Source organism: Hibiscus syriacus, unplaced genomic scaffold, assembly GCF_006381635.1.
Source record: "Hibiscus syriacus cultivar Baekdansim isolate YM2019G1 unplaced genomic scaffold, ASM638163v2 tig00111473_pilon, whole genome shotgun sequence".
NCBI classification, from domain to species: Eukaryota; Viridiplantae; Streptophyta; class Magnoliopsida; order Malvales; family Malvaceae; genus Hibiscus; species Hibiscus syriacus.
In genome coordinates, this window is record NW_024063101.1 from 260,915 (window position 1) to 333,003 (window position 72,089).

Here is a 72,089-nt window from a genome sequence, read left to right on the forward strand (position 1 = left end):
TCTTGGAGGACCTATGGCTTAATTTCACCATTTTTTAATTATGTTGAGTTTAAAAGCTTACAAAACGTGGATTGGTTATTTTTAGAAATCCCCTCCCTCTTTAGCTTTCTCTCTATTCTAAATTTTCCTTTTTAGTTTCTTTATGTCCAAGAAGCTCTTACTGTCATTTCATCGTTGACCAAACCTCCGTTTGTAACATCGTCGGCACCATGGTCTTTCTGGCGTTGAAAGGAGTCGACCGGTGGTCGTGGTGTCGTCATCATCGTTGCCGTTCAAGGGGGTGAGGAAGGGGAAATTTGATTGTCTGTAAAGGGTTATTTTTGTCATTCTTTGTCACTCTTCGTCAGGAAAGGATGCCTGCATGAGAATCTCAAGTCAACTATCTATAAATTTGGAGTTTTGGAAATTTATTTTATATATATTAAGATTAACTTACGATTTTCAAAGTTTGATTTGTTAAAGATTTGTTTTTCATTGGATTTTCAGAGTAGGTAGCTCTGGTGGCCTTAATGTGGCACCTTGGATCGGATTTGGTCCCTCGTATTGATCTGGGGGTGTTACAGTAATACCTTTATAATCTCTGGTGTTCGAACCTGTTAACTCTAAGAATATCGATCTATCCTTTAACCACTGAAATAATTTACTTCATGGAGTTTAACATACTCTTTGCCGAAGTTTGTTCAGCGAAATTTCTTGAGTAAAATTTCGCATAGGTAAGATCATTTGTTGATCAGAACAACGGAAACATTGTTTTTGTGTTATTTACTTTATGCATTTTATGTTTTCCTTTTTTTGTATTTTCAGAATTTGTTTTCAGTTTTTATCACTTCATTAACTACTTTTCACAAAACAACAATAAAACTATTCAACTAAAATCATCAAACTTAATTTGTTATTCAATTAAATCCTTTGTTAACTGAATCTCATATGTAATTCAATAAATTACTCAATGGTTTTTTTTAAAATTCTAAATCTAATCCTAATCTTACTAGAGGAGAGGTGAAGGAGGAACTCTAGGTGAAAGAGGGGGAGTACTCTTAGTAGAACTAAAATTAATGACCTAAAAAAATATTAAGAAACAAAGATAAACAGCTTGACCGACTGGCTAAATGTACTTGCTTAAAAATAGAAAAATTTTATTCAATTTTTTAAATACATTAGTTTCTGTAATAAATATGAACTAATTATGTAACGAATATTTATAATTGTCCATCAGGGCCACTCAAAAGCTGGTATTGTTGTAGAGTTATGTAAGACCACTTCAATCATCGAACCTATTATTGCAATTTGATATTTTTTTATCAAATACTTTGGAGAGGATCCTGAGCATGGTGAGATATCTACACATGCAACCAATGCAGTATAAGTTGGGGCAACTGAATTGTTAGCATAATGAAATTAGAGAACAAAATCTCCAAAATTCAGCTTGTTTTGAATAAAGGTCTTATTTACATAATCCTAATCAAAGCATGCTACATTATTTCTAATAAGATGAGCATAATATTTTTTGTTATCCGAAGAAATAATAAAATTTTAGAAACAAAAATAGATTTTTAAAAGAAAATACTTATTAAATTAAATGAGAATTTAAAATTTTCAGAAGGAAGATCACCATACCGAGAGATGTATATGAAATTTTATGTTTGAGGGGCGAACTTAAACTTTTAAAATTTCAAGGGGCGAAAATATATTTTCAATAAAAAATACATAGAAAAAAATCTAAACTCTATGTTAAATTTAAATTTTCAGGAAAATTACCCCCACCAGCCCCTCAATCCATCCCTGACCGTACCAACTCCGTAATCATCCTTGTTTTTAATTAATTAAAAGTGAAATTTTTTCGGGGTAAATGTTCCTTACCTAATTATGTTTTCGCATATAATAACAAAAAATTATAAAGAAAAAAAAACGTAATGTCAAAATAGCCTCTAAAGTTTATACAAATGGTCACTTTGTTTCTTAATATTTCAGGATCATTTCACTCGTTAATGTTTTAATTTTTAGTTAAAATAATCTTTGTTATATGAAAACCGTTAGTTGACTAACTGTCAAAATATGTTGCTGACGTTATATGTTTACATTTGTTTAATTGATGACATGGCACAACCCATTGATATGACACATGCCATATCACCAAAGTAAATATGTAGTATGTGTCATGTTACACAAAATGATGATATGGTATTGTCATATTACGTAAAATGTTGTAACGTGTCATATCAACCTCGAGTAATGATATGTCATGTGTTATGCTATCAATTAAACGGATATAAAATTATCACATCAGATATATACAGATGTAAAATTATTGCATCAGATAAATATGTTGACCGCTCGTCAACTAATAATTTTCAATTTACATGTAGTATTTTGACCAAAATAGAAATGTTGAGGGTTGAAACACTCCTAAAAATAGAGAGCAAAATAATGATTTGTATAAACGTTGAAAAAGTATTTTTGTCATTATGCTGAAACAAACAACTAAAACAACTCCCAGGAAATAGCCGAGCAAAAAAGAGATAAAAAACCTCTGGGAGAGTAGAGTATAAAATCCAAGAAGCAGCAACTGCATCAAAACAAATGGCCAACTACAAGCTAATTTGTACATCAACAAACGGATAACATAAAGAAGGTGGTATCTCTCAATCCCTAAGCTGTAAGAAGAGGTGTATTTGTGGATCAGTTTGTTTTATTGTTGTGAGGATAATATGGAAGGAAGTTTCAAAGCAATTTCTATGGTGTCGTGCTCAGGAACATTCTCTGTAATTTCCTTGAATTTGTTTTCTCAGTCTCATCTTTCCGTAATAATTGTACATATTTGTTTTCTTTTACTACTCACACTAGGCAATGCAATTTTCTTTGCGCGTGGATTTCACATTCTAATATAATAATCTAGTACATGTGAAAAATAATTTTTAATTAATAAAATTTATTAAAAAATTATATAGTAAAAATAATTTAATTTAAACTTAAATATTTTGGAATTTTTTTAATAATAATTATTTACTGTACAATTAATTTTTTTGATTAAACTGTAAAAAATTAAATTACTATTATAATCATTATATTTTTCGTTTTCATATTTTCTTAAGACTCAACCACACCAAACTAAATCAATCCTGGAATAATATATATTAATAACAGAAGAAATATACTTATATGTAACAAACTTTATTTGAAAATTTGTGTTATTAAATAAATATAGATAAAGTGACGAAAATTTTGTGTATAAAAGTTTTGATCATATATTTAAATTTCAAGTAACTTTTTTATTTAATGATTTAGGAAAGTATGAGAAGACAAAAACATACCAATTGTAATGTTTATTGTCATTTAGAGTAAGGTTATGTCGAGCAATTTTAGTGGTAAAATGGATTTTTTTTCTTAAAGAACATGGATATGAGGAACTACATTTATAAGGTGTATGTATTGTTACTGCTTAAAAATATTTGTAATAACTAGGGGTGAGCATTTGATTGAGTCGAGTCGAGTTGAGTCAAAAAAATTCCGAGTTGACGAGTCGTATTTGTTTAAGTCTAATCAAGTTTAAGAAATTCGAGTCAAGTTATTCGAGTTTCTATACTAATTTTATTATAATTATTTATAGTATCATGGCAATGATTTGTTCCAATTTTTTAGACTTTATCTAACCATAATATATATATATATACACACACACACATTATATTCTTTCATATTATAATTTTATTTAATATATCAAATACAATCTAAAATTATGAAACATATTCATAATATTATATTTTAAAGAAGGTATTTTGAGGATAAAATATTGATGAGAGTATAAATGAGTCAAGGATCTGATGAGAATAAAGAATTTGTAAACAATTGTAGTCAAAAGACCAAATTGAGTAAAATGCAAAGTTAAGGGACTAAATAAAAAAGAGAGTACATCTTTAGTTAAAAAATAACAATTGAAGTTACATAGGTATTCTATTTTGGTATATGAGCATGTGGTTGAAATTTGGTAAAAAGGAGACTTAAACTAAATCACAAATTGAAGGAAAAGAAGATTATGAAAAATTAAAGGTCTAAATTGAAAAATAAAAAAATTGTTACCAAAAAGAGGAATTGAATGTACACATGTATTCTACTATGGCTTAGGAGCATGTGGCTCAAATTTGGTAAAAAAATAGACTTAAAATGAAGAGGAATTGAAGAAATAATGAAATTAGGGACTAAATCGTAAAACTGTCAAAATATTTTTTCAATTTTTAGTTTTTCGAGTAACTCAAAAATTCAAAATTTTAACTTAACTCGAACTCGAAAACCAAATTTATAATTCGAGTTGACTCGAATAACTTAAAATTAAAAATATTATTTTTTTAAGTCGAGTCGAGTTTTACTCAACCCTAGTAATAATCATAGACTATTAAGCAAATAAAGTTAAGTTTATAGTTTTTTTTAAAAAAAATTAATATAAGTTACACTAAAGTTAGAAAAAAAATATTTTATAAACGAATATTATTTGAATAAATTAAATCAGTAAATGATTATAGGTGAAGCGGTAAAAGGTGTGTATAAAATATCCCAATAATGTATGAATTATAGTTTAAAGTAAGAGAATGTTAATATATATATATATATATATATTGGATAAATGAAGTATTATTCATCTAAAGTAACCATCTCTGTACAAACAAACAATTAACAAAACCCCAACAAACTAACAAAACCCATCACTCTACCAGAACAAGAACAAACAAATTAAAGTAAACCCCACTCTGCAGCAAAAGTAGAGGAAAGATGGGATTTAGGTAGTTGACGAGGCTTGAACCCATAACCTTAGGGTGCGTTTAGTTCACGGAATGTAAGATTACTAGTGAGAATAAAAGATTATCAGGAAATAGGATTACTGGGAATGTTGTATTTTGTGTTTGGTTGGTTTAGCATGAATATAAGATTATCGTGTTTGGTTAAAGGAATAAAAGATTATTGGAATGTATATTTGACCAAATTGTCCTTATTATATATTTGTATAATATTACAAATTGTAAAATATTTATATATTTTCTTTAAAAAATTAAATTCATAATATTTATATAAATTTTTTTACAAAATTAAAAATATAAAGAAGGTTTAATGAAAGGGTAAAAAAAATTTAACCCCTGAACTTCATATAAAATTTTAATTATAGATTTTTTTTGTAAATCTAAAATAATTTAAGGATAAATTTGTAATTTAACCTTCGTAGAATTTTTATTATTCAATGACAGAAGAATGATATTTTTGAAAAAAAATAAAAATTTAAGGGCATTTTAGTCCAAAACGCCGATAATGTTACAATACCTAAGGGAGGGAGGTAATGATATTCCCGGTAATATACTCAAAAAAATATACTATTGATAATAAAACATTACCGGGAATGAGATTCTCGGCCAACCAAACATGGGAATGTGGGATTCTCATCCCATGAGAATCCCACAATCCTTGAACCAAACACCTCCTTAGGGTATACGTGCTCATGCCACCAAATTCAATTAGAATTTAATTAGTTATGTATAAAAAAATGTAATAAAGTATGTGAAAGAACAAAGACGTACATTAATATATATATATATATATATATATATATATATATATATATAATTCTCTCAAATTATTTTCATTTATTAAAGATTAGCTTATAGTTTTTAGTATCAATTAATTAATTATTTTCATATTTAAAAATTAAGAGATTTAGTCAACAATATCTATAATATATATTTAAAAATTTCGAATTAATACATCTTCTCTCTCTTAGGTTGCATATTCAATACGCATTAAAAGTAAAATTACATTTTTCCTCCTTTAGGTAGAAATTGTTCTAAAAAGTAAAATAAATTGAAGTGATTTAAGGTTTGAGTGTTGTTCTCTCTTGAAATTTTGGATAATAGCATCTGCATTTATAAGGTATGTATATTCTCAATAGTTCAAATTTTTTTTAATAAATACTATATTTTAATGTTTTGATCACCCGAACTATTAAAAAAATTAAAGAATTTATAAACAATAATATTATCCACGCGCCAACTTAAGCGTGATTATATTTCGAAAACCAGACAAAGCAAGTCCCATATGTGATAGTGGGCTACTCATAGATAAATATGGAAGGGTCACTTGACTTAGTTTGGAGCTAATCATTTCTCGTGGTGGTTAGAGGAGCATGCAATGCATAGTCTTCGTCTACGCAATTGTTTATGGTTTTGAAGCTTGGAATCTCAGCGGCACCCACACCCACACCCACAGCAGCTAACATCTTTAAAGCTTTTCTTAGAAAAGGTAATACAATATATAGTGTTACTTCATGGAACTGTGCCATGTGAGAGCATGACCCTGTTTTCACTTCATGGCTTCATGCAACTCTATATATGCATGCATACCTTGCTTAGCTCCTTGTTTTTGGCTCATCTTTTTCATGCATGAGCATGACCCATGAATTGACTCTCTCTTTAATGTTTCAGGTGTTTCTGTAAACATGGCGCACAAACTTGTTCAACTGACTTTGTGTTTGTGGGTCTTTACAACCTTAGTTCTCCTCTCTCCCTCTGCTGCCCTATCCCGGCTTACTTTGAAGAAGCAAAGATTGGATCTTAATGGTATCAAGACTGCCAGAATTGCAAGGGGCATGCTTCATAACATCGCAAGTTCAGACGGAGAGGTAATACCTCTTAAAAACTACATGGATGCCCAATATTATGGAGTCATAGGCATTGGCTCACCTCCACAAAACTTCACCGTCATTTTTGACACCGGTAGTTCCAATCTCTGGGTTCCTTCTTCCAAGTGCTACTTCTCTGTACGTTTCTTCTCAATTCTACAACTGTTGTTGCTACGCTATCCTTATGCTAGCATTACTAATCTTACCTTTTATTCATATCTATTTGCAGATTGCTTGCTATTTCCACTCGAAATATAAGTCTAGCCGATCCAGTACATACACCAAGATTGGTAATTTTTCTGTTCCATCTCAATCATGCGTTCAAGATGCTTGTTGTTTGGACTCCAAAGTTATGTACATGGCTTCTCTTACTTTTTGTGTTTGATTCAGGAAAACCTTGTGAAATAAATTATGGATCAGGATCAATATCTGGTTTCTTCAGTCAAGATAATATTGAAGTTGGGGGTCTTGTCGTTAAGGATCAAGTGGGTTTTCTTTTCTTTTTGAGTTCCTTTTATTAGGAAAATTAACTCTTTCAAATTTCTTTTCTTTCAATCTTAAGGTTTTCATCGAGGCTACTCGTGAAGGAAGTTTCCCTACTTTTGTGTTAGCGAAGTTTGATGGAATCCTTGGGCTTGGATTCGAGGAGATCTCAGTGGGGAATACTACTCCTGTGTGGTATGCTAGTGTTTGTTTTTTGTTTTACTTCCATTGTTGTTGTGGGTTGCACTAAGTAAAGCACGACAAGAGTACATACAGGTACAATATGTTGAAGCAAGGTGTTGTTAGAGAGGATGTGTTTTCATTCTGGCTTAACAGGGATCCATCCGCCACATACGGAGGTGAAATTGTTTTTGGCGGTGTTGATCCTACGCACTATAAGGGCAAGCATACTTACGTTCCTATTACTCATAAAGGCTATTGGCAGGTGAGTGGAGAGTCACTAATGGCTGGTTTAGGGTAGTTCTGAAATACGCCAGTTTTATTTTAGACTAATTTAAAATAACTTTTAACCTAAACTATTATGGTGTTCAACCTAGCTAAAATGTTATATACATTTTTAACAGTTGCAATTAAAAAGTTATATTGCAGTTGTTTAAGACTTATAACCGAAAATTTTATGAAGAATATAATATTTTCGATTACAACAAAAAAGTTTTTCTGTCCAATCTTGAAAATATTTTTTATTACAACCGATTTCTACCATTTTAAACTTTATATTAACAAGTTGTATTTTAAAATTTTCCTTGGTTTAGCGTTATTATTGTAGTCGGAAAGGGTTTGGACATCCAAAAGTAATGCTAAACAATAAACATGCTATAGTTTTGCTGTGCAAAAAAAAATTAAGGTTAATTTACTATGAGTTTTAACATAAAATATTATTTTTCTTATTATATAAAGTTATACAATTGATAGTAATTTTTTGTTACAATCGAAAATGCTATATTGGGACGGGTTTTAACATATGATGTTATCCTAGCTACTCGAAAAGATTACATAATTGATAATAATTTCAGTTACAACCGAGAATGTTACATAAGTTTTTTTACGGTAAATTTTTATGTTGCAACCAAAATAGTTATACAATTTACATGATTTATTATAGAGAATATAATATTTTCTAAAATATTACTCAATCTACTATGAAGAGTTATGCACTCGAAAGATTTTCGGTTACATCCGATAGTCTTTTTATAACTTTATATTAATCGATCGTATTTTAGACTCCCTGAACATGCCTTAAAACGATAAATTATCCTGACGTTGTCAAACTTGTGGATTTCTTTATTGCAAGAGTGGTATTCTTTCTGTATAATGTTTTGAATTTGTTTTTCCAGTTTGAGATGGGGGACTTCCTTATTGGAAACCATTCCACAGGTGTTTGTGTGGGAAGATGTGCTGCTATTGTGGATTCTGGAACATCCTTACTTGCTGGCCCCACAGTAGGACCTCTTTATATAGATATACATACTCGGTGTTTCGAGTTTAATGTTCAATTAATAACATGTGGTGAGTTCAGGCAGTTGTTACTGAAATCAATCACGCTATTGGAGCTGAAGGAGTGGTCAGTGCTGAATGTAAAGAAGTTGTCTCTCAGTATGGTGATCTCATATGGCAACTCTTAGTATCAGGGGTGCGTTTATTTTACTTAATTACCTTCTTATAATTATACACATACAATTCTGGTATTCCTTTATATTTCTGCAGGTGCAACCCGACGTAGTCTGTACCCAGATCGGCTTATGTCTTTTCAATGAGACTCACGATATGAGGTATTCATTTTAGTAATCCACTGCACGGGTATAAATGACCATATTGTTCGATGAATTATTCGTGATCAGTTCGTATAAGATTCATTTATGTTTGTTTGTTAAGTTGAATAAATAAATATTAACAAAAGTTTTGTGTTCATTTAATGAGAAAACAAACACGGATAAAAGTCTGTTTGGTTCTTTTATGTTCACGACCAAGATCGTTTATTGACTTGCTTACAAGCTCGTTTACTAGTTTTTCATTTTTCAAATTTATTTTATATTTTAAATATTACTAAATATATGGACTAAATTGAACATAAGATAGATTGTAGAGTTCAAAATGTGAAGTCTAAAGATATTAAGGACTAGGGCACAATTTCACTATTTTTTTCAGCTTGCAAATAAAAGGAAGAAAGAGAGTTTTGGTTGTCAAACAATTAATTAGCATGTTCAGGATTATTAAATGAACATGTTCGTAAAAACTAAATGAACACGAATATCTTTAAAAATAAATAAATTAATATGAATACGATATTGAAAATTTAAACAAATACGGATCGAATATGAACATGAATGCAAGCTCGATTCATTTAAACCCCTAACTGCACTTGAAAAGCTTTCCTTGTGTTAACTGAGGTTCTCATGTTGTGAGAAGCAGAGTAATTAAAACAGTGGTTGAGAAGGAAAACAAGGAAGAGTTATCAGTTGGGGACAAAGTTCTGTGCGCTGCCTGTCAGATGACTGCCATTTGGATTCAGAATCAGCTTAAACAAAAGCAGACCAAAGACACAGTTCTCAACTACGTGAATGAGGTAGTTTACATTTTAAAACATGTCATAACTTATGGGAGAAACAGACAAATTAATCCATGTTACAATAACAGTTGTGCAAGAGCCTACCAAGTCCGATGGGAGAGTCGGTAATCGACTGCCGGAGAATTTCATCGATGCCGGATATTACGTTCACGATTGCGGACAAGCCGTTTAAGCTCACTCCGGACCAGGTTCTTTTTTGCTTTCTCTTGGTAATGCCAATTTGACTCCAAAGATTGACATATTATTGATTTTGCAGTATGTTGTGAGAGCTGGAGAAGGTATTGCCACAGTGTGTGTGAGTGGATTCACGGCTTTGGACGTGCCCCCACCAAGGGGTCCTCTGTGGTTAGTAGCACTGATTTTGTTCCTCAATTTGCTCTATATGTGTGTATGGATGCATATGAATGATGGGATTAATTTGCAGGATTCTGGGAGATGTATTCATGGGGGTATACCATACCGTTTTCGACTACGGTAATCTCGAAATCGGTTTTGCTGAGGCTGCTTAGTTCACCACACTGTTCTTGATTGTTCTATAGGTTACTAGCTTTCGTTTATATACATGGAATGGATAACTGTAATCTGAACCATTGCTGCTGCACCATGTGCTGACATTCATAAAAATGTTGTCTTTGCTCGTATCGTATGCAAGATTTTACTACTTCCACATATTCAACTTTCTTGGTTTTATGTCATGCTCATGCTTCTACTCTTTATGGTGCTGCAAGTTCAATTGTTTTTGGAATTACTTTTGTTGTCGATAAGTACCTTTTGACAATACAAAAACGCTGTGCAAATGGTTTTCTGTTATCACTATCAAATAAGCATTTTTTTGTCATTTTAGAGTTAAACCAATTAAATATATTCAGTTTCCTAATATTTATATATATATATATATATAATAGTTTTCCCAAAAGTATATAACATTCTATATTTAAATTTGTACGAATTGTGTTTATAAATTATTTTAATATTTAAAATATAATATTTTTTATATTAAAGTTTACAAATAATTTATACTAGATAATGGTACAGTGTATATATGTTTGAAATAAATTATAGTTATTTTATTCGAAAATATAGGTAACGGTACACACAAAACTGGGTGAAATAAAAAATATATATCGAAGCGGGTAAAACTAGTCCAATAATCTAGGCAATATTTTTATTATGGCTTTTTTTTTGTACAACAAAAGTTTAGGTTAAGGGTGGCTCCTCAGTCCAGGGTCAGGACATATCTAAGACTTAATTAGGATTTACATATGAATTTACAAATTGTCCACCAAGAGTGATGGTGGTAGGATTCGAACTTAGCCTTATAAATTCAAATTCCTGAATCTTAACCACTTGTGTCAACACTCATTAGCTTTTATTTAGGCTTCTACAGTAGCTCAAAAATTATTTTGAGAAATAAGACATTTGTTACAATATAGGGAAACTAATCATATTATCTTGATGAGTTCTCTTGAATATTATTTTTTAATGACCATCGTTATGTGAGTCCCATGGACCCTAATATTGTATTAATTGTTTAGAAATTTATCACACCTATGTGATGATTTCGTCACGTGACTAGTTCCTTGAGATGATCGTTGATTCGAAATTTCTAGTTGTTGGCATGACTATTTGAGGTGTTAAATTTTAAACCCGGGACAATAATTTCAATAATTTATAACGTGTTTGTCACGATTGTTGTCTTGCAAAGTTAAAGATATAAGAACGTTAAAATCATTGAACCTCAACTATGTAGTTAAAATTGTTGAACCTCAACTATGTCACAACGGTCCTTCGGGTGGTCCTGGTTTGTGTTCCGATTTGGAATCGTGATGGAATCACCACCGATCATTTCGAATGAGGTAGATCAGACACCTTGATTTTGCTCATTTGCTGAGTCTACGTCTTACGAGAGATATTTTGGATTCGGGAGTCATTTACGATCGAGGAAGAATGAGCACCCTCGAATCGCCCTTCCGGTACCAATCGATTACTGCGTTGTCTTAAATATGAAAATTATAAATTTAAATAAAAATTTAAGTTCGATCCGAATTACTTACCCTCGATTATTCGAAAATTTAATGGATTCCTTTAAAAGAAAAAAGCGATGTTAAGATAAAAAAGTAAAATAAAAAATATGAAAAAATAAAAAAGATATAAATCACAACAATGGAAAAAAATTGTCAATGCATCCAAATAAAGTGAAATGAAGGAAAGATTAAATTGAATAAAACTAAAATTTATTGGCAAAATTAAAAATAGTGACCAAAATGAATTATGCATCAAAATGTGAGGATTGCAAAAATAATTTAATCTTCTTATAATTGCAAAGCAATCCCTATAAATAGCCTCCAATTTGTCTTTTTGGCTCATTTTCCCCTTCTCTCAAAAAATAAAACCTCTCAACTCTCTTTTCCCTCTCTGATCACTTTCTCCGGCAAGCCCTCATCGCTCCAACCACCATCCACGGTGGCCGGAAAACCCAAAAGTCACCAAATCAATCGTCTTTCAATCATGAACCCTGATCTACCCATGAAATAACCGTGCAAAGAGTCCTCTTCCGTAGATCTAAATAAAGACTCTCAGCCTCCTCACCTTTTTCGGCGACTTTGTGATTCTCGACGTTGTCTCTTCTCCTCAACAAGCTAAGTTTGCCCTTCTCTCTTTCTCTTCGGTTTTCCTTTTTACTCTTGTCTTTTGAATGAATTTTTTTCCTTTTCTTCGCATGAATATATAATCGATGGCATATGCTTCTTTCCCTCAATGTGCGATTCGAATCCCATAATCTACAGTATCTAACATGATTTCGTTGCTTGCATGTTGACTTTTCTTGCTGATTTGTTGCTTTCTACGATTTTTGATCGGTTCCATTTGTTTCCTTTCTTTAGGATTCTGATTTGATTGATTATGTATTGATTTCTTGCCAAAGTTACTCGAAACTGTTTGTAAATGCTACTCTTCGGCGCGTGATGGCTCATTTCGGATTGTTTCATCGACGCGTGTATGGAACACCTTAAACCATTATGACACACAGTCGACCGATCAGAGTGTCACACGAAACCACCAGAGTGGCTAACAAAAAAGTTTCCTTACTTGATTAATAAAACAATCACTTACAAATATTCATAATGAAATAAAACGACAACATTTATATAAAACAATTTACATCAGGAGCTCCCAGTAATAATCATTTCATTTTATACAAACCATCAATTTAAATAATTTATAACTCGAATATACAAAACAGAAATTACAAATATACATGCCCTCTAAGAAGAAATCGAGATGTACGATACTCTGAATATGGGTCTAGAATCAAGCTAGACAAAAGGCTTTTCATTGCTCTTCTACTAATTTGCGTAGGAAATAAATTCTAAACGCTGAACTAATTATCATAGTGTCTTACTAACAACTAGATCATACTAAAAGTGCATAAAAAATACATCAAGCTATTCAATCACATACATTATTGAGTATACTCGTACACTCGCTCTCTAATCTATGGTAGACATCATAGTGTGACTGAGGGCTTCTGCATCTTAGAGCTCACGCACCCCTCTAGTCTACCAAGGATATGGTCTGAAATCTCTACATTGCACATAACACTCTCGAATAACTAACCCCTCGCGATTGTTGGATCTCGCACCCTAGTTAATCAGTTTAGAGTGCCTCAGGCGCTACCTAAGGATATCTGAACTGATTCTATACCTCGACACTGCTATCTTTGCTAAAGGAACTCCTGTGTCTTGGTCGTTTCCTAAGCATCAATCAAGGTTAGTTTTATGTCACCCTAATTGATCTTGTTTCTAATGTGATTAATCATTTTTATGGTTTTCACTTGTAGTCTTATTTAAAGGTTATTAGAGCGTTTTGGGAAACCTCGTTTGCCTATTAAAATTCTTGGTTATTAAAGCCCACAAAAAATTCTCCGGTATCGGTACCGACCTTACAGTATCAATATTATCTTTTAAGTATCGATATTGTAACACTCGATACCCGACCTAGATGTTTCAATCGCGCTCCATAAAGAGACTTAGAAATTTTATATGATTAAAATAAATATTTTATAGTAATAAAAAATAAACATTTTAACATAAGATAAAATTAGTCCAAATACTTGAAAATTTATAGAGGTATGAAAATTTTATATACAGTTTCAAATTAATTAAAATTAAAACCAAATGTCACATTCTGTCAATTATTGAAAGAAATCATACGAGTAAAATACTGGTAATTGAGACTTGATCATCAAGATATCGATCCGATCCTAATAACCCAAACCGTTTGAAAGGGAAGAAAGAAACGAGATGAGCCAAAGCCCAGTGTGGTCTGAAACTAATTCAAACAAGTAATAAAATTTACAAGCGAAACATACACATTTAATTATGATAGCAAGCAAGAAATATATAATTACATCATATAAGAGAAATTATGCATTTAATAACCATTACCAAAGTACCAATTTCTAAACACTTATGTAATTTAAATTTATCAATATCTCCATCTCCGATACCATCTCTAATAACAACGACTCCATTAACAATGACTCCAATAACAGTGACTCCGACAATAAAATACAATCCACTAACCCCCGATACTCCAATAACAATGACTCCAATAATTAAAACTCTGATATATATATATATATAATTATGCAAAGTTTCAACACATATAAATTAATATTTCCACCACAAGAAATAGTATGCCTTGACATTTTAGAATTTCACACAACAACATTCAATACCACATGCTTCTACGAACATATAAATAATATAATCATGCTTTATTTTTTCATATATTCGCCATACATAATAGTTATTAATTTAAAAAAATTTATGAAACGCTTTGGGAAAATATACTCGTATTAAACTAAATGGACTTACGAATATACAAAATAATTAGTTTAACTCTAAATTATGAGAAACACACATGTACATACTAATATTCTACAAATTTAAATCGATAATACTTACGCGTCTAAGGGGAAAGACCCACACCTAGAACATTTGAAATCTGCTTATTTAACGAGCAACACTCTTTTTACGTCCCGATGAGGTATTGGGTCCAACGGGATTCGATTGACGTCAAGGTGATTCGGGTTCACTCTCTTCATCGAAGTGATTCGTGATTTAATAAATCCTAACTGCTACATATTATTTAACCTTCCTTAGACTGAACTCATATCTATTAATATATATATGCGCGTACGCAACTGGTGGAAAATTTGCAACCGTTTGCTGCAATTCGAATGGTTATATATATATATATATATATATATATACACTCTACGCATTTTGCAACCATTTGAAATTCAAATGGTTTTATATATTTTTTTCACACACTAGATTTTTTATTACGCTCAAGCGACTAATGAGACATGATGATCATGGGAAAGCAGTTGGTGATCAGTGGCCTCCAACGAAACCCAACCAACGTTTAGCATAATGAAACGAAACAATATCCAATAAAATTGTGAACTCGCCTAAACAAGGACGTGTGCACTTTTCATCTCTGGTAATACCCAATCGATGAGACGAAAAACGTTCAGATAATGACAAGGGATTCAACACGAATAATCGACGTCGACACTAGCGATAGAACTCGAACAACTATTATTTACACTCTATGGTTTTCATTCTGTTTTGAAAGGAAGAGTAACCATGTTTGTTTTTTAATCCCATTTTGAGATATGTTTATCCTAATAATATATTAGCCTTTTAAACTCTCCCCTATTCAATACTTTGAATGTCATTTACCCCTGTTAAATTAATTATTATAACAATGAAAAATGGAAAGCCAAGAGTCCACGGAGAAAGGGAGAAGTTTTGAGTTTTAGAGAAAAATGGTTTAATAACTCAACCAGACCCTTATCTCCTTGCCATTATCCTATAATAACTTTTATGCTTACAAATTACATATTTGGCCCAATTTCTAGCATTTTCTTATTTTATTTTTTTATTAAATTATAAAATTCTATTTTAATTCTAATTATGAATCAAATAAAACTAATTAAAATTTTAACCCCTATTTTGGGGTATGTCAAATACCCCACAAAAGGTATCGATACCCTAGCTAAATTTCTTCTTGAAGGAAAGGGAAGTATCGATACTCATATAGGGAGTATCGATACTTAGACCCTGGGTATTGAAATTCCCTAGAGTACCGATACCAAAATGGTATTATGGAAAATTGGTTTCAATACCAAGCACCCCGGTCTCGATACCGAACCATTGATTCGATACTCCTTCGAGGTGTATCAATACTGCCCTCATGAACTCCTTCAATGAGCTTCCAGTCTAGCTTTTCTTCTTAAGATTTGGCCATTTAGACCATGGTTAGGGGTTTAGAAGAGCTTTACGAACCCTGGTTATCCAACTCATTTTGGACGAATTTTATCATTTAGAAAGCTTCTCTAAATTATTTTCTAGTTATTAAATGAGTTGGAAACACATTGCTTGTTCTATGATTAGTGAATTAGGTGGGAGAAAGCTCTAAGAGAAAGAACAAGGAGAAACTTGTACTTGGTTGAGGCTTGGGTTGTTTCCAAGAGCTTAGGAGAAAGGTAACACACTTCTAACTCATCTATATAGAATGTAGATCATCTTGTGTGTGTGTGTGTGTTTTTTTTTTTTGCTTGCATGGTGCATGAAGCACAAGGGTGTACTTTATTGGAAAATGGTTTGGAAAAATATGAGATTATTCATGCATAAAAAATGGCATATTGTGATCCCCTTTAATTCCTAAAGGCTTTATATAACATGTGGGGGACCTTAGAATGTCTTTAGGGACGTGGAAGAGTGAAATCCTCATAAGAAACAAGGAATTTCTAGGTTAGAGTATCCATATTGGATGAAAAATATCAATATTGTTTTTAATGAAGCTAAAAATAATGTTTTTGACTGGGCAGCATCAATACACAATTCATAGGGTATCTTACATGGTTCTAACATTACATTGGATAGATGATGAAAAGATGTTGCAAAAGAGAATCATAAACTTTTGTCTGATATATATGATAGAGGTGAAAGCATTGGTCAAGCCCTTAAAAAGTGCATTCAAGAATGGAAGATTGAGAGGATCTTCACTATTACAGTTGATAATGCACCTATTAATAGTATTTTGTTTTGTGGGTGAGTCTCCCAACATGGATTTTCTGTATACATAATGACTCGAACCCGAGACCATGCTTTAAGCGATATCAAGCTGCTTAAAAGTTGAACCAACCATTATTGTTTCTATTAATAGTATTTGTATTGAATGTTAGAGAAAGAAATTGAACCATTGAAATGCTTGTGTTGCAAATGGAAAAAATATGAATATGAGATGTGTAGCACACAATATTAATCTCATCATACAAGAAGGTGTTAAGTATGCTTCTCGATATGTTGATCAAGTTAGAGCTTCTGTGAGGTATATAAGAGCATGACCATTAAGGATAAAAAATTATAGGATTGGATAGAAGAAAAGGTTGTAGATACTAAGTTCATTTTTTTAGATGTGTCTATTAGGTGAAACTCAATATATATGATGTTAAATGTGGCTGAAAAATATGAGTATGCATTTGATTCATATACTCGTGCTAACAGTAGTTTTTTTTTGTCGACATCACATTTAGAGATGGGTCACTACATTTGATGATTGAGGAAATATTTGAAGAATCACAAAGCTCTAGAGCTATTTTATGATCTTACATTGAACATGAATGGATTATTATATGTCACTTTTAATTTCTTTTGGAAAACATTGATAGATATACATTGTTTACTTGATGGATGGATAAATTGTGAAGACTTGGACATAATCTTCATGACTTTCAAAATGAGGGAGAAGCAAAACAAGTATTGGTGATGTCAAAATGTCAACTTCATAATTTACTTAGCCATTATCTTAGATATGGGACAAAAAAAAGGCTTTCGGGAATTTTGGAGTATACTTGTTTTTCATAATATTGCTAGTGGGATATTATTTTTTGATGAATAATATTCCATTTTTTAGAGAAATATGGTCCATGAAGTTCAATCAAATATTCCGATAAAAACTTATGTGCCTATGGAATTATATTAATCAAAGATGAGTTTGGTCATGCAACAATATATGTTGAAGAAACAACGAGTTGATTTGGAACAAAAATCTAGTTGGATAAATATTTGAATGAGGAGGATTATGAAAACAACTCGAGTTCATTTGATTTATTATTGTGGTGGAAAATGAATAGTCTAAGGTACCTTGTTATTGCACAAATGGCTCGCGATATTTTCTTGATTCTTATCTTGAAAGTTTCCTTAGAAAGTGTGCTCAGCACATATGGACATGTTCTGGATGGTTTTAGAAGTTTATTAACTCCGACGATGGTTGAATATTTGATTTGCACTCAAGATTAGCTTTAGAAATATAAGGATCCAATCAATCTTGACAAGTATGTTGTAGAATATCAAGAAATTGAAGATGGTAATATTTAATTTTGATTTTTAGAGTTAAGTTTTATGTCATTTACATTATAAACTTATTTATAATTGATAACCGTTGTTTTGTTATCAAAATAATTCATGGTTTCTTAATAAATAGAAAGGAAAATGTAGTATAGAGAAGCAGGGTCGATCCATAGGGACTGTGGTGTTTCTGATTTAGTAAAATTGTTTCTTGATTTTAAGGGAAGATAGAATTTCAGGTAAAGTTGAAAAGATATATTAAAATAAAATAAATAATTATAAAAAAGGAAAATAATAAATAATAGTAGTAAAGGTAAAAGGGGTTTTTTAAAAGTTGATTTTAAAATAAAAGATAAGAATTAAATAAAAGAAAATAATTAAATAAATAATTTAAAGAGATTGAGATAAAGAGAAACTTATAGTGAAAGCAGCCTCAAACTTCAGCTTTTCTTCTAATTCCTCGGATCATCGAAACATATTTTTACTTCAAGATTCACGCCGACTTACAAGGACAATTCTTCGTTGCCGACTCGGATTATGTTGTTTCAACAATAACTGGTTCCGATCTCGTTTCCTCTTAGCAAACAATTTTGCTAAGTGTGTTCTCAGGAAGTTTAATGTGCTTCAATAAGCCAATCCTTCTTTCAACGTTAACCATAACAATATCCAGACCAATGTTGAAAATCATTTTGATTTGAAAAATAAGCCCAGAAAACAAAGAGAAAAATCTGAAGCGAATTAAGTACCTTGCAATTCTCACGTTTGGAATTGAGCCTCCACTTTAGCTTTCGGCTTAAAAGAAAATTAGCTAAGCATGACCAAACTCATACTTAGCATATTTGAAAAAAATATTAAAGGGAAATAAAGGAAGTATGCTAAAAATAGAGAGAAAACTAGAGAGAGAGAAAATATTTTATTCTCAGATGAGAGAGATATGTTTCTAGGCTCACCTAGAGAGGGTATTTATAGCATTCAAATTCCTAAAAACAAGCTAAAGATAATTCCTAAAATAATATCTTAAATCCTAATTAAAACACTTAAAACTATTTAAACTAAAATACCTAAAATAAAGATAAAATAAAATAATATTTAAAATATTATCCTAAATCCTAATTGAAATACTAACATATATTTAAACTAAAATAAAAAATATATAATATTTAAAATATTATCATAAACTTGAGTTTAATTCAAATCTGAATTCCAGAAACATGTGGCCAATCCATTCGTGCTTCTAGAAACGCTGACTGGATCTTCTAGAATGTGCTGATGTCATCGCCTCGTCGGATATTTCATGCCCGAATTAATGCCCACTAGTCTAGCTTTGATTCCGAAAATAAAAAAAAAAACTGCAGAATTCTGTCCTTTAAGTGCAATTTCCAGAATCTGATGTTCTGTATAGAAAATGAATCAAAATGAACAAATAAGCTATAAAAACCAATGATTAAGGAGTAATTGAAAAGCAAAATATTAACTAAATTAAGCACTTATCAAATCCCCCTCACTTATTCAATGCTTGTCCTCAAGCATTCATCAATTAATACATCAAAATCACAAGTTGTTATCTTGAATTTCAATTTATTTCTCAAACTTCTAATTGAACTACGTCCTTGACATTTTCCAAATTCAAGTTACAATCAAGCAAAGACACAACTAAGAAAATTTAAAGCAAGCAAGATATTCCAATTAATTGTCAACTTCAATGAAATATGACTCAATACCTCCCAAAGATTCACTCATATTCGCTCAAAGTGTTTGGGGTAAGTTAAATCGCTCAAACTGAAACTAACCAAAATATTACCATAGGTTTGGAATCCAATCAAATCTCCACTACGAAAAATAAACATAATGCAATAATCAAGGTGTAACAGGGCTTAGGTTAGGGTAGGGAAAAGGCCAAAAACAAAGGTTTAAAATGCCAAGACAAAAGATCAAAATAATTAAGAACAATCCAGGAATTAACATGAAGCACAATAAAAGATAAAAAAAAGGAAAAAAAAATAGATGAAAGACAATTGAAACGATCGATTTTTCCTTCTTCTTCTTTTTTCGATCGAAGTGTCTTTTTTCTTCTCTTTTTTTCTCTTGTGTTCGAAACAATGAACAACTTTTTTTCGAAGTTTTTATTTCGAAACAGTGATTTTTTTTCATTTTTTTGTGGAACAAGATTGATACAAGATCTCAAGTCTCGGCAAGGCTGTAAAAAAATAGGAAAAATGAAAAGAAAGACTTCGGGTTAAATTATGAGGTGTAAAACAAAGAAAGGGAAATAGACTCAAATTTGGTTCACTAGTGGATATATAAATGGCTAGGCTTTTTGGGAAAAGTGGGTTTAATCTAGGTACCTGTAATACCCCAATTTAGGGGCTAAATTTTAGAAATTTTAAAGTGGTGAATTTAATTGGTATTTTGAAAGAAACAGTGGATTAAATTGTAAAATTTCAAAGTTGGCATACCATTTTAAGAAGTGCAGGAAGTTCAGTGACTAAACTCATGGTTTACCCTTTTTTTATGGGATGAATTATAACACCCATTTTCCGTGGGTTTCTGCAGATTGTTTCCCAGATTTTCCTCTCCAACAACCCTCCTTTCAACTTCGATCTACTCGTCGTCCGACCTCCGATTGACGAGCCGAAACCACCATCATTTTCATTATTGATCGAGGAACAAAACCCCTCAAACCTTTCATTATGAATCATCGCCGTTTGTCGTTAATTTCAGTCGGAAGTATCGTCGGTAATAACCCGATTTCAGTTGGTTTTTCGTCGATTCACGACGATCTGGTCATCCGTTTACAACACCTCCCGCACCATCGTGTTCCTTGCATCGTTCCGAGTCCACCGGTTCTCCGTCGTAGCCGACGCGTGGAGAGTTGAGACTGTCAAAGTTTCTGACGTTTTGGAATCAAGCTCTCCACCGTTCAAAAATATGAACCGAGCTTTGTAAATGCCTCAAAATCGCTCAAAATAATTTTTAGGAATTTTTTCCGAGAATTTTTCGACATCGTAGTACTGTTCACGCGCCGCACGTGCCACCCCTGAGAGTGGGCATCGTCTGGGTGATAATTTTATAATTAATTTATGTTTGGGTGTTATTTATGTAAAATTTGGGTGTTAGTTTGGTAAATATTTGTAGAATATGGCTAATTTGGTAATTAATTTCTGTTAGGGTGATATTTGTGTAAAATAGTCGACTGTTGACCGTTGACCGGCTTTGACCACAGTTGACCATAACTTTGAACGGCTTTGACCGTGCATTAAACGACCTTTGACTTTGACCGAGTATACCTATCCTGACATTTTTCGACGTTCCAAATCCGATTATGCAGTTTGATTTTCAAAATTTAGACCCGAAGACCTCGAAATTGCTAGTCAAACCCATTGACTTTGATTTTGACTGAAAATTCCAAATTTTTGAAAAGTCACAATTTATGCTTTCGACGTTCTGAATCCGAATCCGAAGTCCGTTTCGCCAAATTCGAACCCGGTAAGTTATTTTTCACTAATTTAACACCCGATTTGATTTGTTTATCGCAAGTAAGCTCTGTTTTTTATATAATTTATGTTGTTATGTATCTGAGAAATTATTGGAAGTTGAATTAAAGATCAAAGGCGTTCAAATGAAATTTTTATGGTCGATCAGTATTGTACGAAAATCGAGGTAATACTTTACTACCTCCTTATGCTTTATGGAAGATGTTTATTTTAGTAAATGCATGAATAAGATAATGTTGGTCACTTTTGTGGAGTTGATTAATTTCTACACTCGATCTGAATATGGTAAAAAGGTTCAGTAACAGATTATGGTTTATATAACTTTGATAAGAAACTGGGCAATCAAGTTCTGTGTTTAGAGATAAAGGAATCAGTTTAGATGTGTATCATATAATTTATTTCATCAAAGGTATTTGGATGGGAAATCATGAGAATATTCTGATAGCGTAAAATTATGAAAATACCCTTATGTTGTAGGATGACAAGAATTGTCCTTGGAAGTTGGTTAATAACTCTGAAAAGGCATATTGATCTGATAAATTTATAGATGTGCATAAGAAATGCTAGTTTTGCTTGGAAAATTCGGTTAATCGGGTTTTAACCCCAAGAGGGTTTATGCACGATACTAGAAGTCTGTTGAGGAATCATTTCAAGATTTGAGAATGTTTCGAAAAGAAATTAACCATAGGATCTCCAAATTATATTTATTTTTGTTAAGAGTAAATAGTGAAATTATCTGGTTAAGAAATTACGAAAATGTCATTGCAAGGTAAAATAGTTTGAGTTGACCCTGAATGAGAAAGTACTTTGAGGATTTATACTTAAATTGATTAAGTACGGATTTGATTGTTAAGATCCTGACTTAGTGCAGAAAAATTTCTGATATTCCATTTGTAAAATCTGAGAAGACATTTGATCCGAAAATATCCGAGTTATGAGTAAATACCTAAAGAACAATTTACCGGAGGGTGCTCTTTTATCAGAATTGTTCGAAGGGACTGAAATAGATGATAAATTGAAATTAAATAATAAGACCGGATGGAAGGAAAAAATTGAAATACCGTAGATATGTAAAATAACCAAGATACCCCTGTAATGGAAATGACTCAAGAATATCACCAAGCTCAGGAATGATTGGATATCCTTGAGCTCTGAAATGAATAGAATAAAACTGAACATCAAAATTACCAAAATACCCTTATGGCATACATTAAGTAAATGTCTTGTATTAATTAAGGAATCTAAATAAGCATATGTATTGGACTACCTTTAAAAGTTATGGAACACAGCTTAATTGAGTCGATCAACCTTAATGATATGTCAGTACCTTAATGGCATAAATATTACTTGAATGCGTGTTTGTCTATTCAAGTTTGGCTCGATGATAATTTTTGGAAGTATTCAGCTCAGCTCAACTCTAGATCGCGTTAAACACTAATAATTGGATATTTGTTCGACAAATCAACCACGAAGACAAAACTGAACAAAAGTACAATATGTATCTGAAATTTAGAGACGTCCAAATTAATCTAAAAAACTCTGAAGTAACTGGAATGGATTTGACTACTAAGTGAAATAAGTAACCTCAATGACTAAGATTTTAATAAGTGATTTGGATGAGTCTGAAAATGTTAATGAACATACACGATGTACTGTTCTTCTGGATCATGAACTACAAATCAAGCACGTCAGTATTTCCTGATATAGTGGAAGCGTAAAAAAGAAATAAAGACATTGGAAGATCTATTCAGTGATTATTCCGAAGATGATCTATGGATAAGAATTTTTTGTATTAAAATGTAAATACCCTAAAGGATAACGAAATGACCAGTCGATAAGTATTAGTTCTGGGAACTATTCATCTAAGAGTTGTTCGATAATGCGATCAATCGACATAGACTGTAAATGTCCTCAATCTTCATTTCTTCCTTATCAGCCCAAGTCATATTCTGAATAACTGATGATTTCGTTAGTTATTGAACTCTTCCTATAATGATTCTAAATTTCGATATCCTATCGGTATACTGAAGATTCATGTTTCTCTACCTGCTAAGATTATCCAGTACCTCTGAATAATTTCTGTAAACTCTGGTGTGTTCCATAATCACCTGGATATTTTACCTGATTTCTGATTTGATTTCTAATATAATACCTGACCTGGATTCTGATCGGATACTTGACCTGGATTCTGATCAAATACTTGACCTGGACTTTGATCTGATACTTGACCTGGATTATGTTTTGATTTTTGATATATCTGTTTATGGACGGAAAATGTTTTATTTGGGGGGTAATGTTGGAGGAAGTATACCTGGAGGCTCATCGGCTGTGTGCTCAAAGCCTTACTTACCGGCTCCTCAGCTGTGAGCTCAGGGCCTTACTGGACTTGACGGTGGGTGTATGGTTCTGGGGAACCTACACATTTTGGACTTGATGAATGGGGGTATATATATATATTGTGTGTTTTAAAAAGATCTGAAAAGTTACATGATTTTTTGGAACACACTAAAAAACCTATTCTGATCTCCTGAACCTAAACATCCCAAATAGTTTCCATCAGAACTGAATACTATCTGTTAATACCTGAAATATCAATGGGACCTTAGCTCAACCAAAGAAATCTGTAGATATCTGAACCAAAAGGAAATATATGTTTATCTGTATCTGCACGTTCTTCAGCATCATCTGGTAGTTCTGTATTACTGAGCTTTCCAAAGCTCACTCTATTACTCAACATTGCAGGTTAAAAGAATTGTACCAGTGCAACTATCGACTTCAGTAAGAGAGTTTCCGGCGTTGTTTGCAGAGTATGGTACATGAAATTAGGGGGTATGTAATTGTATTTTGGTTTATATACGAGTCTGAAAATCTATTTTATTTCTGAGTACTGATAAATGATTTTATAAGTTTACATTTTGATAAAAAGTTTTAAATTTTCCGCTACTTTACAGTGGGTCGCTCCGGTGGCCCTAATATGACACTCCAGATCGGATCGGGTTACCCGCATCGGTCTGAGGGGGTTACATTTAGTGGTATCAGAGCTATGGTTTGAGTCAAAATTTTCAAGTTAGACCGGCCGGTCGAATTTCAAAAAGTTGTCTGATTAGTACATGTCCCTATACTACAATCGTACCTCTCTGAGCCAGAACTCCAGGGCTGAGTCCCTATCTGTAATGAGTAAACCGAAGTTTCTATTCGTTATGGCTATACTTGTACAAAAAGGAATATCAGTAACATCTGTCTAAACGTTGTAAAGTACCTCACGAGCCATTTGAGAGTTATTTATCTGAGAAATTCTGACCCGACTTCAGAATTGAAATTGCGATATGCTACTGCTCTATGAGCTTATTCTCATGAAAAAGACTAAATTGATTACTCAAGGAAATTTTCGTTCGGATTCTTTTATTGAAATGAGAGAGTTCTGATAAGAATGTATACTCAACTGGTTAAGGATTAATGGAGGATCTGTATTTCTATAAGAGCTACATGAAATATATTAAAGAATTGATGGAAGTTTTATTTCTGTAATTATGTGACATGAATGAATTTCGAGGACGAAATTCTTTTAAGGAGGGGAGAATTGTAACACCCCAATTTAGGGGCTAAATTTTAAAAATTTTAAAGTGGTGAATTTAATTGGTATTTTGAAAGAAACAGTGGATTAAATTGTAAAATTTCAAAGTTGGCATACCGTTTTAAGAAGTGCAGGAAGTTCAGTGACTAAACTCATGGTTTACCCATTTTTTTATGGGATGAATTATAACACCCATTTCCCGTGCGTTTCTGCATATTGTTTCCCAGATTTTCCTCTCCAAAAGCCTTTATTTCAACTCCGATCTACTCTCCATCCGACCTCCGATCGATGAGCCAAAACCACCATCGTGTTCGTTGTCGATCGAGGAACAAAACCCCTCAAACCTTTCGTTATGATTCATCGCCGTTCGTCATTAATTTCAGTCGGAAGTATCGTCGGTAATAACTCAATTTCAGTTGTTTTTTTGTCGATTCACGCTGATCCGGTCATCCCTTTACGAAATCTCCCACACCATCGTGTTCCTTGCATCGTTCTGAGTCCACTGGTGTTCTCCGTTTTTCCGTCATAGCTGCTGCGTTGAGGGGTGAGACCGTCAAAGTTTTTGACGTTTTGGAATCGAGCTCTCCACCGTTCAAAATTGTGAACCGAGCTTTGTAAATGCCTCAAAATCGCTTAAAAAATTTTAGAAATTTTTTCGAGAATTTTTAGACATCGTAGTACTGTTCATGCGCCGTACATGCCACCCCTGAGAGTGGGCGTCGTCTAGGTGATAATTTGTAATTATTTATGTTGGGTGCTATTTGTGTAAAATTCGGGTGTTAGTTTGGTAAATATTACAAAATGTGACTAATTTGATAATTAACTCTGTTAGGGTGATATGTGTAAAATAGTCGACTGTTGACCATGACCGATGTTGACCACAGTGACCAAAACTTTGATCGGCTTTGACCGGGCATTAAACAACCTTTGACTTTGACCGAGTATACCTATCCTGATATTTTGACGTTCCAATTCGATTCCGCAGTCCGTTTTTCAAAATTGGACCCGAAGGTTTCAAAATTGCCAGTCAAACGTTGACTTTGATTTTGACCGAAAATTCCAAATTTTTGAAAAGTCATATTTTATGCTTTCGACGTTCTGAATCTGAATTCGAAGTCTGTTTTGCCAAATTCGAACCCAGTTAGTTGATTTTCACTGATTTAAACACCCGATTCGATTCGTTATCGCAATTAAGCTTCGTTTTTTATATAATTTATGTTGATATGTATCTGAGGATTATTGGAAGTTGAATTAAAGATCAAAGGCGTTCGAATGGAATTTTTTTGGTCGTTCAGTATTGCACGGGTAATACTTTACTAACTCCTTATGCTTTATGGAACATGTTTATATTGGTAAATGCATGAATAAGATAATGTTGGTCACTTTTGTGGAGTTGATTAATTTCTACACTCAATCTGAATATGGTAAAAAAGTTCAGTAACTGATTATGGTTTATATAAATTTGATAAGAAACTGGGGAATTGTTAGAATTAAAATTTCAAGTTCTGTATTTAGTGATAAAGGAATTAGTTTAGATTTGTATCATATAATTTATTTCATCAAAGGTACTTGGATGGGAAATCATGAGAATATTCTAATAGGGTGAAATTATAAAAATACCCTTATGTTGTAGGATGACAAGAATTATCCTTGGAAGTTGGTTAATAACTCTGAAAAGGCATATTGATCTGATAAATTTACAGATGTGCATAAGAAATGCTAGTTTTGCTTGGAAAATTTGGTTAATCGGTTTTTAACCCCAAGAGGGTTTATGCACGATACTAGAAGTCTGTTGAGGAATCATTTCAAGATTTGAAAATGTTTCGAAAAGAAATTAACCATAGGATCTCGAAATTATATTTATTTTTGTTAAGAGTAAATAGTGAAATTATCTGGTTAAGAAATTACGAAAATGTCATTGTAAGGTAAAATAGTCTGAGTTGACCCTGAATGAGAAAGTACTTTGAGGATTCATACTTAACTCGATTAAGTACGAATTTGATTGTTAAGATCTTGATTTTGTGTAGAAAAATTCCTGATATTCTGTTTGTAAAATCTGAGAAGACATTTGACCCGAAAATTCTGAGTTATTAGTAAATACCTAAAGAACAATTTATCGGAGGGTGTTATTTTATCAGAATTGTTCGAAGGGACTGAAATAGATGATAAATTGAAATTAAAGATAAGACCGAATGGAAGGAGAAGATTGAAATACCATAGATTTGTAATATGACCAAAATACCACTGTAATGGAAATGACTCAAGAATATCACCAAGCTTAGGAATGATTGGATATCCTCGAGCTCTGAAATGAATAGAATAAAACTGAACACCAAAATTACCAAAATACCCTTATGGCCTATATTAAGTAAATGTCTTGGATTAATTAAGGAATCTAAATAAGCATAGGTATTGGACTACCTTTAAAACTTATGGAACACAGCTTAAGTGAGTCGATCTACCTTAATGATATGTCAGTACCTGAACGGCATAAATATTACTTGAATGCGTGTTTGTCTATTCAAGTTTGGCTCGATGATAATTTTTGGAAGTATTCAGCTCAGCTTAACTCTAGATCGTGTTAAGCACTAAATTGGATATTTGTTCGACAAATCAACCACGAAGACGAAACTGAACAAAAGTACAATATGTATCTGAAATTTATAGACGTCCAAATTAATCTAAAAAACTCTGAAGTAACTGGAATGGATTTGACTATTAAGTGAAATAAGTAACCTCATTAACTAAGATTTTAATAAGTGATCTGGATGAGTCTGGAAACGTTAATGAACATACACGATGTACTGTTCTTCTGGATCATGAATTACAAATCAAGCACGTCAGTATCTCATGATATAGTGGATGCGTAAAAATGAAATAAAGACTTTGGAAGATCTATTCAGTGATGATTCCGAAGATGATCTATGGATAAGAATTTTTGGTATTAAAGTGTAAATACCCTAGAAGGACAACGAAATGACCAGTCGATAAGTATTAGTTATGGGAACTATTCATCTATGAGTTGTTCGATAATGCGATCAATCGACATAGACTGTAATGTCCTGAATCTTCATTTCTTCCTTATCAGCCCAAGTCATATTCTGAATAACTGATGATTTCGTTAGTTATTGAACTCTTCCTATAATGATTCTAAATTTTGATATCCTATCAGTATACTGAAGATTCATGTTTCTCTACCTGCTAAGATTATCCAGTACCTCTGAATAATTTCTGTAAACTCTGGTGTGTTCCCTAATCACCTGGATATTTTACCTGATTTTCGATTTGATTTCTATTATAATACCTGACCTGGATTGTGATCGAATACTTGACCTGAATTTTGATCTGATACTTGACCTGGAATATGTTTTGATTTTTGATATATCTGTTTACGGACAGAACATGTTTTATTTGGGGGGTAATGTTGGAGGAAGTATACCTGGAGGCTCCTCGGTTGTGTGCTCAGGGCCTTACTTACCGGCTCCTCAGCTGTGTGCTCAGGTCCTTATGGACTTGACGGTGGTGTATGGTTCTGGGGAACCTACATATTTGGACTTGACGGATGGGGTATATATATATATATATATATATATATATATATATATATATATATATATATATATACATATTTGTTAAACTGAAACATGATTTTTGGAAACACACTAGAAAACCTATTCTGATCTCCTGAACCTAAACATGTCAAATATTTTCCATCAGAAATACTATCTGTTAATACCTAAAATATCATGGGATCAGCTCATCCAAAGAATCTGTAGATATTTGAACCATAAGGGAATATATGTTTATCTGTATCTGCACGTTCTTCAGCATCATCTGGTAGTTCTGTATTACTGAGCTTTCCAAAGCTCTCTCTATTACTCAACATTGCAGGTTAAAAGAATTGTACCAGTGCAACTATCGACTTCAATAAGGGAGTTTCCGTCGTTGTTTGCAGAGTATGGTACATAAAATTAGGGGGCATGTAATTGTATTTTGTTTTATATACGAGTCTGAAAATCTATTTTATTTCTGAGTACTAATAAATGATTTTATAAGTTTACGTTTTGATAAAAAGTTTTAAATTTTCCGTTATTTTTTGGGTCGCTCCGGTGGCCCTAATGTGATACTCCAGATCGGATCGGGTTACCCACATCGGTCTGAGGGGGTTACAGTACCCCTATCACATTAAAACATTACGTTCAATATGTAGTCTCGATATGCATTGTGATTACAAGTTCTAGAACATCCTAATTAGTCTGGTACACAAGTCAAATAATGAGCAAGAAAGAAAATGTATGCTCGTTAGGCTGAAATCTCACACAAAATTTTATATGCATTGAGTCAAGTTCATCTTTATCAACAAAAGCATGAAATATCAATATTCAACAAAAATTCACCAGTTATATCAATCACCAATCATGCAAATTAAATTCGATCAATGCATGGTCATAATCCAAAAGGAAACAAGAGTATAAAGTGAAATTCAAGACTAGCAACCTAACGATCCCAACACGTCAATATCAGAATGTCTCAATTTCAAACAATCAAATAAGTCAAGGAAAAATTTAACATGCTTATCATTCGCCCTCACTTAATCTGTTTGTCCCAAAACATATATCAAATTGAAAAACAAAGAGAAGGAAAAGGAATGCACCTCTCATTGAACGACGCTTCATTGGTTTTACGGTAGAAAAACTACAAACGACGGTGTGACTGTGTTGGTCTGGTTTGTGAGTTGTGACTTGGCAAAGGAAGAGGAAGGAAGGTTACGGCTGATAGGTAAAAGAATAAAATAAAAAAAGGTTTTTTTTGTTTTAATGATAAAGGGCACGTGGGGTTTGGGTTAAAAAAATGGAAAATATATGGATGGTGGGGTTTAGATTATAACGGGATGGGTTTTTCATGTGGGGTCCATGAGAAGTTTAAAAATGAATGAGATTGGTTAAAGTTTAAAAAGGGTGATAGGGATAGTGATAGATGGGGCTCGACGAATAGTAAAACCAAATCCAAGCCCCTTCCTCAAACTAAAAGTTTCGGCACAGGAGGAAAAATGGCTATGGGATTTGCTAACTTGCGTCAAATGGGGGTTAGGTTATTCTAACATGTGCCTGCCTTCTACTTCCAAACGTGAAACACTGGTTTTCGTTAAATATTCAATCGAAATTTAGATCTGTTCAGAGAAAAATAAAATAAAATAAATCAAAATATAATATATAGAATGAAATAAAGTTTGCTAGAAATTAAACGAAAATAAAATGAAATAAAATGAAAATAACGAAATGGGTTGCTTCCCATCAAGCATTTTTGTTTAACGTTGTTAACTCGATGGATTTTTCAAAGTGTGAGTTCCTCTAAATTGATTTCTTCGATTAGACCAACCGGAGTATTTTCATAATACGACTTCAACCTTTGACCATTGACTTTAAATCGAACTCCTGAGTTATTTTCAACTTCAACAGCACCGTGATGAAATACTTGAGTCACTGTAAACGGTCCGAGTCATTTTGATTTGAGCTTTCCTACAAAAATTTTAAATTTGGAGTTAAATAACAAAACCTTTTGACTGACAGAAAAAGTTTTAAAATAAATTCTACTATCATGAAATTCTATTATTTTTTTCTTTAAATATCCTAGCACTGTCATATGCATTTCTTCGGATTTCCTCAAGTTCTTAAATGTGTAAATTTTGAGCTTCGCCAACCGCATCCATGTCCATGTTACACTGTTTAATGGGCCAGTAAGCCCGATGTTCTAACTCAACAGGTAAATGACATGGTTTACCGAAAACAAGCCGGTATGGTGACATCCCAATGGGACCTTTATAAGTGGATCAATATGCCCAAAGTGCATCAGTTAATTTTAAACTCCAATCCTTTTGGTCTGGTTTAACAATTTTTTCAAGAATTATTTTAATTTCCCTATTTGATACTTCAGCCTATCCATTTGTTTATAGATTGTAAGCGGTAGCAATTCTTCGAGTTAATCCAAAATTCTTCATCAATGATTCGATCACTCTGTTTATGAAATGTGTTCCTCTGTCGCTTATTATAGCCCTTGGCGTGCCAAACCTGGAAAAAAGTATTTTTCAAAAAATTAACTGTAGTTTAGCATCATTATTCTGAGTGGCCTTAGCTTCCACCCATTTAGAAACATAATCTACAGCTAAAATAATATAGATATTTCCAAATGATGAAATAAAAGGACCCATATAATCGATTCCCCAAACATAAAAGATTTGACATACTTGTATAGAATTAAGTGACATTTCATTCCTACGACTTAAATTATATGTGCGTTGACATCTTTCACAAGTTTTACAAAACAGATAAAAGTCTCGAAAGATGTTAGGCCAAAAGAAACCGTATTCATGAATTTTGTGGGCTGTACGTTTTGGCCCAAAATGACCATCGCAAGAGTAAGAATGAAAAAATTATAAAATTGAATTTACCTCACCTTCAGTAATACATCACCGAATTACCTGATCCAAGCAATGCTTCCATAGATAAGGATCGTTCCAAATATAGTATCGGGATTCACGCTTAATTCAATTGATTTCAGCTCTCTGCAAATCTAATGGTAACTTACATGTGGCCAAATAATTAACCATGTTTGCAAACCATGGGGTTATGCTTTGCACCACCATCAATTTTTCTTCAAGAATTTTTTTTTAAGTGGTTGGTCAGATGTGGAAAGGGGAATTCGACTCAAGTGATCCGCTACCAGATTTTCGCATTATTTTTTGTTTTTTTATTTCCATGTTAAATTCCTGTAAAAGCAGGATCCATCGGATAAGCCTCGATTTTTCTTCCTTTTTTCTCATCAAATATCTCAAAGCTGCATGATTAGAAAAAACAGTAATTTTAGTGCCAAGCAAATAAGATCTAAATTTTTGCAAAGCAAAAAGTTCTTTTTTCGTAGTTGAATAATATTTATGAGCCGAGTCCAAAGTTCGAGACGCATAGGGTATGACATGTGGCTCTTTCCCTATTTTTTGGACAAGAACGGCTCCAACGCTAGTATCTGATGCGTCACACATAAGTTCAAAGGGTCCAATCTGGCGGCTGAACAATTGGAGCTTATATAAGTTTTCCCTTTAATGAATCGAAAGACTCCTCAAAATTAAAGTCTTGATCCTTTTGGAGAAGATTTCATAAAGGTTGTGCTATCTTCGAAAAGTCTTTAATAAACCTGCGGTAAAATCTTGCATGGCCAAGAAAAGAATGAATTTCCCTCACAGTTTTGGGGTACGGAAGTGAGCGTATAATATATGTTTAGCTTTATCAACCGCAATCCCTTTTGAGGAAACAATATGACCTAAAATTAACCCTTTATCAACCATAAAATGACTTTTTTCATAGTTTAAAACAAGGTTATATTCTAAGCATCATTTAAGAACATTAGTTAAATTATCAAGACATTCACTAAAAGAATTACCATAAACTGTGAAGTCATCCATAAAGACTTCGATGCCCTTCTCCACATAGTCAGAAAATATACTTAACATGCATCTTTGGAAGGTGGTCGACGCATTACAAAGACCAAAGGGCATCCATCTATAGGAAAATGTACCGAAGGGACAAGTAAAAGTTGTTTTCTCTTGATCCTCTGGTGCTACTGGGATTTGGAAAAAAACTAAAAAACCATCAAGGCAACAGTAATGAGTTTTCCCAGCTAATCTTTCAATCATTTGATCTATAAAAATAAGAGGAAAATGATCTCTTCGAGTAAGAGAGGTCAACATCCTGTAATCAATACAAACTCACCATCCATTTGAACTCTTGCTTGCACTAACTCCCCTTCTTGATTTTCAACCACGATGACTCTCGTTTTCTTGGGAACCACATGAATCGAACTTACCTAATTACTATCCAATATTGGATAGATTACGTCAGCATCAAGGAGTTTATGAATTTCCTTCTTTACTACTTCCATCATCGGTGGATTTAATCAGCGTTGTCCTTCTCGTGATGGCTTTGCTTCTTCTTTGACTTTAATCTTACGCATGCAAGTCGAGGACTTAATCCTTTAATGTTAGTAATGGTTCATCCCATGGCTTCTTTTTGAGAGCGCAACACTACTACCAAAGCTTCGTCTTCCCTTCGGATAATTTACTTGAGATGATCATTGGTAAAGTTTTTCTTTTCTCCCAAAAAGGCATATTTCAAATGTTCCGATAACTGCTTCAATTCTATCTCAGGTGCCTGCAAAACAGAAGGTAAAATTTTAGTTTTAGAGGAAGGTAAAGATAAATCAGAATTGATTGAATTAATATTTTCAAACTATCTTTCTTCCTCTTCGTGACAAAGTTCAGGATCCTTGAAAAGATCTTAAGAGAAAGTAGATTCAATATATTCATCAATTAAAGTATATATAATATCAACATAATTAATTCTTTCAAAACGATATGGGCATTTCATTGTTTTGTAAACATCAAATTCAACGATCTCACCATCAAATTCAATTGTCAGTATACCACTTCTAACATCGATATTTGTATGTGCTGTGCTTAGGAAGGGTCGGCCTAAAAGTACCTCAGAATAGTATCCAGCCTTTCATGTTCCATGTCAATGACATAGAAATCTGCAGGAAAAAAATAATACATCGACCTTTACTAAGACATTTTTCATTACTCCCACTGGATAGATCACAGATCGATCAACCAATTGTATGGTTATTCCTGTTTCCTTCAAAGGCTCGTTAGTAATCATTTTATAAATAGAAAATGACATAACATTGATTGAAGCTCCTAAGTCACACATTGCGCGTTTAATTTTAAAATTACCTATTTTACAAGGTATACCGAACATACCTTGATCCTTCATCTTTGGTGGGAGCTTTCGTTGAAAAATTGCATAGACATGTTCTCCTAAATTTACCTTTTCGTGCCCCATTAATTTCCTCATTGTAGTGCAAAGTTCTTTTAAAAATCGAGCATACCTTGGAACTTATCGAATTACTTTAAGAAGAGATATGTTGACATGAACTTTTTGGAACACCTCTAAGATCTTCATTTCTTCAGCTCTTTTATCATACTTCATCAACCTTGATGGAAAGGGTGGTGGTGTGATTTCATGAGAAGAAAGAGAAAGACGTGAGTCAGATGTACCTTGTATTTCTTGAGGTGGCGTTTCCTCTTGTTCATTCTGATGCACAACTTTTTCTGCTGGAACTTCGGGTGAGATAACTGTTCCCATTTCGGAGTGTGATGGCACTAACATTCTCTCTTGGATTTAACTCCGTTTGAGAAGGTAATCTTCCTTGTGATTCTAATTTCCCCATAATTTGAGCTAGTCGACTTACTTGATTATCTAACTCTTGAAGATGTGTCTCGGTTCGGCTTTGGAATTTTTCCTGGGATGCAATGAACTTTTCTTGGGATGTAACCATCTTTTCTTGTGAAATTGCTAACTTTCCTATGATTTCTTCCAATAATGGCTTTTACTTTTGCTGTTGAATAGGAGGTCTTGGTTGATGGATGACTTTTGATTTGCTGCATAGCTGAAGTTTGGGTGGTTTCACCATCTTGGATTATAAGTATTGCTGTATGGGTTATATTGTCTTTATGGAGGACCTGGAAAGTTTCCTACAACATTGATTTCTGCATTTCCTTCTTCTTGTATCAGCAAACAACAATCCGTTAGATGGTCTAGTTTCGTGCATATCCCACATGCTCTTGTTGCTCCAGATTTTCCTACAACAAGTGAATTAACTACTTTAGTTAACTTGTCTAACTTATTTTCAAGGGAAAAGGTACTTATCTCGTGGACCCGTCGGCGGGGTTCACTTGAAAACTATTGAGAGTTGGCTGCTATGTTTGAAATCAATTCCCTTGCTATTGTTGGGGTCATGTTAACTAATGCTCCTCCACTGGCGACATCTACCATTTTTATCTCCATTGGTAAAAGGCCTTCATAAAAGTATTGAATTAACATTTGGTCACTTAATCTGTGTTGCGGACAACGTACGTAAAGCTTTTTAAATCATTCCCAATACTCATAAATGCTTTCTTCACTCTTTTGTTGAATGGAGAGAATGCTCATTCGTAATTCACTTGCTTTAGTCGCTGGGAAGAACCTGTCAAGAAAAATTCGACTCATGTCAACCCATGAATTAACTGAATTAGGAGGTAAATAAAATAACCAATTTTTAGCCAAGCCGGCTAATGAGAAAGGAAAAACCCTCAATTTAATTTAATCCTCGATAACTCCCTGTGGTTTCATTCTAGTTCAAACCATGTGGAATTCCAAAAAGTGTTTGTGCAGATCTTCAGTGGGAAAGCCGTGGAAGATGGGAAGAAGATGAATGAGTCCTGTCTTTAATTGAAATGAAGTCCTTCCATTAGGAAAATTGATGCATTATGTCATATGAGTGACAGGTGATGTGGCTAACTCTCAGATTGTTTGTTCTTCTTCTTCTGCCATCGGCATTCTGTATGCGTCTGCTTCAGAGTTTGTCTCCGGATTTGATTATGTTTCTGAACTTTGCTCTTGTTCTTCTTACCTTTTTTCTATTTTCTTGAAGCGTTTGTACGTGGATTCTTCGTGCTCGTTCTTCGATCTCTGGATCTAGATCTGCTAATTCACCTGGGTTCCTTTCGGTCATAAATCAAAAACTAGAAAAATAAATCACTACTTGCCATTATTCCCCAGAAATGACGCTAATTTGATAACCATATTTTGTTATCAAAATAATTCCTGGCTTCTTAATAAATAGAAAGTAAAAGGTAGTATAAAGAAGCATGGTCGATCCACAGGGACTGTGGTGTTTCTGATTTAGTAAAATTGTTTCTTGATTTTAAGGAAAGATAGAATTTCATGTAAAGTTGAAAAGATATATCAAAATAAAATACATAAAATAGGGGAGAATTAATAAAATAATAAATAATAGTAGTAAAGATAAAAAAGGGGTTTTTTAAAAGTTGATTTTAAAATAAAATATAAGAATTAAATAAAAGAAATTAAATAAATAAATAATTTAAAGATATTGATATAAAAAGAGAAACTTATAGTGAAAGCAGCCTTAGACTTCAGCTTTGCCTCAAATTACTCGAATCATTGAAACATATTTTTACTTCAAGATTCACGTCGACTTACAAGGACAATTCTTCGTTGCCAACTCGGATTATCTTGTTTCAACAATAACAGGTTTTGATCACAGTTTCCTCTTAGCAAACAATTTTGCTAAGTGTGTTCTCAGGAAGTTGAATATACTTCAATAAGCCAATCCTTCTTCCAACGTTAACCATAACAATATCCAGACCAATGTTTAAAATTGTTTTGATTTGAAAAATAAGCCCAGAAAACAAAGAGAAAATTTTGAAGCGATTTAAGTACCTTACAATTCTCACGTTTAGAATTGAGTCTTCGCTTTAGCCTTCGGCTTAAAAGAAAATTAGCTAAGCATGACCAAAGTCATACTTAGCATATTTGAAAATAAAATTTTAAAGAAAAATAAAGGAAGTATGTGAAAAATAGAGAGAAAGCTAGAGAGAAAAATAAGATTTTATTCTCATATGATAGAGATATGTTTCTAGGCTCACCCTGAGAGGGTATTTATAGCCTTCAAATTCCTAAAAACAAGCTAAAGACAATTCCTAAAAATAATATCTTAAATCCTAATTAAAACAATTAAAACTATTTAAACTAAAATACCTAAAACAAAGATAAAATAAATAATATTTAAAATATTATTCTAAATCCTAATTGAAATACTAACATCTATTTAAACTAAAATACAAAGATAAAATATAATGTTTAAAATATTATCCTAAACTTGAGTTTAATTCGAATTTGAATTCCAGAAACGTGCGGCCAATCCATTCGTTATTCTAGAAATGCTGACTGGGTCTTCTAGAAGGTGTTGACATCATCGCCTCGTTGGATGTTTCATGCCCACTAGTCCAGCTTTGATTCCAAAAATAAAAAATGCAAAATTCTATCCTTTAAGTGCAATTTCCAGAATATGACGTCATGCACAGAAAATTAATCAAAACGAACAAATAAACCATAAAAATCAATAATTAAGGAGTAATTTAAAAGCAAAATATTAACTAAATTAATCACTTATCAATACTATAACTAATATATTTATTTTAATATTTTCTATATAGGTAAAGAATTGTCGATAAACAAGAAACTTTATCAAAGTTACTAATAGTGCACCTAAAATAAGAAGAAGCCTAAGGTATTCGACAATGTATTTAGAAAACTTAAGTAGTTTGTTGTAAGAGAAAATAACCTCATTGACCAAAAATGCTTTATAATATACGATTTTAACCAACTTTTTTGGATTTTCCAAAATGACCAACTAAATTGCAATGCGATCGATAATTCGCAACGCGATCTCCGGTATTGCAAATCAATTTCCAGATTCGCAATGCAAACTTTGACTATCGCAATGCGAACTTCGACTATCGTAATGCGAACTTGGACTATCGCAATGTGAATATATAAATCGCAATGCGATAGTCGACTATCGCAATGCGAACTTGAACTATCGCAATGCGAATATGTAAATCGCAATGCGATAGTCGACTATCGCAATGCGAATATGTAAATCGCAATGCGATAGTCGAAGTTCGCGTTGCGATAGTCCAAGTTCGCATTGCGATAGTCGACTATCGTATTGCGATTTATATATTCGCATTGCGATAGTCCAAGTTCGCGTTGCGATTTATTCCAAATTCGTTGCGATAGTCCAAAATCGCAACGACTGGTGGTATTACATTTGTTTCTTAAGAATTTTCTCTAAAAAGATAGTATTTGCGCGGACATGTCGAAGACACGTATTACCACGACCACGAGACGAGACGAGACGGACGGCAGCGGCGGCGGCGCGCGAGAGTCCCCCTTGTTCTCTATCACTCAACAAGAAAGTGGGAAAGCAAAGCCTTAAATACCATTCCCAATAGTGTTTCCAATACTATGTGGGATTGAGCATTACCAACACTTGTTTCCAATACAATGTGATTATTCAGGAAACAATTAACAATCATGCACCTTAAAACAACTGAATCAGCAACCAATTGCATTAGTATTATACGATTAAATATGTCATAATTAAAAGTCAATCTACAATCAATCGCGATTAGTGCAATTTTAAGCAAAACATTCAAAAATAATATCACTATTTAAGGCTCAATCCCACATAGTATTGGGAACAAGTGTTGGTAATGCTCAATCCCACATAGTATTGGAAACACTATTGGGAATGGTTTTAAGGCTTGGCTTTCCCATTCCTTGTTGAGTGATAGAACAAGGGGGACTCTCGCGCGCCGCTGCCTCCGCCGTCTCGGCTCGTCTCGTCTCGGGTCGGGTCGTGGTCGTGGTCGTGGTAATACGTGTCTTCGACACGTCCGCGTGAATACTATCTTTTTAGAGAAAATTCTTAAGAAACAAATGCAATACCACCGGTCATTGCAATTTTGGACTATCGCAACGAATTTGGAATAAATCGCAACGCGAACTTCGACTATCGCAATGCGAACTTCGACTATCGCAACGCGAACTTCGGCTATCGCAATGCGAACTTGGACTATCGCAACGCGAACTTCGACTATCGCCTTGCGAACTTGGACTATCGCAATGCGAATATGTAAATCGCAATGCGAACTTGGACTATCGCAATGCGAATATGTAAATCGCAATGCGATAGTCGAAGTTCGCGTTGCGATAGTCCAAGTTCGCATTGTGATAGTCGACTATCGCATTGCGATTTACATATTCGCATTGCGATAGTCCAAGTTCGCATTGCGATAGTCGAAGTTCGCATTGCGATAGTCGAAGTTCGTGTTGCGAATCTGGAAATTGATTTGCGATACCGGAGATCGCGTTGCGAATTATCGATCGCATTGCGATTTAGTTGGTCATTTTGGCAAATCCAAAAAAAGTTGGTTAAAATCGTATATTATAAGACATTTTTGGTCACTGAGGTTATTTTCTCTTGTTGTAATTGTCCTTTTGGAGTATTATCCTTTTTTATTGGGTTGTTTGTATTATCTTATGATTTTTTAGTTTTTAAATTATATGTGTAATTTTTTGATTTAGTTATTAATATATTTTGGGATACTATTTTTCCTTCTTTCACTATCTTTGGTTTTGCCTTGACATGTCCTAAATAAGAATAGAGTTTTAATGAGGCTTGTAGTTTAATGAAATAAAAAATTCATTTTCTAAAGAAACTCAAATAACTTGACTTAAATTTTATAAACTTGACTCGATTTGAAAAAAAATGAAATAAAGTTTGAATAATAAAATATGATTTGTTAGCTCAAACTACTAAGAAATTTGTTTACTTGACTTGATCAAACGTTCACCGTTAATTGTTATGCAAAGGAAATGGAAGTGTTCCATAAGAATAATACATGGAACCTACGAAAACTTCATAATGATAAAAGGGCAACTCATAGTAAATGATTTTTCGAGAACAAATAAGGAACTCTATGAGTCGAGGCGATAACACCAAAAAATCACCTTTACCAATTTTATTTACCTGTCAGACATCCTTTCATCTTTATTTATCGATCTAACACCCTTTGCAGAAAGGCGCGATATCTTTATTTACTGATCTAACACTCTTTGCATAAAGGTGCGGCCCATACATCGCGCCTTACACTGATCTGGCGCCACGTGGGGTAAGGCGCGACCCATGCACCACGCCTTGTAAAACGTGTAAAAAATTGGGTGCTACTTTTGTATATATTTTTAAAATTATGCCTAATATGTAATTAAATTTTGTTAGAGTGATATTTGTGTAAAATCGTCAACTTTATTTATTTATTTTTTGTGTGTGAAAAAAAACTGTCTACATTAAAATATTTAAATATTCTTTTACAAATTATTTTATAACTCGATAAATTTTAATTTTTACATGAAATTACACAATATGTATAATCTAGTATAGGAAAACTTTGAGGGTAAGTATTTTAAAATATGAATAATTTTATAAAACTTTTATAACTAGTATTTCTTTTACAAAATGATGATGATGATGATAATAAATATTTTATAATTTTAAAAATTATAAATTTCATATATTTTGAAAATTTTATTGACTTTTAAAATTAATTGTTTAAAAATATAAAAAATATTAAAATAAACTTTTAATTACAATTGATGGATCAAATGAATTATTATTCATTAATTATTATTTTAACAACTGTTAATAATGTTTATTCATTTTTAATAAAATTATTTTGATTTTTACATGAAATTACACAATACGTATAATCTAGTATAGGAAAATTTTGAGGGTAAGTATTTTAAAATATGAATAATTTTATAAAAGTTTTATAACCAATATTTCTTTTACAAAATGATGATGATGATGATAATAATAACTATTTTATAATTTAAAAAATTATAAATTTCATATATTTTTGAAAAAATTATTGAATTTTAAAATTAATTGTTTAAAAATCTAAAATATTAAAATAAACTTTTAATTACAATTGAGCGATCAAATGAATTATTATTCATTTATTATTAATTTTTAAGAACAGTTAATAATGTTTATTCATATTTAATAAAATTATAATTTAAAAATTATTTTATTTTTTAAAATTAATATTAGAAAAATTGTCCCTCAATAAAGAGGTGATCTTTTTTTTATCTTTACATTCTTTTTTTTATTGAATTTTATTCATTTTAATTCATTTTTATTGTATTTTTATTGATTTTTAAAAAAAAATGAATAATAATTCATTTGATCTCTCAATTGTAATTAAAATTTATTTTAATATTTTATATTTTAAACAATTAATTTTAAAAGTCAATAAACATTATTAAATGTTGTTAAAAAATAATATCACACAAAATAAATAAATAAAGTTGATGTTTTTATATAAATATCACCCTAACATAAATTAATTGAATATTAGACATCATTTTAAAAATATTTATAAAACTAGCACACGATTTTTTACACGTTTAACAAGGCGCGGTGCATGGGCCGTGCCTTCTGCCACGTGTCGTAAGACGCGGTGCGTGGGCTGCGCCTTCCTACAAAGGGTCTTAGATCGGTAAATAAAGATAAAAGGGTGTCTAACAGGTAAATAAATTTGGTAAGAGTATTTTTGGGTGTTATCGCCATGAGTCGAAGAATCCAAGTATAGCGTAAGGTTGATTGTAAAAAGTTACATTCAGACTTCAGGCATAGAATTTATTGGTCTAGTTGTTAAGTACAAGGCAATTTGAGCCTTGCTTGGTATAGTGCCCATGTATGATTTCAAATTTGAGCATTTAGATGTAAAAATAGACTTCTTTCATGGAGAACTTGAGGAAGACATATGTAACAATTAGAGGATTTCATAATCTTACAAAAGAATAGTCATGTTAGTATCTTGAAAAAAATCTCTTTATGGCTTAAACAATCACATAGGTAGTGTTGTAATATAAGAGGTTTGATTCATTTATTACTACTCATTATTTCAAAAGAAAAAAAATTAATTGCTGTATTTATTTAAAAAAGAGTAATGATGGTTCATTGATATATCTACTCCTTTATGTTGATGATGTGTTGATAAAGGCCAAATATAAAGGAGAAATAAGAAAGGTCAAAGCTTAACATAATTAGGAAAGACTTTGAGATGAAGGATTTAGGAGCAACATAGAAGATACTTGGATAGAAATTCTCAAAGATAGAAAAGCATGTAAATTATACCTAAGTTAAAAAGGATATATTGAGAAAGTTCTTTTTAGGTTCAATATTCATAATGCTAAGCAAATTAGTACTCCATTAGTAGCCCAATTCAAACTTTCATCAATATTATCTTCAAATTGAAATGATGATTTTGAGAACATGTCACATGTTATATATTATAGTATAATAAAATCTCTCAAGTATATTATGATTTGCTCGCATCTAGACCTATTAGATGCATTTAGTATAATTAGTAGATACATGATGAATTATGGTCAATAACATTGAAAGGTAGTTTAGTCTATCTTTAGATACTTATGAGGTACTACTGATATTTGCTTACAGTTTGGAAGAGCAAGAGATGAAATTATTGGGTACGTTGATTCTGATTTTTTATGAAACCTTGATAAAAGGTCTTTTCCAAGGTACATATTTACTATTGGGGTTGAGCTATTAGTTGGAAGTCACTTTGCACAGTAAAAATTACTCTATAAACTATTGAAGTTAAGTACGTTACAATTACTGATATTTGTAAAGATGCAATTTGGATAAAGGGACGTTTGGTGAACTCATGAAGATCTTCAAATCATCATTATGCTTTGTGATAGTCAAAGTTTCATCTTCCTCAAAAAAAAAAAAAACAAATGTTTTGTGAGAGGATGAAATATATGACATTATTGTGAGCAAAATTAGCACACATGACAATCCTACATGATGATTAAGTCGTTCCCTACTAGGTTTGAACATTACATGGACTTGGAGTTCATTGTTGATGAATATCTCTTTTAGGGGTTTTTAAGGGGTTTCGTTGAAGAAGTGTATATCTTGTTTTTCGCATATTCTAATCAAGATGGAGAATGGTAAAATTGTGTGATTCGATCCGGTCCAAAATATATGATAAACAATGAAAGGAAGAAAGAAAATAAGAGATCTATTTGGAAACCCTTTTTTTTTTGCTCAGCAAACTGAAAAATTTTATTCCAATTTCAAGGTATCCAAAACTCCAACTTAGAGCCTCATTAAAAAAACCCCTAAACCTAAATGAGGAGAAGAGCACTCCAAAGTTGAGTAAGACAGGGCTACAAAACTACTTGATACAAAATTGAGGCACACCTTGAACTAAAAGACTCCCCCACCCTAGCAAGATGAAATGCAGCCACCACAAAAAAAACCATCCCAATAGACTCTTTAAATAAAACAACCCCATGTACCTTCTTGTCAATCTAGGAACATACAATCTGATAAAAGAACACTGAAAAATTAACTTCCAAAACTAAAAATCACCAGCTTACCTTGAACATCGTTTTCCTCGACGATCCCATCTTTGCCAAGTAATATGCCATATTGTTGGAAGTCCTAGGCGAGAACACAAACTTACTCTCAGGTATCTTCAATACATTGGCATCTATTTCCTGAAAAACTGCTCCCCACCTCCACGGACGAACATAGAAATTCTGAGCCCAATTCAAGACTACTTTAGAATCAGATTCTACGATAAGAATAGCCTTACCACACCAACAAGATTCAACGAACACCTCTAGTGCAATTTTAATTGCTACCAGCTCCGCATAATCTAAATTCACCTCAGTTATCGGCCCAAAAAACATTGATACTACATATCCATCTGCTGTCCTCAAAACTCCCCCACAGCCTGTTGATTTATTTGTTACAGAACCATCCACATTGAACTTCATCTGACATAATACTGGCGGCTATCAAACGATCTTAGAAGCTTGATACATAGCAGCTGACTTTGCAGGCCGATCCCACCAACATTTCTTATCCAAATCAGTAAATTCCTTCAACGCCTTACACCAAGCAAACACTCTCATCTTCACATATACAAGCAAGTCTTTAAGTTTAATGCCTTTATTTCGAAAAACATAATCGTTCCTCGCCAGCCATAGACTCCATAATGCCGTAGCAAAACTTACAAACCAAGCCAAAGCTATAGATCCTGACCACCTACACTGATAACAAAACTCAAAGACTTCATCCACTGTCTGTATATTTAAACCTGAAATATTCCACCACCTGCAAAAAGCATTCCAAAAGCAGTGCATAAAAATACATGACACAAACAAATGGTTCGCATTCTCTTCAACATCCCCACACCAAGGGCATAAAGTTTGAGCATCTGACAGCGTAATCCCTCTAGATTTAAGGAATACCTTTGTTGGTACTCTATTCAATTTAAGTATCCACAAAAAATATTTCACCTTCGGATGAACTTTTAGATTCCATATTTTGTCAAAATTAAACGAACCCTCAACTTCAAAATTCCCATCACTAAGCAATAACTCATGCAATTTTTTGACCTTGAACAACCCATCATTTTCATGCACCCATACAATCCGATCTGCCACGGACGGATTTAAAGTCACTTTGTCCACTTCTCGTTTTATAATTTCTACCAAGGCTAGTTCCCTATCCAACAATTGTCTCTCAAACAATCCTGTCATAGCTAAACTCTGTCAATCGCTTGCATTGAGCATTTCCCACACCGACATATATTTCCTTGACACTAACCTGTATAAGCGAGGATATCTTAATCTTAAAGCTATTTCTCCAAGCTACACATCCTCCCACAACAGTGTTGCTTTCCCATCTCCCACTATCCATCGAAATGATTCTCCACTCATCCATTTACCTATTCCATCCCCATATAAATTACTAACGATCCCTCTCCAAGTTATAGAAGCATTTTTTGTTCCTCCTTTACTAACCAACCAGGACAGATCACTTGAGTCGTATTTGTGGCATATTACTGACCTCCATAATGCCCATCTTTCGACAGCAAATCTCTATCCCCATTTCGCTAATAATGTGTTATTCTTTACCTTTAAATCAATTATTCCAGCTCCACCTCTCTTTCTCGGATTACACAATCTACCCCAGTTCACCCTCGGTAATCTCTTTTTATTGCCATCATAACCCCATAAAAAACCTCTTCTGATTTTATCAATTTTTGCTACTACTGATTTCGGAACTGGGAATATTGACATATAATACAAAGGCAGCAATGACAACACTGAATTAATAAGAACCACTCTTCCGGCAAACGATAACATCCTGCTTTTCCAGCCCACCAGTTTGACTCTGAATTTTTCAATTACTGGATCCCACGTCGATATTTTTCTCGGATCCGCCCCTAATGGGATTCCTAAGTACTTGAACGACAAGGTGCTCACAGAACAACCACACAATAGTGCTAGCTGATTCAAATTATTTTCTTCAACCTTCACCCCTGCTAAACACGACTTCCTTAAGTTAATACTTAACCCCGATCCCATTTCAAAACATCTCAGAATTCACTTAACATTGGAAAGAACTCTTTGATCTGGACGAAGAAACAGAATCGTATTATCCGCAAATTACAAATGTGAAATACTTGAATTTGGTGCCACGTTATCGATGCCTTCAATGTATCCTTTTCGAACAGCTTCTTCTAACAATAAATGGAGAGCCTCTGTTATCATTATAAACAAAAACGGGGATAATGGATCTCCCTGTCTTAAACCCCTGTGCATCTTGGATTCTTTTGTGGGAGACCCATTCAATAAGACAGAAACTCTAACCGTCGAAATGCATTCCCAAATCCACCGTCTCCATTTGCATCCAAAACCCATACATTTCTGCACCGAGTCTAAAAATTCCCAATCAGCGTAATTGTATGCCTTTACAAAATATAATTTTAATATCAAACCACCTCTCCCTCCCCTCTCTTTATTCAAAGAGTGAATAACTTCATTTGCCACTAAGATTCCATCAAAACTCTATCTTCCAGCTACAAATGCACATTGGGTCTCGCTTATCACCGTTCCAATCACTCTTCTTAACCTCATTGCTAACACTTTAGCAATTATTTTATACACGCTGCTCACCAACGATATTGGTCTATAATCTGAAATTTCAGTTGGATTTTCCACTTTCGGGATCAATGCTAAAAAAGATGAGTTAACACTCTTCCCCATCTTTCCACTCATGTTAAAGTTGTCCATAGTCTTCATCAAATCTCCTTTTATATACTCCCATGACTTCTTGAAAAATTCTATATTAAAGCCATCCGGTCCCGGTGCTTTTGCCTCACCACAACTCCACACAGCTTCTTTCACTTCTTCAATCGAAAAATTTGCTTCCAGCTCTTCAACATCAGCCCTTGAAAGTTGTTTGAACGGAAGATTGATCACTGTTTCCCACTCATTCTTCTTTCGTCTAAAATGATTGCTAAAGAAATTAAAGACTTTGGCTCTAAGTTTTTCCGGCTCCAATTCAGTGTCCTCTCCCAAATTAGCTCCCAAGATCAGATGTTTTTACTGCGAAACTTTACTACATTATGGAAAAAAGCAAAATTTTCATCTCCCAATTTCAGCCAGTTTAATCTAGATTTCTGACGCCAAATATCCTCCTTCTCCCTCAAAAGGTCCCATAGCCTTCATGTACAATTCAATACCTCCTCTCTTTCTCCATTATTTAAACCTTTAATATCTCATTTCCCGTCCAGCTCGTTGATCCTCTTCTCCAATTTCTTTGCTTCACTGTCAACATTCCAGTAACATTGAGTGTTCCATCTCTTAAGTTCTTCTTTCACTCTCCTTAACTTCACACTTAATTCTTCATCTCTTGCTTCTTCTTGCTGAAATACCTTCTTGATAACTTCAGTGCAACTCTCCTGTTTTAACCAGTTGTTTACCAATTTAAATGGTCTAGGCCCCCAATCTATCGTCTCCTTCCCTAATAAAATAGGAATATGATCCGAGACCGTTCTCGGCAACCCCAGTAGAGATACATCACTATTTACTTGAAACCATTCATCCTCAACAAGAATCCTATCCAATCGACTTTTTCTATTTGCTAGCCCAAACCAAGTGAATTTCCTCCCTGATAAAGGCATGTCAACAAGATTACATTCTTCTATGAACTCATTGAAAGCTGCAATCTGTGTTTGTCTGTAGGAACACCCACTTCTCTCACTAAGATTTCTAATTGCATTAAAATCACCCGCCATGAACCATTTATTATTGTATTTCCTCCTAGCTTCCACAATTACATTCCATAATGGAATTTGTTCAGAAACTTCACAAGGTGCATAAACATTCAAAACAGAACATATCGAATCATCTAAGGCATACTTCCCTTCAATCAAAATGAACCTTTCTGTAATTAGGCTATCAAGAATCTGAAAACTATTTTTATCCCAAACAGTCAGTAAACCCCCAAATCTTCCCATTGCTTTCGAAAATTTAAAATCAAATTCATCGTCACACCATAATCTGCTTATTTCTACATCCTTAATATCCTCCTTCTTTGTCTCTTGTAATAACACAAATTCAATTCTATAAGTCCGAATAAACCTTCTAAGTTCTGAAAATTTCACATTAGAGTTCATACCTCTTGTATTCCATGACAAAATCCACATCTGGACTCCTCCCCCACTGATTTTCAGCTAAAATTCGATGGATTGGGATTGAGACTCTCCTACAGAATCATCCACATCTGCAATTTCCTTAACCAAAACCTCCTCTGCACCTTTAAACTGTAAACCCAGCTCTCTGCCTAACTGTAGTGTTTTTTTCGCTTCTTTCTTTTGCCTTTGCCATCGTTCTTGGAGATCTGAAACCGATAATGACCTTCCTTCAATTTCCGTCGGCTCTTCCCCGCTTTGCACCTTTCTCTGGTGTTTCTTAACTCGGCAATTTCTATTTTTCTCTGGGTACCACCAAAATTTTCTTGTATTCCCTGAAGGGAACTGTATTTCTTTTTTCTCCCCGTCTTTTCTCCTACGTACTGCCTGGGATTGAAACTAACAATATCCTCGCTCACATTTGTTAATATACCCAACCCCAAATCCCATTCTCCCCTCACTGACCCCAACTTGGGCTCACTTCCCTTCCGTTCTATCTCATTCCCATCCAAATGGACTTCTAATCCTATAGCATCTTTTTTAGATAAAAAATTTATAAGGCCCATAAAGTCTGTGTCCTCCATCACTTTTTCCCCTAAACTCCCTTCCCATAGAGACAAATACTTTAAATTTTCATTAATTCCCTCGTTAGCCTCCACCACTTTAATTAATAACCTACTGTCATCTTCTGCCACTCCCCCCTCGTGTTCCATCCCCACCTCGTATTTCTTTTGAATATTCCCAGAGCTCACATCAATTTCATTCTGCCCCATTATTGTTTCCTCCCCAATGTCTCTCTCATCCTCATCCACGCCCGACATATTGCCGCCCTTTGATACATTCCCCATGCAACATAGCTGGCTATCGTCTCCCTCTTGCCATCTCTCCGAATTCTTCTCCTCCGATGAGTCCAAACTCTTGCCGGTTGACGAGCTCGATTCACCAGCGACTGAATTAACTTTAGCTTCTTGCTTAGGAATGCTTGTTTCACTTCTATTAGTGGGCAGTTCCACGATTCTTATTTTAAAAATGTCTCTTCCTGCTTCCAAATCAACCACATCATCTATCAAAACCTTTCTACTAGTTGCAATCAGGATGGACATCTCCTCACATCCCAGATCCTGAAAAGCATTTTCTCCCATAGCTAAATACTCTCCCCAATGCTCAGCTAACCTTTTAAAAGTATTATGATTCCAACAGTGTAATGGGACACCAATTACTTTAATCCAAGTAACTCTTTCAGAAGCTCTGTACGATTCTGTCCATGGATGAACTTCCGCGAACACTTCCAATAGGAACGACCATTTAAGCTCCTTCATGATTGTATACAACTCGTCGTCAACAAATTCTATTAAAAAATCTCTCCCTCCCAAGAACTTTATCCTAATCTCACCCAGACCTCCTGCTCTTAATCTATCTTCCACATGAGTCGAAGAACAAATCGTCGCCATTGTTCCTACCAGGCATCTATGAAGCTTTCTAACGGCGTCCTCATCAATAACCCCTTGTATAGTCGTACTTCTCCTGCATACTTTCACCTCAGACTCTTCTTCACTATTCATTTTATCTTTATGTACCCTTGTGTCTGTACTAAAGGATGAACGACTATTCAGATTCCCACTCTGATCCTTGGCTCTATACCGCGCTTCCTTTACTGATAGTCGATAGCCGAATAGCCAAAAACCGTTTAACCTCTGCATTGCTCTTACTGTATCATCTTTATTAGAGAACCTAACGAAACCAAATCGCTTCCCCATTCTGTCATTCTTCCTCGCTATGTAGGAGCTAACCACATCTCCATGTCTACCAAATAATTGTCTCAAACCCCTCCAATGATATCTAGGTGGTATGTTTTGAGCGAACAGAGTTTGACACTCACATACTTTCCCTGATCCTATCGCCGTCGATTGAGCCATATGTCTTTTAATGCGAGTTTCTTTTATCATATTATTTCAGTATATATAAATAGATATTAAGGATAGGATTTAGAAACAATATGATAGACTCTAAATTGTGTTGCGTTATAAATTATCTTGTAAACTTTTCTTTTACATAGACAAATTTCTCATCTTATATCCGCGATTTTTTCGGTTTTGTGTTTTACATTTAAATTTTGATGTATTACTTTTTATTTCTTTTGCTTTGCTACCGTATTAATTTGCCGTTATCGATTTCTTCTATGGCAGACATCAGAAGTTAGTTGAACTTCTAAAGCCTTAGCCTTTCTTGTTCATGGTGCTCTGGCTTTTACCAAATAGTATTTATATGATCCTCGTATTGATTTATTTAGACTCCAAAAGAAACTATTATTATCTTAAAATTCCAACAATTATGCCAATTAGGGTGCTAAACGTTGAATTTGCCCTTATTATTTTGATTGAATGATGCCATTGATGATAGTAGTAAAATATGAAACAACAATTCCCAAAGCAATCCCATATATGGAAGGGAATATGCATTTCGAAATTTAAAGACAAACTTATGTAGACGGAGTGTTCTAGACCTCCTTCACTACTTCCACAGCATCGTTCTTCACTTGTTCCTTGTCTTGTTTCTTCTCCTTAACTTCGCCTTCAATCTCAAAAGCCAATATAGGGAATGATCTGGATAAACCGGCAGGTGTCTTGAAAGTGATTTTCCCAGTGGGTGGATCATCAACATAGATATCACTGAGCGTTATCCAAACCAGAAGCTCCTTGGTATTCACCCCAGTGAGCTTTTTGATCTTGTTTTTCTCCACCACGGCGGTGACCTCGGTCGCGTAGGAAACGAGCCGCCCCTATCTTGTCGAACTTGTGGGTTATGCTCTTCTTCTGTTTGAGCCACACGAAACCTGTTTCCTTCACGTACCCGCATTCCTCGATGTCTCTCAGGGGCAACAGTCCTCTTGGCATGCCTACTTCTTCCAGCAGAAACTTTGATTTCACTTGGCATATCTCGTCTCCATGGTACATTTCTGAGGCACTCGCTTTGATCTCTTCGGTCACCAGAGACATCTTTCTTGATTTCTTGTAAAAGTTTTTTTTTTTTTTTTGGGGGGGGGGGGGCGTGAAGATGATATGTTGAGGCCTCAAGAGTGTGGTGTTGATATAGTTGTAGTTCTTTTTATTCTGCCTTGTGAGACGGAAAATATTTTGATAATGCCATTAGCATGCGCATTCTCGATCCAAGGCTAAGTTCTTGTGGGTCAAATTTTAATTTTAGTCCCTATAGTATACTGAACTTAGGTATTTGATAGTATGAATAACCTTTTTAGATTAAAAATTTATTAATCACTTTAATGTCAAATATTAACAATAACGTAAGTCGTAAAAGGAGATGTTGTTCTCCCTAGATGTCTTGGGTTCGAGCAGTTGCGCCTGCAGGTTGTGTGAGTTATCAATTGGTTATGAAAATTCTGAATATATAGTATTTTATAATCGCCTCAGAATGTTAAAAAACTATTAACAATGATATCAATTTAGGTTTAGTGACAACATCAAAAAATAGATAATCAAACTATTTAAAATGAAACTACAAAGATGAAATCTCAACTTCAAGTAGAATTGAGAGGCTAAAACAAGAATTAGACCATTCAGGGAACACAGCTAAGCGGAGTAAACTGGGTGAATAGACAAGGGCATAGAATTCCCCAAGCCATGCCTTAATTAGTATTTATGATACAGCTGGAAATTTGATGAAATTAAAATTGTAGAAGCATAGGGTGGTGGTGGGTGTTTTTAAAAGGCTTGATGAATGCCAATACCTATACGCCCACTGTGACAGTGTGGAATCCATTTATTGGAGTGATAAAAAGATGAACCACACCGATATCATGTTTCAAAGGTTCAGGGACCATTCTTTCTGTTTACTCTCTTTTTTTTCGTACTTGAAATATATGGTCCAGGAATGATTGCTGAAAAAGCAAAGTGTTCCATGGCAACATATTCTTTCGTTGCTAATATTTAGTAATTAAAACCAACAATGCACTGATGCGGATATAGGGATAAATACGGAAATGAATATGGAGACGTAAAATGGTAATTTTCAAAATTACATGGTAAGGGTGCGGCAAATATAAATAAATTTTAAAATTCGTAGTTATTACAAAATCATGTATTCAACTCGTCAGTTTTATGCTTATATTATTTTCGTTAAAACATTCGTTAAAACATACAAATTTTGAGTTTTCGACTTTTGATTGAGGCATTTAAATATACATTACAAAGGTAACTGTTCATGTGTAAGGAGAAATCTTAACCCAAAAAATCCTATTCGAAAATCCGTCGTACAACTGATTTTTTTTTATTCAAAATAAAACCAACTTCAATTTTTATTCAAAATCATTTTTTATTATTTTAAGTTAAATCTCGATAATAACCCTGAGTATGCGCATAAAGATCAAACGTTGTCCTTAATATATCCTCAAAAATCTTTGCGACGTATCCAACTAATTCTAATTGTACCCTTTCAATATGAGATGTTTATGATACATACTCAAACTATATTCGTCACGTATTCATCTCGGAAACGTATTAGGTACTTGGAGCCTACGTACATATCGTCATTCTACAAAGACTTGAAAGAAGATCAGTGGCTAATTTCTGAAACTTATTTACTCTCTCTGAATTCGAGGAGGATCAGCCTTTAATACATTGCTGATCTGCTACTGTGACTTTATGGGCCTGTAATACATGCCGGTGAGGAATGGTAGGTCCACCAAGGCCCTTCCCTGGGCAAAATTGACCCAATAAGATATATGAGTTTTTTATTTAGTCCATTAGGACAAGTTAAAATTTATTTTGTGATATGTGGTCTTTTCTACAGTGACATGTAACTCATTACGGTAAGGTGACGAGTTCTAATAAAAATATTTTTTTATTCTAACTTTTTACCTAGATGTGATAAATTTTAATAAAAAATTATATTTTATTCGAACTCGTTACCCAGGCTTGACGAGTTCAAATAAAAAAATATTTTTTTATTAAAACTTGTTACCTCAACGTGACGAGTTCCAAAAACACGATAAAAAATATCGTATATCCCAAAATAAATTTTAACTTGCCCTAATGGGTTAAATAAAAAACTAATTATCTTTATTGGGCTAAATCAGCCTTATACCTGTCCTTGCATTGTACATACATGTCATTATAGGTTATTTTAGCCCAACAGGGCAGCCTTAAAAAAATATAAAATACGGTACAAACACTTTTATTTTGAGATCTATGGTAATTTTTTTAATACATGAAACTTGTCACGTCGATGTGATGAATTTTAATAAAAAAATTATTTAAAATTTTTATTTTAATATGATAAATTTTAATAAAAAATTATATTTTAATAAAACTCGTCACCTCAAACAAATTTGAATAAAAATTCTTTTCTTTAAATTCGTCACATTAAAAAAATGTCGTGGATCTCAAAATAAACTTTTATTTGCTCTATTTTTCTCACATAATTTACCTATTGGCCAAAAAAACCTCCTGTTGTATTGATGATCGCTCGTCATAATAAGTAACGTTTTCGGCTACTAGTATCACTATTTTATCACCCAAACAAAACATAATTTATAAATTTAGTAGTTACGATTCTATAAAACTGAAGCTTGGAATCATAGGAAAAGAGAGTTTGAACTGGACGGAACTTAATGCCATAATCAACAATGCTTTTAACTAGGTCCGTTTCTAAGTTTCTAAAACTTTCTGTGGTATGGGGCAAACAAAAAAATTAGACCTTTAATAACAAATATAAAAAAATGAATTGTAATATAAAATAAAAATAAATAATTTTTATTATGTTTAATAAACTATATAATAAATGCATCAAATGTTAAATAGAAAATATCAAGAAATTTTATTAAACACCCAACTACTCACATAAAACAAGCATGACTTTGATCCTCTTTTAAGAAGGTTCAGGTTCGATTTGAACTTTCTCCATCTTGCCAAAAAATAATAAAAGAATAATTAAATTGAAAGTGAAAAAATAATTTAAAATTACTGCATTAGCATCGTTGTTAATTTTTTAATGGTGGATAACAATAAGAGAAACAAAATGTAATTTTTAAGTATGATTTTGAAAAAAGATAATTGAATGACCAAAACAGAAATAAAATAAAACTTATGACTAAATAGATAATTTTTTAAGATTACACATATTTTTATTTATTAATATTACATATTTTTATTTATTGTATATAGAAAAAATAATATTATATTATTCCTTGACAAACACTTGAATTTTAATTTTTTGTTTAGTTTGAACTGGTATGCATTGTTTATGATGGATAATGTGCAATACCCCAAATTTTGCTTAGTGACTAAAATATAAGTTTTGAAAGTTATGTAGCTAAAATATAAACTTTTTAAAAGTTTAGGGACTAGAAATGTAATTTTGAAAAAATTATATATTTTAGCCCGTAAATGAATAGTTCTTCCTAAAACAAGAATTTTCGTGGGAATCATAATTTCAATGCGGGATTTGTTTTAAAATCTATAATGTAGTAAAATCTGGTATAGAAATCGAATAATCAGATTGAACTGAAATTTCACGAAAATTTAAAGGATGTTAGATAAAGGATGGAAATATTATTTCCATATTTTAGAATAGTGAAATTTAGCATTGATCAATGCAATTGAAGACAAATTTTAAGTTTTGGCTGAAAATTGAGGGATTTAGTGGCTAAAATGCAATTTTTAAAAATTAAATGGCCAAAGTAGAAAGTCAAAGTCAAATTGGTTCATCTTTGACTATAGAATATTTTAATGGAATATATTACAATGGCAATTGGTAATTATCATGACTCATTAATGGCAAAATGGTAAACTAAAATTAAATGAATTTTAAATTCATTTATATTATTAAGCGAGGTGTATTATGACAATTAATCAAGAATTTCTCTTCATCTTCAAGCCTTGGCCGTGAGCTCCATAGCTAGCTATGGTAAGAATTTTGTTTTGATTTTTAAGCTTACATATTAATTTTCGGACTAAGATGTTGTCGCAACTGTCTTTTCGGGTGGACTCGGAATTGGGCTTCGACTTAAATAAGACACGTTAGAGTCGCCACCGACCATTTAAAAAAATTTACCTGATCCGCGTTTTACTAGAAATATGTCGGGCTCGGGAGTCTGTTACGATCAAGGAATGATTAACATCCTTGAACTGCCCTTTCAATACCATTTTAATCTCTTGGTTGTCTTAATCGCGAAAAGTAGAAGTTTAAATAATAATTTAAATACAATATGAATTATTTACCTTTGGTAATCATATGAAATTTAATTGGATCCCCTAAAAAATAAAATTAGAGTTCAGAAAGAAAATAAAATAAATAAATAATAATAATAATAACAAAATAAATAAACATATACAAAATTAGAAATTAAAAGTATAGTCTTGATTACAGGGAATTGAAACAAAACAAACAAAAGTTAGTAAAAACAAAATAAAAGCATAATAAAATAAAATAAAATAAAATAAATAAAGTCCAAAGAGGAACGAAATGAAACAAATGTATCCTGTAAGTAATGAATGAAAACAGATTAAGGACTAAAATAATGAAAATCAGAACTAGGTATCATAACTATAATTACAAGAAAATAAAGTAAAGGATGTGTCAAAACCAGAGGACCTTGAGAGGATTTTACCCATAATATCTAAAGGACCATAGGGAGAGTTTACCCCAAAGTCCAACTTCATGTGGGATTTGTTTAATTTTCATGCAACATTTTCAATTCATTTGTATTCTCTCTAAAACTCAGATTGCTTCTGCCTTCTCCCTTTCACACAGTCAGGTGTTTACCATCGACGATCTTTGTCTGTCGATCGTCAGTCACCGTCAACAGTGACCGTTAAAGCCCAAATTACACGGCGAAGCTCGTCTCGATCTCAGGAGCTCGAATCTGAGACCCGTTTCTCCAGAAAACATCCCGGGGGCTGTAAAATGGGAGAAAACAGTTTGGCTTTTCGCTCTCTGATCCACTGTTGTCTGCCGTTAGATCGTTCAGATTTCAGAATATGTTGTTTCTCATTATCTCTTCTATGCTCTCACCGTTCGGATTCGTGAACGAAGCCTCAAATCGCCAGTGAAGGACTCCATCATTGAAATATAAAGTCCACAGTTCCCATTTTTGCTTTTATCGATATTCCTCACCTCGGTTTTTAATCTCGTTCTTTATCTCTTTTGGATTTGAGTTGTTGTTTGCAAGTGTCGAGTTCAATGATTTGTTTGGTTGTGAACACATAGAAGCAGTGAAGGTTTCAGTGCTAGTCTCGGGGGTAGGATGTTACATCGGTGATCGTCGAGTAGCGGATTTAGACTCTATCTTGATGAGTGATGGTGGCTTTGGGTTCTGCCGAATCCCGCAAGAAGCCAAGTAGAGTGGTTCAGGCCCCGAACTTGAATCTTGACGAGATTGGTGCTCAACCAAATCTTTGTCATGGGTTTAACACAAGTTGTACTGCTGGTAGTGATGCTACTTTGAGTCTTGGAACGGGTGGGAGTAAAGAGCAAACTTTGGTCCACAGCAAGCAAACAGCTATCAAGTCCAGTTACCTCCCCTGGACATATTGACTCAATGTTTTCATATAAGGTGGTTGGTAAATTTTGTTTCTTGTTTTTAGGGGTTGAACATGGGCCTACAAAAATAATAATAATAATAATAATAATAATAATAATAATAATATATAATGTTTTTGTAGACCCATACAAAAATGGGTGTCTACAGCTTCCCCTCTTTACACATTTTTGTGTTAACAAGAATAGGGTAAAGATGAAAAAGACAACAAGTTTTTGTCCGGTTCTCTTTGATTTGAGACTTGATATTGTTTGTTTTGAGGGACGACACTACTCATAGGTGATGAAGAGTTATTGACCATCTTTAGGGAGGGTGATAACACGGTTCCCACGTGATGAGTACGGCTGGTTATCTGGGGTGACACGGTTGCTGTGACACTGAGTCGATCCATTAGGCACAATATTCTTCTTCATGAAGTTGAAATCGTTGGTGACTCATTCGTTGTGAAGTTGAGTTGAACTGTAAAATCCTTAGCACAATATCATTCGTCGTAAAGTTGAAATCATGGACATTTTGAGCGCGATAACACTCGTTGTGACTTTGAAACAGAGCTTAGAGTATTAGGAAGTAGCTTCTGGATTGTCTTCTAGCCCAATATACTTTGTTGTGAAGTTGAAATTTGACCTACATGAAATAGGGTTTTCATTGTTATGTCACAGATGACTCATTTATCATGAAGTTGGGTTAATCTTTTGAATACGATATCCTTCTTTGTGAAGTCGAAATCGTAGGTGAATCGAAAAATGGCTCTTTGTTGCCAATCTTGGTTGACCTTGGTCTTCTTCTCGATTTAAAGAACTAGGTGTAAAAATTTGATCAGAAAGTAATTCCTTACTGTTACCTTGCGGTAAATACGTCCTTGAGCTGAATGGAATAGGACTCGAAGGTTCTTGTTGACAGATAACTCTTATCGCCTTGAGTTATATTGTACTAGGCTGGGAGGGAACCCCCTATTTGCAGATGACTCATTTGATGTGAAATTAAGTCAATCCATTTGGGCACAATATCATTCTTCGTGAAGTTGAAATCATGGATGGCTCATTCGCTGAGAAGTTGAGCTTTGAATTGGATATCCTTCGTTGTGAAGTTGAAATCCAATCTCGAGTTGTATTGCTTCACCAAACTGGCTTTGAGTTGGATATCCTTCATTGTGAAGTTGAAATCCAATCTTGTGTAAGTTGCATCGTTTTGAGTCCAATATCCTTCGTTGTGAAGTTGAAATTGACTCGAGCATGAATCTGCAAAATTATGCACATAAGCCATGCTATGGATGCAATGCTCTTATGTGTGCCTAAAATGCATATTTAAAATATGTTATTTTAGGTTTTGGAGAGAAATCTCAATCTCTGGTTGTCAGTCTTGATGACTCTTGATTCTGGAATCTAAATTTTTTATTCTTGATCTTAAATTCTTCAACACGTTTAAACCCAGTGTATAGAATTTTTTGATCCTTGATTTGGGAAATGCCCTTCAAATTTCTCAAGTATAGTGCATAAGCCTTGACCTAAGACAATTTCTTTTCCTTGCCCCATCAAAATTTGCCCCAAAAATTTGGTTTCCTTTGCCCCAGCTTCGATATTGAGCTTCGGAAAGATGTATGTTGAATTCCAAGATACTTCCAGAGAACTTATCTTGTTTGAAAATGCTTTTCTTCCTTTTAATTTTTCAAAATTTTGAAACACATCAAAAGGAATTTTGAAAATACTGCCTCCTTCTTCTAAGTTTCACAATTGAAATGAATCATAAAACATGAGTTCATTGGATATCAAAATAATCAATTGCTATTTTAATATTTGATAGCTGTAAATCTTTGACAAATATCAAGATTGAAAATGTTGGTTTAGAGGTTGGCTACCTAAATTCTAAGATTTGTTTCATCAATTCGATCAACTTGAAGATCATGACTTGCCCCTCTTTCTTGGTTTAGCATTTTGATAGGATGCGAACAAAATGTCGCAACTAGCATAGTCAATTATTAGACTCTTTAGAACACTTTTGTTTTAGTTCTCTGAAATCTTCCATTTGTTCTAGCTTCGTAGACTCACCTAGCCAAGGTAGTGCAGAAATATCGGTCTAAAAATGAGATTTCTGAGTGCTCGAGTGAATTCGACTATAATAGTGTTCCTCAACTCCCTTAGTTCATATTCACCGAAACTCCTTATTTAGTAAATTTGACTTAACTTGCCATTGTTTGGCTACCTGAATTCAGCTTTATTGTACATATATATTTTAATTGCCTTTGTTAGGCTAGCTGAAGGATTCATGTCGTTACAAAGTCTTTGACTTGACAACCACACTGGAGCAAACACCGAATTTCCTCTATAACCAATTGCTTTAGCGAAATAGCTCAGATTTATTGTATACATATATATATATTTGTCTGGGTATACAGATTCTATTTCTTAAGCTTGTCGAGGAGAACCTGTTATAGTCCTAGTGTTTGTTGAAGGTCAGAAAATCTCATCGTTAGAGTTCAATTCCTAAGCAACTGACCTAAACTAGATTCACCTACTTGACCATTCCATATGAGATTATCATGATCATCATTGAATGTCATTAACATAAGTAGAAACCAATTAGTTTTGCAATTTCATGTGCTCGTTGCCCCATTTTGTCCACTCCTAACACATACTTGAATGCCAAATCCTTGATGGACTCTTCACGAGAAGAGAAAACTAGCTATGTCCCTGCAAGAGAATGGTATATATTCAGGTGTATCTTTTAGATTAGGATCAAGGGGTTCTTGTTTTGCAGAGGTTCAATCTTGTCATTTTTCAAAGATTTACAACCTTAATTATTAAAAAACTTTAATTAAGGTGATATTCAAGGAATTCAAGATTAAAATTTCCTCATTGCTTATTTCCTCAAAATGAAGTATTTTATTTAGAATGTTGTGGAAGTGCAAACATAAGTGTGGCTACTACGTGCTTGATATGCCCTTGAGTTGAATGGAATCGAACTCGAAGGTTTTTTGTTGACAGATAGCCCTTCTCGCCTTGAGCTATACTATAAATTTGACTGGGATATAGTTCCTTGTGGCTAAATTGTAGCAATCCCAGGTCTTCTTCTTGACTTAAAGACCTTAGTTTGAGCTTCAACCAAAAAGTAGTTCCTTGCTGCTACAATGCAGTTGATATGTCATTGAGCTAAATGGAATCGAACTCGAAAGTTTTTCGTTGACAAATAGCCCTTCTCGCCTTGAGCTATGTTTAAATTCGACTGAGAGATAGTTCCTTGTTGCTAAATTGTAGCAATCCCGGGTCTTCTTCTTGACTTAAAGACCTCAATTTAAACTTCAACCAAAAGTAGTCTTTCGCTGCTACTGTACAGTTGATAAGCCCTCGAGCCGAATGAAATCAAACTCGAAAGTTCTCGTTGACATATAGGCCTTCTCGCCTTGAGCTATGTTGCGAACAATTCCTTTAAGTGAATGATGGCTCCCCTTCATGGGTCTAATCCGATTATAATTCTTCAGGTGGTTCCCCTTAGTGGGTATGAACCAAGTGAGATGATCTTTGGATGACTCCCCTCTACGGGAAAGTCATATGAGATGTTCTTCGAGTGACGTTGAAATATGGCTTGAAAACTTTAACTGGAAACTAGCCTCGCCATTGAGTCAAGCTAAACTGGATCTTCTTTGAATTAACTTTTGAACTTTCCATAGGTCAAGTTGGTTGAGGTGTAGCTCCTCGCCGCTGAGTTAAGAAACCACAATGAAATTTTTAAAACTATTTTAAATCGAGTATCTTTCTCCTTGAATTTGAAACTTTACTCTAAAGCTGCAAAAATTATGTATGCGAAAAAATGATAAATGTGATTCTCTTAAGTATGTCTAAGATGTATGCAAAATTAATTAGTTCTTGTTTTATTCCTCGGACATAATCTTATTCTTCGTCTACTAGTCTTGCCCTTGGAATCAATCATGCCCCTGAATAGATCAGATCTTGGACTTTGCCATTCAATGCCCCACAGTTCTCAGTGGTATGCCCTGAGTTCCCAATATGATAGCTGCATATGGCATTAATATCATGACATTTAGGATATGGGGCTTCTCTTGGTTTGGATTGAACTATAATCACAAGATTTCTCTCAACTAGTGTTGGGAGCAATTCCTCATATGTCATTGGAATTGGATTGATGCGAATCTTTCCACGGAATACATTGTGAGGTCTAGTCCCCAGATTAACTAGGTAAGATCCCATGATGTTAATCTCAATTCTTTCCTCAATGTCACCTATCTGGCCATTCTTGATAGCTCTTTCGATCATTTTTCCGCACATAACGATGTTAGAGAAACTCTTGGTGGCAGTTCCTATCATGTAGTCAATATATGGAGGCTTCAATGTATCGATGAATAGAGTGATGAACTCTTTTACATTCATTGGTGGATGCACTTAAGATACGTCATTCCTCTATCGTTGAGCATATTGTCGGAAGCTCTTATCACTCTTTATCTCCATATTCTACAGTGTTGTTCAATCAGGGGCCATATCAATCATGTGTTTGTATTGTCCCAGAAAAGCACTAGCCAAATCCTTCTAGGAGTGAACTTGAATATGATTCAGTTGATTACCATCTTGAAGTGGGTCTAATCATACTATCTTAGAAGCAGTGGATCAACATCTGATTATTGTTGGTGTATCTAGTCATCATTCGAATAAATATCTTGAAATGGGCATTTAGGGTAACTGGTTCAACTGTTCATTTCAAAGTAGGCCATCTTAAATTTGGGTGGGGGCACCAGGTCGGGAACTAAAACTAGTTCAGTTGCCTCCATTTCATTATGAGAGCCTTGTTCTCTCATTCCTTTGGATATCTCTCTGCACCATTGTTTCAAGTTCTCAGGGATCTGATTTTTGGCCCTTCTCATTACCTTTGGAACGAATATGTTATGATTAGTAGAATCATCCCGTGGATATAACATAATGTTTGATTTTTAGTGCCAAAGAAGCTTGTTGGGTGGTTTGGAAGCTTATGGGGCGAAATGAGTATTTGGGGACTAGCACGGGCTATCACACATTTAGAAGTTTCATATGTCGAGGAAATGTTCTCTTTGCCTCTTTCCTGGTTGAGCCTAGCCAATTTTTCTACCACTTGGTCAACTAGGTCTTTTTGGTTTTGCAAGATACGATCCACAATAGCCTTTGTGTCTACTCTATTAGCTTCCACTCATCTTTTCTAAACTCTCTTCCAACTCTTTCTTCAATTTATCAAATTTTGCTTTCATTCTCAGTATTGTGTAAATGAAGTTACCGTTAAAAGAACTTCCTCAAAGTTCCCCACAAAGTATGATTAATGCATGTAAAAATGTTTAAATGAATGCTATGCAAAATGCAATGATGTATGAAATGTTCAAGGCATTGATCCAAAAACATGTTATTATAAATAATCTTTATTGGGACAAAAGTGTTATTTCTTAAGAGACAAAAACATCCTAAAGGTATATTTCGACTAAGTCTTCTAGACCCGAAAAAGTTGACTAGTCTTTTGCCTTCGTCTATCACCGGTTGAATACCCTGTCGAACCACTCCGGCTTCTCTGGCTAAATCATGCAAGTGACGAGCTATTTTTTGTACTTTCTCCAAGAAGTCTTGAATGCTTACATCTCTAGCTTTCATCCTTTGTTGATCATGTTCCCAACGAAAATTCCATTAGAATCCTCCATCAAAGGGACTATCTGAAGTTCATTTGCATTGTTTCTTGAATTCGTCAATAATAGCCTCCAATTTCAGCTATAGCTTTGCCATCTTGTTCTTGTTGTCTTTGAAGGGACTCTCCAGGTCAACAACCTTTTTCTCGTCTTGCCCTAGTAACCTTTGCCAACCCATTTTTGAAAAGTTAACTTTTGATGTACTTGATTATGGTCATCGCGTCTTCTTGATTGAACGTGACATATAGTTTCCTTGCAGATTGTCCACCTTTTCTTTCTGAGTCTTTTCTGACCATAGTCGGACCTCTACGTTTTTAATCTCTTGTATTGCAACCCCTTTGTCCATTAATGCAAACTATTTTCATTTAACGAATACGCTTTTGTGGATCAACACCTCTTTTGAATGATGTAAATGATAAAAATAAAATGAAAGAAAACACAAATGAAAGGAAAAAAGTTAGTGAAATAAGGATAATAATCAAAATAATAATGAAAATAAAAAGTCCTACCCCACATGATATCTACCCCACATGTTTATTATTGTTACCCGGACATGATCTCTATCCCGCATGTTAATTTTGAACAACTCCTAATCGCATATCTTTCTAGTTCACATGCTTTGAACGGAAAGTAAAGTAGGAAATAACTCAAGACAACCTAGGTTTTGAAATGAAGTTTTGGGGTGGGCTCTAATTCCCTGTAGTCTTCCGGTTTAGGTTCTAAAGAATGGTACCCGAGTTCTCCTTGTTGGTGCCCTCTTGGTTTTGCCAGACCCTTAGTCCTAAGCCCATTACAAGCTTATATGGACTAAGTTAAACTCGAGAGGATACATTCCCTTATGTCTGCACGGAGAATAAATTTACACGAAGACATAAGGTATATGAATCCTGAAGGTTACTTGCTAGGCTCGTACAGATAATAATAAATTCTCATGAATACGTCACTTTCACCCCCATTTAAAAAGGGTTCGAAGCTCGGGTATAGAGCCTTAGATGAAAAAAGGTTTAATAAGCTGAAACCATCAACAAAAACGTTAGTACAACTATTTATTTGAAAAATAATGAAAGATAAATAATTAGAATCGAATAAATAAATTAAATTAAAATTTATTATTTTCGCTTAAAAAGGCAACCGAAAATTAATTCTGGCCTGACTCACTTACCTGTCCCCAGTAAAGTCGCCAAGCTGTCGTAATCATCTTTCGGGTGGGCTCATAATTTGGCTTCGACTTAAATAAGGCACGTTAGAGTTACCACTGATCATTTAAAAAAATTTAGGCTGATTGGACACCATCTTACCTGATTCACGTTTTACTAGAATATGTCGGCTCGGGAGTCGGTTATAGTCAAAGAAGATTATCACCCTTGAACTGCCCTTTCGGTATCATTTCAATCTCTTGGTTGTCTTAATCGCGAAAACTAGAAGTTTAAATAATAATTAAATACAATAGGAATTATTTACCTTTGATAATCGTTTGAAATTTAATTGGATCCCCTAAAAAATAAAATTAGAGTTAAGAAAGAAAATAAAATAAATAATAATAATAATAAAATAAATAAACATATACAAAATTAGAAATTAAAAGTATAGTCTTGATTACAGGGAACTGAAATAAAACAAATAAAGTTAGTAAAAACAAAATAAAAGCAGAAAAATAAAATAAAATAAAATAAATAAAAAATAAAGTCCAAAGAGGAACGAAATGAAAGAATATATCCTGTAATTAATAATGAAAGATTAAGGACTAAAATAATGAAAATCAGAACTAAATCAAAACTAGAATTACAAGGAAATAAAGTAAAGGATGTGTCAAACCAGAGGACCTTGAGAGAATTTTATCCATAATATTTGAAGGACCATAGGGAGAGTTTACCCCAAAGTCCAACTTCACGTGGGATTTGTTTATTTTCACGCAACATTTTCAATTTATTTCATTCTCTCTAAAACTCAGATTGCTTCTGCTTTCTCCCTTCCACACAGTCAGGCGTTTACCATCGATGATCTTTGTCGGTCGGTCGTCAGTTGCCTCAACGGTGACCGTTAGAGGCCAATTACACGGTGAAGCTCACCTCGATCTCAGGAGATCGAATCTAAGACCCGTTTCTCCAGAAAATGTCCCGAGGGCTGTAAAATGGTCGAAAACAGTTAGGCTTTCCACTCTCTGATTGACCATTTTCCACCGTTAGATCATTCGGATTTCAGAATATGTTGCTCCTGATGATCTCTTCTCCGCTCTCACGTTCGGATTTGTGAACGGAGCCTCAAATCGCCGGTGATGGACTCCATCGTTGAAAGGTAAAGTTCACCGTTCCCATTTTTGCTTTTATCGATCTTCCTCACCTCAGTTTTTCTCACGTTCTTTGTCTCTTTTGGATTTAGGTTGCTGTTTGCAAGTGTCGGGTTCAATGATTTGTTCTGTTATGAACACATAGAAGTAGTAAAGGTTTCGGTGCTAGTCACGGGGGTAGGATGTTGCATCGGTGATCATCGGGTAGCAGGTTTAGACTCTTTGTTGATGAGTGATGGTGGCTTTGGGTTCTGTTGAATCCCACAAGAAGCCAAGTAGAGTGGTTCAAGCCCCAAACTTGAATCTTGACGATATTAGTGCTCGACCAAATCTTTGTCATGGGTTTAACACAAGTTGCACTGCTGGTAGTGATGCTGCTTTGAGTCTTGGAAGTGGTGGCAGTAAAAAGCAAAGCAACTTTGGTCCACAACAAGCAAACAACTATCAAGTCCAGTTACCTCCCTCTGGACATATTGACTCAACTTTTTCATATAAGGTGGTTGGTAAATTTTGTTTCCTATTTTTAGGGGTTTTGTGGAATGGTGGAGATACATGGTAGTTGAACATGGGGCCTGCAATAATAATAATAATAATAATAATAATAATAATAATAATAATAATAATAATAATAATAATAATAATATAATGTTTTTGTAGACCCGAACAAAAATGGGTGTCTACAGATGTGAAATAAAAATATTGATCTACATTAAATTCTCTATCATTTGGTATATGTAGTTCATGTTAAACATACTTGGATGAGTGATTTCATTATTAGAGTTTATGAAGGAGAAGGAGAAGTCGAAACAAGATGAAGTAAATGTTGATTTCTATGTTATTGATGTTGTAGATTAATTCTAAAGCATGTGTGACGATTAAAATTAAGTATAAAGCCACGTATAAGATTCGACCATGACCTAGGGTTTTGGGAAGTTTGAGATTTGATTCTATTTTGATAGGGGTTTAATTGTAGAAGTTTTGAAATGTTGATAAGAAGTGGAATTCATGCTTGAATCAAGTGAATATTAATAAACCCTAACTTTATAGCATTAGTCCTTAAGGAAATAATTGGGGAGAATTTTGAAAAATTTTCCTAGGCTTAGAAATGATGTTTGTAAGATCCTACAAGCATTGGAAAGTTATTTGGACCAATTTGTATTTTTGTGAAAGTTAGGGGACCTATTCAATAATTATGAAATATTACAAGGTTGATGTGTAATTGTTCAATAGTTGTTATACTATGTTGGAATTTAATTTTAGAGTGTTGAATTTGATGTTAAATTGTGAAGTTAGACCATTTTTAAAAGTTGGCAAGGTTTGGGGACCAAATTTTAATTATGGGAAAAGTTAGTGACTTAAATTGAAATGGTGTAATTTAAGGTGCTCAAGACTGAAATTCAATTATGGAATGCTGAATTTTTAATTAGAATGTGGATTTGAGGATTAACGTATATATTTGACAAGTTGGGTATGGAATTCGAAAGGTTTTGAAATTTAAGGATTTAATTGTAAGTTTTCTAATGTGAAGGTACTAGTTGAGTATGAATCTTCAAAGTTGTAAATTATATTAGTATGCTGATTTTTAAGTTTAAATATTTGTTTGGGATCAAATTTTAAGTTTGTTAAAGTTAATGGTTGAGTTTGAAAAGGCTAGGAAAATTTAGGATGAAATTTCAAGTTTTAAATTGTTAAAGTATTGAATTGAGCATGTTATTTGTTTTCTTGAAAATTTAGTAATTAATTAAAAGTGATCATAATGGTGAAGGACCATTATAAGTAAAATGGAAAAGTTGATATGAATTCTAAAAAGAATTCATAATTAATGATTCAAATGCAAAATTTGAAGAGTTGAAGGGTTGATGAAGGAAGTGAATATTTATGGAATTGAATGATTATTTTGGAAGGTTTAAAGTTATGGTGGAATTATGATTTAGTTTTATATCGATTTAATATCAATTATGTTTTATAGAAATTATTTTATCGAAAATTAGATTATGTTAGTATAATACTAACATATGTATTGGGTATTGTATTATTTTATGATAACGTTCAAACTACGAACAATCTAGCGATCTGAGTGGTTCGAAAGGGAAGGAAAAAATATGGGATTGAAAAGAGTATCGTAGAAAAGGTTCTGTAGTGAGGCAAATGTGAGTGCAATTTATTTATTTAATTGTTCTGATCGAATAATACTTTTGATAAGTCAACCTCATATTATTTTTAAAGTATGATTTTATTTTTAATTTAAGAATATTTCCTTAACATCGTATAAAGGATTTATGATTTTTTGGGTATGAAATTACCCAATAAATTATAAATGATATTTTCTAAAAATATATAAAACCCCAAATTCCGAGCTAGTACTTCCAAGTTTATCCGAAAAGTAAGTGGACCTCGTGAAATTTACAAATTAAGTTGTTGGGCTTAATTAGGTTGGTTTTGAGCCCAATTAGTCATAAAAAGGGGATTTTTTAAATAAGGGACAAAATGCAAAGGACTAAAAGAGAATTTTGACCATTGATGGAAATTGAAGCTAAAATGTAGGGTTTTATACCATTTTGGACGTGAGCTTCCCATTTTCCTCTCCATATTGTTCATTTCGTCTTCTCCTAGTAGCCATAGCTCCAAGGTAAGGTCTTGAACCTTTTTCTTATTTCATTTTCCTAAATACCCAAACAACATAATTATGGAGATTCAAGCTTTGGGTTTTATTTTTGCAAGAAAAAGATGGGTTTTCATCACCTAAGCCTTGAGGAGGGTGACTTATAGCTAAATGACATTCATTTCAGATTTCTAAATTCAAGGTAGTGTATTTCTATTCTTTTGGAGTATTAAACTTTCATAAATTTCAAGTATTTTCTAAGATTTGTATAGTTGAGATTAGAGTTCAAATTTGATTTCAAGATTAAAAGTTGTGTTGAGTTAATCGATTGACGAATATGGCTAAGAGGGGGGTGAATTGGCAATTAAAATTTTTGGTGGAAGCTTTTGTAGAAAATTGAAAATAATTGCACATTGATTTAGAGTGGTTCGACTTTATCAACCAAAGTCTACGTCCGCTACCTTAGCTATCCACACTAAGGATTTTCCAACAAATTCACTAATTTGTTCTTTCTTTTGAGGACAAAGAGTAACCTTACAGCTCCCTCAAGAATTATACCCCAAATTCTTGAGCACACTCTTTTTCAAAGAGAAATACACAAATTTGCAAACTTACAAGGAAAACCTCACAAGGTAAGATGTTTGCACAATTCTAGAACAAGAAAGGAACACTCACAAATAATTACAAATGAGCACAAATGGTGTTCTTTGAAAGCAAAATGAATATTGAAAGGAAAATTGGTTTGATTTGCACAAACTTGGTGTTTGATGCTTTCTCTCTTGTTTCTCTATAATTTCTTGTTGATTAAGGGCTTCAGAACTTGTTTAAATACACCTTGAATCACTTCTGAACGTTGGGGATGATTAGTGAAGATCATATAGCCGTTTTAGTGTGAAAACAATTAATAAAACAGCTTGGAGCGTGGGGGGAATCGGTACCCCCTATGGGGAATCAGTTCCCTAAGTGTAAAATTCAAATATTTCGACCGTTATACAAGGGGGAATCGGTACCCCCTGGGGGGAATCGGTTCCCTCCGAGCATACTGGAATTCTCGGAGCCAAACCATTCAGGGGGAATCAGTACCCCCTTGGGGGGAATCGGTTCCCTCTGAGCAATCTGGAATTTTTGGCTTTGAAATGGTTCGAAATACTTTGTAAAATTATTTTGAAATTGTTTTAAGATTAAAACTTAATTTTACACTTTGAGTAAGGATTAAAAATGATCTTTGAAAGATTTGGAGTAATGTTTTGATATTCGAATAACTCTAGCGAATATACTTAGAAAATCATTTGGAAAATCTTAAAATTCATTTAACTTAATTTGTTATATCGAAATATCAAAATGTTTTCAACAATCTCCCCTTTTGATATAAAAATTTTAATAATTTTAAGATTTTGAAATCAAGTTTTGAAATTACTCCCCCTTACTTTAACAATTCTCCCATTTATCATTTAAAAACACTTTAACACTTCTCCCCCTTTTTGTTAAATCAAAAAGACATTTTAAAGAATTTAAACAAGGTTTTGAAATCAGTTAGCCATTAGTTTCATAATCAATATTCATAATTAATGTGAAATGGCAAAATTGGTCATATATCTAATCATGAAGTAAATGATGCAATAATGAATAAATTTAATCACACCAAATAGATAATTTCTAACCATTCATAAATCCAAACAAATTCAAAGTCAATCAATCCACAAATTCAAACATTCCAAAATATTCAAAATGTTAAAACAATAAGTTTGGAGTTCAAAGAAAAACATTGAATCACATATCCGGATCAGGAGGAGGAAAACGAGCTCGCATAGCGGCCATTTCGTTAGTGAGGTCATTAATACGTGTGTTGGTTGCTTCATTATTTGCACGCATTTCCCGAAGAATTTCTAATTGTTGAGCTCCCATTGTGGATAAATGGGACTCTATAGAAAGCGCGAATCCATAGTAGCATATCGAAAATTGAATGTCTCCATAAAGGATTGGAAATATGGAGGCATTGGATGCGTTTGTTGTGCTTTCTCTTCGGGCTGCTCCTCGGGCTGCTCAGGCTCATCTTCGGCTTCATCGATGTCTCGCATTAATTGCTCAAGCTCGAGATCTTCGTCAGCTTCGGGTGGAGCTTGTGAAGAACTAGCTCCCGGAGTATTTGCAGAAGATCGAACCCATTCACCGGTTTCCTTATCCTTAATCCATCCCGCTCTCGTTAAGGAAAGAAGGTTAATTTGTTTCTTAAGGGGAAAACGGCATCTAGACCAACTCTAAGCCCAGCTTTGGAAAACATATTACTCAAAATGCAACCGTAAACAAGAGATGAACAGAGTTTTTTGTTAGGAACAAGATTTACTGTTTCAACAATTTCAGCAAAAATAATCTGAGGTAGGTTGATTTTAATATTGTTTTCGAAACAATGTAACCACCAAAGATCTAAGGCTCTAAGAGTAGAATAACGACCTCCGGATGGTCGAAACCACCAAGAAATTATTAGATGAAGAAAACGTTCATGAAGGTCTAGGACACTTGTACTATCCCTTCTTTTATAACGAGATCCTAAAACCTATTTTTCATTTGAAATACTATCGTTATCTAATCCGAATGTATTGGCTATGTAAGCCGAGTCAATATATAAGAATTTTCCTAGGAGGTAGGAAGAATTCCTATGGTTTCGGTTTCAGTTTGGTTTTTAACACAAACGGCATTAGAATAGAAAATACGAACAAGTTGATGGTAAATGATGGGTTCAAGGTCAAAGAGTTTATCAAATTTCCACTCTTGTAAAAGAGGAAGATATTTAAAATTGATAGCTAACATAGCTTGACGAGAAGGAATACGTTCTTCCCAGATTTTGTAAGAGTCGAAATATTGATAATACCAAAAACGATGATTTCTAGGACCAGGATGATTGAAACACGAATTTTGGATAGTCAAATTAGGATCAATGGGATTAGGATTAGAAATTGGAATAGAATGAGGATTTGGAGGTGGATTTGGTTGACGGTGTGAATGACTAGATGAAGACCTAGCACGTTTAGGATTGGACATAGTTCAGGAAATCAGAATAGAATTGATAACCTGCAATTTAGAAAACACATGTATGCAATTCAATCAATCCCAAAACTCAATTGAGTCCTCAATATTTCAATGTTCTCTAAATCAATCCTAATGGGCAAAGTTTTTGAAAAACTTTTGAAAAATATGGTTTTGAGAAACAATATATGTATAGTTTTCATAATAACAACATAATTTAATCAAAACACAATAATTTAAAAAAAATTATTTCAAAAATTTAGAAAATTTTGAAAAAATCTTGTGTTTTTGATGAAATTAGTTGTAATATCTAGTTTCTAATCACTAAATAATCAATGCCCGATCAAAAATTCAATCTAGAACTAATTAAAACTAGTTCTATGTTAATAAATTGATAAAAAGAAGTTTTGGAAAAATACCTTGAATGATTTTGGATTTGAGTGAGATTAGATGAAGTTTGCACGTTTTTGATGATTCCAACAGGTTTAGAGGATGATATTTGAAGTGAATTCTGATTAAAAACGTTGATTTGAGGCAAGAATGGAGATTTGAGAGAGTAGAGGTAAGAAACGGCGTGAAGGAAGAAAAGGGTTTTGAATAAAAATAAGGGTTCTGCCCGTGTTTAACCAGAACCCCAGGGGGGTATCGATTCCCCTGTGGGGGGAATCGGTTCCCTCAGGGGGGGATCGATTCCCTCTGCACCAAAATACTAAAATCCGATTTTAAACACCCAAAATGCTAAATTAATTTCCTCTAGTGGTATTGGCAACTCATATATTGAAAATTAATCATGTTCAAACAATTCAATTAATCTTTAAACGATATTTGAACATAAAATTATTTTTTCATCAAGAATCATAAACTCCCCCTAACTAATAGTCATGAATGCAATCAAAATTACTATTAAGCATTTTCATTTATTATTAAAAGTGCTAAAATTATTTTAAACACTCAGTGAAGATAGATTGGTCAAACCTAATTCTCTTCTAAGTGTCCAAAATCGTTCATTGTCTAAAGGTTTTGTAAAGATATCCGCTAATTGGTGCAAAGTATCAACCAATTCTAGAACTACATCTTCCTTAGTGACATGGTCTCTAATGAAGTGATGTCTTATTTCAATGTGCTTAGTTCTAGAGTGTTGGATGGGATTTTTAGTGAGACAAATAGCACTACTATTGTCACACTTGATAGGAATGGTACCTACTTCAATTCCATAATCAAAAAGTTGTTGTTTCATCCATAAAACTTGTGCACAACAACTACCAGCTGAAATATATTCGGCTTCAGTGGTAGATAATGCAACACAATTTTGTTTCTTTGAAAACCAAGAAATTAGCATATTTCCAAGGAATTGGCAAGTACCGGAGGTGCTTTTCCTATCTAATTTGCATCCTCCATAATCCACATCAGAAAAAGCATGCAAGCTAAAGCTAGAGTCTCTAGGATACCAAAGTCCTAAACTAGGAGTGTCTTTAAGGTATTTAAAGATTCTCTTAACAGCTAGTAAATGTGATTCCTTAGGACATGATTGAAATCTAGCACATAAGCAAACACTAAACATAATATCTGATCTACTTGCAGTTAGATAAAGTAGAGATCCAATCATTGACCTATATAATTTAACATCTACACATTTACCTCCTTCATCTAAGTCAAGCTTTTGTTGAAGAGCTCATTGGAGTGTCATGAGGTTTCCCATTTTCCAGTCCAAACTTCTTGAGCATATCTTTGACGTATTTAGCTTGATTGATGAAGATGCCATATTTTCTTTGCTTGATTTGGAGTCCCAAGAAAAATGAGAGCTCCCCCATCATGCTCATCTCAAACTCACTTTGCATTAGCATAGAAAATTCTTGGCAAAGAACATCATTAGTAGAACCAAATATTATATCATCAACATAAATTTGAACTACTAATAAATCTTTACCTTTATGCTTCAAAAACAATGTAGTGTCAACCTTCCCTTTTGAAAAACCTTTTTCAATTAAAAAATTTGACAATCTTTCATACCAAACTCTAGGAGCTTGCTTTAAACCATAAAGAGCTTTTGTCAATTTTAAAACATGATCCGGAAAATTTGAATCTTCAAAACCTGGAGGTTGTTCCACATACACTTCTTCTTTTATAAAACCATTTAAAAATACACTTTTAACATCCATTTGATATAATTTAAATTCATTAAAACATGCAAATACTAATAACATTCTAATTGCTTTCATCCTAGCTACGGGAGCGTATGTTTCATCATAGTCTATGCCCTCTTCTTGAGTATACCCTTGAGAAACAAGTCTAGCCTTGTTTCTCACTATATTACCACTCTCATCAAGCTTATTTCTAAATACCCATCTAGTACCTACAGTAGATTTATTTCTAGGCCTTTCAACTAATGTCCATACTTTACTTCTCTCAAATTTGATTTAACTCTTCTTGCATAGCCATAATCCAATGTTCATCATTTAATGCTTCTTTAATATTCTTAGGCTCTATGTATGAAATAAATGCAACATAATTACAAATATTTCTAAGAGAAGATCGAGTTGTTACCACTTTTGATGGATCACCTATAATTTCACCATCCTTGACATAGTTGTACTCTCTTGGATAAGATATTTCCCTTTCTTCAATGGTTGGATTCTCAAGAGGATCATGAGTTTCCTCATTTTTCGTTTCTTCCTTTGATGATGGTTCTCCAACGTCATGTCTAACGTCAT

The 72,089-nt window shown here is 33.5% G+C and overlaps 3 protein-coding genes and 1 pseudogene across 4 annotated transcripts; 1 reads left to right on the forward strand and 3 right to left on the reverse strand.

Annotated features, from left to right (window-relative positions):
* The first annotated feature begins 6,161 nt into the window (after positions 1–6,161).
* On the forward strand, positions 6,162–10,322 carry LOC120163634 (aspartic proteinase-like). 2 transcript variants are annotated; one of them, XM_039173521.1, is made up of 13 exons: positions 6,162–6,279; positions 6,462–6,796; positions 6,888–6,948; positions 7,049–7,143; positions 7,221–7,336; positions 7,418–7,586; positions 8,497–8,601; positions 8,679–8,792; positions 8,867–8,931; positions 9,569–9,725; positions 9,797–9,916; positions 9,985–10,073; positions 10,153–10,322. In XM_039173521.1, exons 1-13 carry the CDS (start codon positions 6,198–6,200, stop codon positions 10,235–10,237), a joined length of 1,593 nt encoding a protein of 530 aa, XP_039029452.1. In that variant the 5' UTR covers positions 6,162–6,197; the 3' UTR covers positions 10,238–10,322. The 2 variants fall into 2 exon arrangements, with proteins under 2 accessions (XP_039029452.1, XP_039029453.1); XM_039173522.1 differs by having other exon boundaries at positions 9,572–9,725.
* A 33,250-nt stretch (positions 10,323–43,572) lies between these two features.
* On the reverse strand, positions 43,573–44,503 carry LOC120163641. Its single transcript, XM_039173526.1, has 3 exons — positions 44,387–44,503; positions 43,940–44,328; positions 43,573–43,891 (listed from the first exon to the last, which is right to left on the reverse strand). The coding sequence occupies exons 1-3, from the start codon at positions 44,501–44,503 to the stop codon at positions 43,573–43,575; spliced, it is 825 nt and encodes a 274-aa protein (XP_039029457.1).
* Positions 44,504–46,346: 1,843 nt separating this feature from the next.
* Positions 46,347–47,276, reverse strand: LOC120163643. Its single transcript, XM_039173527.1, has one exon. The coding sequence runs from the start codon at positions 47,274–47,276 to the stop codon at positions 46,347–46,349; it is 930 nt and encodes a 309-aa protein (XP_039029458.1).
* A 2,482-nt stretch (positions 47,277–49,758) lies between these two features.
* Positions 49,759–50,320, reverse strand: LOC120163644 (annotated as a pseudogene).
* Positions 50,321–72,089: the final 21,769 nt, after the last annotated feature.

Bases quoted from the DNA above. Each gene is read 5' to 3' on its own strand.
- LOC120163634 (XM_039173521.1), top strand. From the start codon at position 6,198: ATGGTTTTGAAGCTTGGAATCTCAGCGGCACCCACACCCACACCCACA. The intron at 7,144-7,220 runs GTGGGTTTTCTT...TTCAATCTTAAG, and splicing joins GTCTTGTCGTTAAGGATCAA to GTTTTCATCGAGGCTACTCG. The intron at 8,793-8,866 runs GTGCGTTTATTT...ATATTTCTGCAG, and splicing joins GGCAACTCTTAGTATCAGGG to GTGCAACCCGACGTAGTCTG.
- LOC120163641 (XM_039173526.1), bottom strand. From the start codon at position 44,503: ATGGATGAGTGGAGAATCATTTCGATGGATAGTGGGAGATGGGAAAGC. The intron at 44,329-44,386 runs GTTAGTGTCAAG...AGCGATTGACAG, and splicing joins AGATATCCTCGCTTATACAG to AGTTTAGCTATGACAGGATT. The intron at 43,892-43,939 runs GTTTGTGTCATG...TGCTTTTTGCAG, and splicing joins GAAGAGAATGCGAACCATTT to GTGGTGGAATATTTCAGGTT.
- LOC120163643 (XM_039173527.1), bottom strand. From the start codon at position 47,276: ATGTGGATTTTGTCATGGAATACAAGAGGTATGAACTCTAATGTGAAA.